Source organism: Mus caroli, chromosome 7, assembly GCF_900094665.2.
Source record: "Mus caroli chromosome 7, CAROLI_EIJ_v1.1, whole genome shotgun sequence".
Taxonomy (NCBI): Eukaryota; Metazoa; Chordata; class Mammalia; order Rodentia; family Muridae; genus Mus; species Mus caroli.
In genome coordinates, this window is record NC_034576.1 from 139,566,587 (window position 1) to 139,618,675 (window position 52,089).

The 52,089-nt window shown below is 45.6% G+C and overlaps 1 protein-coding gene across 2 annotated transcripts; it reads left to right on the forward strand.

Annotated features, from left to right (window-relative positions):
* The first annotated feature begins 6,636 nt into the window (after positions 1 to 6,636).
* On the forward strand, positions 6,637 to 35,636 carry Glrx3 (glutaredoxin 3). 2 transcript variants are annotated; one of them, XM_021166422.2, is made up of 12 exons: positions 6,637 to 6,830; positions 12,574 to 12,682; positions 20,198 to 20,286; positions 20,442 to 20,516; positions 21,161 to 21,362; positions 26,300 to 26,472; positions 26,664 to 26,725; positions 28,676 to 28,733; positions 30,230 to 30,282; positions 31,361 to 31,400; positions 31,695 to 31,787; positions 35,376 to 35,636. In XM_021166422.2, exons 5-12 carry the CDS (start codon positions 21,323 to 21,325, stop codon positions 35,424 to 35,426), a joined length of 570 nt encoding a protein of 189 aa, XP_021022081.1. In that variant the 5' UTR covers positions 6,637 to 6,830; positions 12,574 to 12,682; positions 20,198 to 20,286; positions 20,442 to 20,516; positions 21,161 to 21,322; the 3' UTR covers positions 35,427 to 35,636. The 2 variants fall into 2 exon arrangements, with proteins under 2 accessions (XP_021022081.1, XP_021022079.1); XM_021166420.2 differs by lacking the exon at positions 20,198 to 20,286.
* Positions 35,637 to 52,089: the final 16,453 nt, after the last annotated feature.

Sequence of the window (52,089 nt, forward strand, 5' to 3'; positions counted from 1 at the left end):
CTGCCTCCCAAGTGCTCGGATTAAAGGCATGCGCCACCACTGCCCAGCTCATTACATGGTTTTAACTGAAGACTTTGGGAGAGGGGCAACTGAGCAGCTGGGTTAAGTTTGCTGAGCCACATTTTCACTGATGGACTTTTCTGAGTTGGCGTTTTGGGATCTGATCATTCACCCCTGTCCATAACAGCCCTAGTGTGCGACACAAGCTCCTGGTGGAGGATGCGCCCGCTCATTCAGCCCGTCTTCCCTTCTTCTGGGAAACCAGATTATGTGGAGCCATCAGACAGCACCTGCTCCTGAAAAGAAGTGGAACACATTTTATTGGCACAGCCAAGATGAAGAATGGCTTGAAATCTGTTTTACAAATAAACTTGCACATAAATTGTCCATTCTCGGCTTGGAAACCTGCTTTTTCTTTCTTTCTTTTTTTTTTTTTTTTTCTTCACGTTTGAGGAGCTGTCAGAGGTCCCTAATAAACACTGAGTCTTATTTAGTTTACTGGATATGTAATTCTTCTTTTCTTTGGAAATAATTATTTTTCAAGCAAGTGCAGCAGAAATATAACCAATAAACATCTAGCTATGACAGCATAAACAACCTTTATAGCAAGCCCATACATCGAGCGCTCCAATAAAAGTACCTATGCTAAGAAGGGAGCTACAAAATTGGCTGTCTTATCCCCAGACAGAGCTCCTTCTCCTGAGGATCCAGAGACTGCTTTTAGCTACTTTCCACTTCTGTGCTACAGAAATGTCTATCAGGGTGGCTGCCAAAATGGCCGTGGGTTAAGGAGAAGGAGTCTGGGCTCGTGGTCGGGTCAATGTACAGTGTATCTACATGGTTTGGTAAAACCTGTCTCCCTAGGTCCATTGTGGAGTAAAATTCCCCATAGGACTCTGGAGGGGCCATGTGAGGCCCTCAGCCTTTGGCCACCCTCGTTAGTTCAGGCTAGATGTCACACATGGGATGGAAGGCTATACCTGTGCATGGAACAAGAATAGCCTCTCTAGGAGTCTCCCACCTTGGGATTCTGCCCATGGCTGGGTCAACCTGATCCTAACCTTTCCAGGACTCTGGAAGGGGGAAGATTTGTTCAGGTCTTTCCCACCTAAGAGCTCAGGCTGACTCTCAATGTGCCCAAATTGGTGGGCAGTATGGGGATTGGGGGTTGGTGGTGAGACAAAACCCTGCTGGGCCAAGTGGGCTCCACGCTTCTCCTGGGGAACTGTGTGTTGCACAAGTCCCCAGCAGACTTGCAGGGCTCATTGGGGCTCATTTATGCTTTTATGGTAGCTCACAAGATGTTATCGCAGCTTGAGAACTGAAATTAAAATATGTATCCTTCAGGTGCAAATCCTGTACTAACAGCTTTACCGCTGCTCAGCGGGGGGCTCCATTAATCTCGCACCAGTGAAATTCCTAAGGAAATTAATTCCCTCCAGTTGGGGTTATTCTCAACTAGTCTTTGGGGGCGGAGTAATTGGAATTTAAGAGTCTCTCTTAAAAGAAGGGAAACCTTGGCCATTTTACTTGAGTGGCAGCCCTTTTCAGTGCCACAGTTCCCCCCCCCCCCGCCGCGACTCCCCCCATATCCCTTTATGATTCTTGATTCTCTAGGTAGGGTTTACAGATTTCTACCCATGGAAGGGAGCTGGACTTTGAGGCTTCATTTCAGCTGACCAGGTATGGTCCTTGGCAGAATGGTTTGTTTGTGGCCTCACAGTCATGTGCATGCTGAGTAAGATTTGGCCATAGGAATGCATGACAAAGCATTAAAAGCTGGTGGTTAAAATACTGTACTAACAAGAGTAACTAGAAAGAGCCTGGCTGTTTAGGAGCAGTAACTACCAGCTGTCACTGTCCAGCCCAGCAAACCTCCCCTTCCCCCCACCCCAACACAGTTGAAGGCTGAATGACAGCTCAGTGGGTAAGGTGCTCAGAGGTTGCCTTGTAAGCTTGAGGGCGTAAATTCTATGCCTAGAACCCACTTGAAAAAAAGATGGCTGTGGTGGCGGGTTTGTAATCCCGGTGTTGGGGATAGAGATGGGGAGACATACATCTAGATCCTTGGGGCTCACTCTCTCGCCAGCCTAGCCCACTTGGAGAGTTTCAGGTCAGTGAGGCTTTGTCTCAGAAACTAAGATCCTGAGGACCTACAGACAAGGTCGTCCCCTAGTTCTACAAGAACTCGTGCATGTGCACGAGTGTGCACACACACACACACACACATGCATATGTCCCACAGTTGATTGCAAACACAAGATGGAGTTCTCTGGCTGCCTCCTCACTCCTGGGCAAGGACTTTAGCTCTTTAGCCGGAATCCCAGGTCCTGCTTGTTTCTATGCTCCAGAAATACCTCACAGTGCTCCTGGGGCAGCTTCATTGTCTTGATCTGCAGGTTAGAAGCAGCTGCTTTGCTGGGAGGGCTGTTTCTAGCCAGGCAAATCCGACAGCACAGGATGGCACCTTACCAGAGGGGGTTGGAGGTTCAGGAGTCACATTCTCTCCGGTAGGAATCCCAGCTCCTAAAAAGGCATCAGGCAAAAGTGAGTGTTGTACCCAGAATAACTCTCCAGGGACATAGGCCCAGATCAGCTCCAAGCTCTTGCTTTCCTAGGTTGGTTTTTCCACCTGCACAGAGAAAAGCCGAGTGTCCTTTACAAGTAACCTCTAGCTGGGGTTACTGTGGCTGTGATAAAACACCATGACCAAAGCAAAGTTGGAGAACAAAGGGTTGGTTTAACTCAATTCTATATCACTGTTCACCCCTGAAGGAAGTTGGGACAGGAACTCAAACAAGACACGATCCTGGAGGCAGGAGCTGATGCAGAGGGGTGCTGCTTATTGGCTTGCTCAACATGGCTTGTTCAATGTGCTTTCTTTTTGTTTGTTTGTTTGTTTTTCAAGACAGGGCTTCTCTGTATAGTCCTGGCTGTCCTGGAGCTCACTTTGTAGATCAGGCTGGCCTCGAACTCAGAAATCTGCCTGCCTCTGCCTCCCATGTTGGGATTAAAGGCGTGCGCCACCACGCCCGGCTTCAATGTGCTTTCTTATAGAACCCAGGACCACCAGCCTAGGGATAGTACCACCCACATTAGCTTCTTTCTTTCTTTCTTTCTTTCTTTCTTTCTTTCTTTCTTTCTTTCTTTCTTTCTTAAGATTTATTTATTTATTTATTTATTTATTTATTTATTACATGTAAAGTAACTCCCTCTCCAGAAGAGGGAGTCAGATCTCCTTATGGATGGTTGTGAACCACCATGAGGTTGCTGGGATTTGAACTCCAGACCTTCCGAAGAGCAGTCGGGTGCTCTTACCCACTGAGCCATCTCAGATACCACACATTAGCTTTCTAAAATGCATCTTGGCCCATCCTGAGCTCTCTAGTCTTAGATGCTGAAGTCAGAGCATTTTCTAGGCACGAAGTCACCTGCGGTCTCCTGGGTTATCAATATTAGCAGTGGTAACTGCAGAAAGGTGATTGGAAAGTTCCTCAGGATATTTCCTGTGGTTTCCCCAAAGTGAGAGCCCCTCTGCAGCTGGTGTCTGCCACTTGCAGCATATTCCATTTAGAGGGAAAGTCAGAATTTGTAAAACTGACAGATGGGGAGTGGGGTGACGCCCCCTTAAAAAAAGAACTCTAGGGCTGGAGAGATGGCTCAGTGGGTAAGAGCACTGACTGCTCTTCCAAAGGTCCTGAGTTCAAATCCCAGCAACCACATGGTGGCTCACAACCATCTGTAATGAGACCGGACGCCCTCTTCTGGTGTGTCTGAAGACAGCTACAGTGTACTTACACATAACAATAAATAAATCTTAAAAAAAAAGAACTCTACAATACATCTCCTCTCTGAATTACAATTTTACTAACTTCATGTGACAGAGGCAGTCTTAGTTCTTTGAAGGCAAGCAGAAGCAGATACAGAGCAGTGGCTCTTAACCTTCCTAATGCTACGACCCTTTAATACAGTTCCTCATGCTGTAGTGACTCCCTAACCATAAAAGTATTCCACTGCCACATCATAACTGTGAATTTGCTACAGTTGTGAATTATAACGTAAGTATCTGATATGGAGGATATCTGATATGTCAGCCCAAACAAGTCAAAACCCACAGGTGTGGAACTGATGGGTTAGAGAATGAAGGGCCTCCCATTAGCACCCCAGCTCTGATTCTTGGCTAGCAAGCTCTCACACTTTGGGGAACTTTGGGCAGACCTTTCTCTATGTCACATTCAGCTATATAGTTTATATGCTTAAATATAGCAATCAGAGTGGGTGGCTTAGTCAGGGTCTTACTGCTGTGAGCAGACACCATGACCAAGGCAAGTCTTATAAAAACAACATTTCATTGGGGCTGGCTTACAGGTTCAGAGCTTCAGTCCATTATCGTCAAAGTGGGAGCATGGCAGTATCCAGGCAGGCATGACACAAGCAGAGCTGAGAGTTCTACATCTTCATCCAAAGGCTGCTAGTGGAAGACTGACTTCCAGTCAACTAGTGTGAGGGTCTTAAGCCCACACCCACAGTGACACACCTACTCCAACTAGGTCACACCTATTCCAACAAGGCCACACCTCCAAATGGTGCCTTGGTGCAAGAATATACAAACCATCCCAGTGGGTATCCGGTCTTATTTATTTCTTATTCTTTTATGAAGGCAAGGTTTCATACTGAAGCCCAGGCCCTCTTTTCTCGTGCATTTTACCTCCAAAGAGTTCTCTACAGTCTTTGTTTTCAGTCAACCTACTCTTTATTCAAAGATGTAGATTCATATATACTTAATATGAAAAAGAAAAATTCTGGGTCTGGAAGCACATGTCTGTAAGCCCAGGACTTGGATAGTGGAGGCAAGGGGATCAGGAGAGCACGACAAACTTCAGCTACACAGCAAATTGGAGGCCAGCCTGTGCCACTTAAGAATGTATTTCAATAAAAACAATAATACATTTATTACCAATGCAATATACTATGCACACATAGTAGTTAAGTTTATTATCAACTAGGTGGTACATACATATAAGTCCAACATTTTGGACGTAGAAGCAAGCAGGTCATGAGTTCAAGGCCAGCCTTGGCTTCATAGTCAACTCTAGGCCGTCATGGCCTACATGAAAACTTGTTTCAAAATATAAAGGGTGTGTGTGTCGAGATACAGAGATAATGTGTGTACTGTCTCCCAATGATAAAACCTTGTGTCTTAGTTAGGGTTTTACTGCTTGTGAACAGACACCATGACCAAGTCAATTCTTATAAAGGACAACATTTAATTGGGGCTGGCTTACAGGTTCAGAGGTTCAGTCCATTATCACCAAGGTTGGAGCATAGTAGCATCCAGGCAGATGTGGGGCTGGAGGAGCTGAGAGTTCCACCACTTGTTCCAAAGGCAGCCGGGAGAAGACTGGCTTCCAGAGAGCTAGGATGAGGGCCTTAAAGCACACACCCACAGCGACACACCTACTCCAATAGGGCCACACCTTCTAATAGTGCCACTGCCTGGGCTGAACATATACAAACCATCACACTTTGCAAACCTGTAATACAATATTATAATCAGGATGTTAATGTCTGTGTGTGACCCTGATGTCTTTCTGAGGTTTCTATGGCTTTACTGGTATTGGTAAAATATGTTTATTTTCTTATAGTCCTAAGTTTGGGGTTCAACCACCCCAGCCAAGAAGCAGAACAATTTGTCCTGTTGCATTTGGAGCACTGTGATTCACATTTTTTAGTAGGGATGTTTCTCAAGATGTGTGTGACACAGCTCCCAGGGCTGTTTGTAATCATAGGAGCAGGGCTGCCAGTAGGATACAGGAGTGGCCACCGCAAGCAACTCTCCTGTGTTCTTTAAAATGGCTCAGTGAGCAGAGGTAAAAGGACATATTTAATTCCCAATCGATCCAAAATATTTCAATCTGTTACTGTTACTCAGGCTGGCCTGGAACTCACTGTAGAGCCCAGGCTGGACTCAAACTTAAGGAACTTCCTGCTTTAGGAGCATGGGAAAGGGTGTGGAGAAGATACCACTGGCGAGTAACTGCCCGTACAGGGAAGCTTCTAGTAAGAGGGTCATGGAGGCTGGGCCTGGGTGGGAAGATGCAAAACTCTAAAAAGGAGCCTAATGGTTCTTATAGGCAATGGGGCGAGCCATTTAGGTCCTGTTGTGTCAAGGCTGCAACGGATAACAGGTGTCACAGGGTTGTACTGAAGGGTTGATTATGGGGTTCAGAGGGCACCTCTAGAAGAGTTCGAGTTTCCTCCAGGACTGAGGTACAAGGACTATCAGGGTTGTGTTCAGACACTATTGTCTTTTAGTCTTAAGACTTCCTAGTTCATCTTTATGCAGCTTCATGTGAGATTTCAGCTTGCCAAATGTTCTAATCTGACTTCACTCTGATTGACAATACACACATACTTACATCCCTTCCTATTATACGTTTCTGAGCTCCAGAGCTACAAGAGCCGGGGGCCAAGGCATCTAGCTAGTTAGCACACCAATACAAAGCAAGGAGGCTCCGCTAGCCCAACCCAGAGCCACCAGGGGTGCCTCCAAACCTCCCAGTTCTCCCGGCCCGAGGGCGTGACCTTCAGTGCCGGAGGGCGTGGCATAGTGTGTCAGGGGTGGGCCCCCGATCTCAGCGGGCGTGGCTTCCCAGTGCGCAGCCTCCTCGCGTGTCCGTCCCTCCCTATCGAGCCTCCGGCGCTCGACTGCTGGTGTCTGGCGGAGACAGCATGGCGACGGGGGCGGCTGAGGCCGGCGAGGCAGCCGTGGCAGTGGTGGAAGTCGGCTCTGCCCAGCAGTTTGAAGAGCTACTGCGCCTCAAAACCAAGTACGCAGGGGCGGCGAGAGGACCCGGGGACCAGAGGGCGGCGGGCCGGGGGTCACGGGACTTGGGGGCGGCCTCCCAACGCGGCACGTCCGGAGCTGAGCTCGTGGTCCAACGGCGGCCCTACCTGGGCCGCGGCGGTAGCCCCTCCTAGGGAAGCGGCCCGCGGCGGCCCGCGTGCACAATGGACCTGCCCTCGGGAGACCCGCATGTGGCGCCTCCTGAAGGAAGCCTTGGCTGGCGACCAGCCTGCAGGCCCAGCTAGGGTCCCGGGCTTTCCTGAACCACCAGCCGGCTATGGGAGGGTCTGCGGCGGCCGGGTGCGCGCGCCTCGCCTTTGGCCAAGCCTTCCAGACGCCAGCCCTGGGGATGCGTGGGAAACAGGGACCTCGGCGCTCTAGGATGCTGCCCTGTCTTGATCTGCATGCAGAGTGGTGAGGGAGGGGTTTCAGGGTCCACTGCCGGGGACCCCCAACCTCTCCTTAGCCCCTTATGTGCTTGTAATCCTGGGGCAAGTTTCCTAACCTCCCCTTCGGCTTCCTCCCGGGTGAATGGACCGGTTCTGTTAAAGCGCTGTTGTGTGGTTGGCGTACCGGAAGCTCTCTCCACTAATGTGGGGGCCTTGGTATCCTCACAGAGCAGAGTGGGCAGGTGGCAGATTGACTGGCTGACATCTGCTACTCCATACAGAATGGAGGAGAATTAAAATAGCTCATTCAGAGGCTGGCAGTGTAGCTAGTGCTTAATACACGAGAAACCCTCAGTTCAACTCCTAGCACCGAAAACAACTCATCTTCATCAACAACAAAACCAGTCCTTTCCAGCCCTTTCGCATTTCAGGTTTACTTGATCTTTTAATTTTTTTTTTTTTTTTCCCAAAGAAAAGAAAAAGGGAGAATGAGAGTGACATTAAGTAGAAGTTGAGTTCTGATGGATCCAGCCAGGTCGTTTACCAGGCGTTTCGGAGGGCATCAGAGATGGCCTCCTGAAGTGATGAGGGCTTGTGTGGACATGTCCTGAAAAGCTTGAACTTAAATCAACTGAGAAGATTGTCTTATGTGTGTGTGTTTCACATGCTAAGTTTGTCTTTATGTTTCATGTGTTAAACAGGCCTTAGTGGGTAAAAGTTAGCATGCATGCCATTTATTCTGCAAGTTCAAGGTCAGTTTGATCGTCATAGTGAGTTTCAGGCTAGCCAGAGGTAGGTAAATAAGGAGACCCGATTGTAAGAAATCAGGAAACAAACATTCTTTCCCCTGGGGGGCGGGGGGGGGGGACAAGAACAGCAACAAACCGCAAACCCATCTGCATGTAGCCTTGTCACTGGTGTCTGCCTGAGATGACTCGAAGGACACTGTTCCTGTCTGCAGTGACTGTTTGGAATGGGTCGTGGGAAATGCTGTGTGACACCTGGGGAGTGACACCTGGGGAAAGAGCTGCTTTGTGTGGATAGGAAGCCATCAAGAATATTAAATAAATAGCACTTGTGGGTGCAGCCATTTCCATGTCAAGACTTTTTCAGGGTTGGTGTGGGTTGAAGTCTACTTTTTTGTTTTATTATTATTTTTTCATCATGTGTATTGCTGTCCACCACATGCATGCAGTGCCCTCAGAGGCTAGAAGAGGGCGTTGGCTCCTCTGGGATTGCAGTTACAGATTGCTGTGGGCCCTTGTATAGGTGCTAGGAATGGAATTCCCTAGTTTTCTGCAAGAGCACTTAGTGCTCTTAATCACTGAGCCATCTGTCCAGCCCCAAAATTTTCTTTTTATATTAAAATTTTAACGTATTTACGTACTTGTAAATTTTTCTATATATATTTTTTGTATATGAAAGTTTTTATGTCTATGTAAATTTTATGTTTATGTAAGTTACTGAAATCTCAGTTTCTGTCTATACAGTGGGGGTGGGAAATGGGTACCAGAGTTTGCGCCCATTCATAAACCACTTTATTCATAAACACACACACACACACACACACACACACACACACACACACACGAGTCCAGAATATGGTAGTGCTTAGAATTAGTCCAGAATTGGTAGTATAATTTGCAAATGAATAACTAGAGTAGTGGAGCACAATAGTATAACAACAAATGATTATTGGCTCTAATTGTTTCATTGATGGAGAAATGAGACTCATTATGTCTGCTAAAATAGTGAGATATTCTAGAGTGTAGTGTAGCTCAGTGGTGGGGTGCGTGTTCAACGCTCTAGGTTTGAACACTAGTGCAGGGTGTAAGGGAGCCATGTTAATGAGTATTTCAACTCCAGCTTTCTATAAACGTCCTAAAACAATGCATTGGACATACTGGCCTGTCTGTTATGAGGCAGAGACTGGTGACATCCCTGTTACATGTGCAGTCGGCACTCCATGCTTAAGTGGAAAATGAGAGCTAGGCCTGTAAACATAACATCTTGGGCAGTAAATAGTCATTCGCATTAAGCATGCAGTGGTGCTGTCAAAGCAGTCTTGTCTGATCTTCTACCAACCCAGTGGGCGTTCAAAAAAAGCATTCAAAGCCATGTTAGTGCCATTGGAGCAAAACTCAGCTCTGAGTGCAGACTTTCTTCTTCCTCCTGCCCTTCTTTTTGAAGCCAGGACTCATAATGGAGGCTGGCCTGGAACCCGAGATGTAGCTGAGGAAGCCCTTGAGTTCCTGATCCCTCTGCCTGTACTTGTGAGTGCTGCGGTTAGAGGCAGGCATCAGCACACCTCGCTCTCCTCTTTTGTTTTTCACACTTGGACTCATACTGGGAACAAACCCTGGTCACTTGTTTTAATTTAATTTAATTTAATTATTATTATTATTTTTAACTCTGCTGGAATTAAGCCCAGGGCCTGAGGCATACCAGACACTGCCATGAGCTACATCTCTATCCACCGACTGTAATTTTTAAAAGCAAGCCAATATTGTCAGCATTTACTTATGCCATTAAAACTTGTTTGCAAATTTGTAATGTACTTTAAATATTTAGAAATACTTTTAATATTTTAAAAATACTTTGTTTTGGTTATTTGAAGGCTGTTGTGAAATGAGTTGTTTTGGGATTTTTTTGGGTATTTTCTGTAGTATTAGGAAGATACCCATCATCCTAAATCTTTGTATTTGAATTCTTAGAGTAAATACCTGTGGGTGTGGGCGTCGTGGGAGGTCTTGTTTCCAATCTCTTCGGCAGGGTAAGAAGGCGCTTCTTCCACTTCCTTTTAGAGATCCTGCTGCTCTGCTGGCCTGGGGGGTGTGGTCAGATCCTGCCCAGGCTTATGACGGAGGGTTTCAATATTCTGTAGGCTGTAACTCCATTCACGGTTCCCAGACAACTTTAAGGAGGCTGAAAAATGTTGTCTAGCTGAATGGGTGACTGAGAGGCAACATTGCTTGGTAGAGCAGTTGCTATCAGCTGAGGCCCAAGTATTCTTCAAAGATCTGCCAGATACAGGTCTGTCTGGTGCAGATTGTAAGGTATGATGTGTCCTTTCTTGCCGTAGGTGGATCCTCCTGTTTGCCTTTTGTAGTCTCTCAAATGGCTTTCTCTTTATCGTTTCTAACTAGTTAGTCTCTGTCTTTCATATCTGTCTGCCTCCCTTCCATGACCCCAGTCCCTACCATTTTTGAGGTGGTCCTACTGGCTCAGGATGGCCTTGAACTGACTGTATCCAGTCTGGCTTTGAACTGCTTGGTGGGGTTCCAAGCATGCAGTTCCACACTGGGCTTCCATTTCTGTTTCAGCGTGTCATCTAGCTTTATACTTGAGCAAACCCAGGATCTCAGGGACCTTCTTTCTCAGCCCTCCCCACCCCTACTTTGTACATGTCATTTAATCTGCTCTTAATTCTTTGGCTCTGGACTGGAAGGCACTGTTCTCTTTGCTCTGGCTGCCTTTCCCCTTTCCTAACTTCTTGGACACCTTGCACCTACAGCTGCCTCAGATTTTCAACCCTGTCTGCACTGGCATTGTTTCTGCACGATACATGCATCTGGGGATTGATTTCTTGCACCGGAGTTAAGCTGGACCCGGTGCTCTTGGATTCTTCTGTGCAGTCCAGATCTCTTGAGGCTGATTTCTGTAGTGGCCACTTCCAGACAGCTCCCTGTGCAGCTGTGGGCTCCTCCTGCTCCTCCTGCTGCTGCTTCTCCTTCTCCTCCTTTATTATTTATTTATTTGTTTATTTATTATATGTAAGTACACTATAGCTGTCTTCAGACACACTAGAAGAGGGCATTGGATCTCATTATGGATGGTTGTGAGCCACCATGTGGTTGCTGGGAATTGAACTCAGGACCTTCAGAAGAGCAGTCAGGCTCTTAACTGCTGAGCCACCTCTCCAGCCCCAGGCAGCCCCAGGCTTCTGCTTCTTTGGCCGTTGGCCTCGTTCACTGTTTGCTGCTACTTTAGTGGTGTAACTTCTCCTTCTTGCCATTATCTTGACTTCTGGGAAAGTCTGATCTTAACACTCCCGAAGCTGTCCCTCTTTTCTCTGTCCCTCTATCTGGCCTGATGCGATGTTGATGAGACCAGAAACATTGACCTCAGGTTCCTCTGTCCCTTCTGTGACATGGTTGGCTCTGTGTTTCTAGATTCCCAGATCTATAGAGAGCTGAGGCTCTCTGCACTTGAGCCCTGGTCCTAAAATCCCGGTAGACTTCCTTTCCTCCTAGTATGACATTCACTGTCAGGGTTTAAGCCAGAACTTGTAGTCAACCTTTGAAGTCAACCTTTGAGTGCTACCCTTTCCTGCCCCTTCTGGCTATAACCTTCCTCATCCCATATGTGTCTCTTGTTGTGGGTAGGCTCCCACTTCTCATCTGTGTGTTTTTTCTTTTCTTTTGTTTTTTTATTTATATGTGTTTTTGTGTGTGCCCATGTATATGTGTGCAGGTTCATGTGGGTTCCTGAGGAGGCCAGAATCTTGGAGCTGGTGTTGAGATGTTTGTGAACTGTGTGACCTGCACGAGTGATGGGGCTGACCTCTGGTCCTTGTGATTGGTAGAGCAGCAAGTGCTGCTCCTGCTGAGCATCTCCCCAGCCCTTTATCATTTCTTATTCCACTCCTTGCTGGTAGGTAAAAAAGTTTGCATCTTTTTCCATATAACACATTTTTATGTGTTTTCCCCCCCACCTTGGAGGAGGATTTTACTTGAAATTAGAATTCTGTAAATTCAAGTTTCAGTTAAATTAGAGGTGGTTTCAAACATAGGTCTTTGTGAACAGTTTTGTATGAAAATAATTAAGATTTTTAACATTGCCCAGGAATCTAGTGACTCCACTGTCAGCCAACATGGAGGGTTCTCTGGTAACATAACTGCAACAGACATCTATGAACAGTGATCGTAGTCCTGCTCTCCTCTGCCTTTACTGTTAAGACTTTTTTGCTCTTCTGCGGTTATAGTTGTGTCCCTTTGTCACAATATTATGTGAGATTAATATTAATAATGTATCTTCAATCATTTCTCAGCAGCAGCTTGCTTGTACAGAAATTCAGTCTCCACTCTCATCCTGGGTCTGAAATATAGTTGACATGTCTGTTAGTTGATGTGGATGGACATTTAGAAGCACTTACTAGGGCTTAGTCTTGATTTAAGAAACCCCATTGACTTGACTGTTTATCCAGACAGTCTGAAGACTGGCCGTGATGCTGCCCACTGCAGTGGGATTCTTTGTTTTCTAGGTAGAAGAATTTGATCTACACCTGTATTTGCTTCCAGGATCATTTTAATAAAAAATATGCTTTTTGATTTACAGGTCACTCCTTGTGGTTCATTTCTGGGCACCATGGGCTCCACAGTGTGTACAGATGAACGATGTCATGGCAGAGTTAGCTAAAGAGCACCCTCATGTTTCATTTGTGAAGGTATTCTTCATTTTCACTCTGATGTCTTTTATTAATATCTGACTATATATATATATCTATCTGAGATGGACTAGATTTTATAATGTAAGGAAGAAGCTGTGAAATCCCAGTACTTGAACTTTGTGTTGAATTCTGTTATATTTGCAGCAAGCTATTTTGACAGATCTTTTGGTTTGATTTGTTTGTTTGTTTGTTTTCGAGACAGGGTTTCTCTGTGTAGCCCTGGCTGTCCTGGAACTCACTTTGTAGACCAGGCTAGCCTCAAACTCAGAAATCCGCCTGCCTCTGCCTCCCGTGTGCTGGGATTAAAGGCATGCACCACCATGCCCGGCTTTTGACAGATCTTTTGATGTTGCATTTCTCACATAGTTTAAAAAAATCGCTACAGAATGGGCAACGGACAGAAGTGTTTGACAGGACAAACAGACCAGATAATTCACTGGATAATTTTGGCTTGATAGCAGTTGATGAACATTGAGAAGGTAGTATGTTGCGAAATGATTCTAGAAAGTGCATATATAAACAGGTTGCTGGGGTCAGTTATGTCTGCCTCTCCTGTGTATACTGAGCCCCTGCTGTATTCAAGTCTTGGTTTCTACGTTGCCTGTTGTGTTTTGAGAGACTAGGCTTTACGAGGAGTTGCATAGCTGGGCCTGGAGGTCAGCAGGGTTTACTTTTACAAAGCACATGGAATTCTAGTCACTCGGGAAGTCATACTGCTTTAGGTTTGGAAAAAAGTGAAATAAATATATGTTGAGAATAATGAATTATTGGGAAGGGAGGGATACTCTCTGTGTATTCAAAAGTGTTAATTCTTAGAGTTGATTTATTTACTTTTAGACAGGGTCTCACTGCACAGGTTGGCCTCAAGATGTCAGTTGCCTCCCAAGTGCTGGAGTCAGTGGCTTGTGACTTTTATCCAGCGCTGAATCCTTAGGATTTAAAACAAAACAAGCCGGGCAGTGGTGGTGCACGCCTTTAATCCTAGCACTCGGGAGGCAGAGGCAGGCGGATTTCTGAGTTCGAGGCTAGCCTGGTCTACAAAGTGAGTTCCAGGACAGCCAGGGCTACACAGAGAAACCCTGTCTCGAAAAACAAAACAAAAAACCCAAAAAACAAAACAAAAAACCCAAAAACCTTCATTTTAAAACTAAAAATTGTGAGTTCAAAATACATGTTGACAGATAGACCCATGTGTGAGGTTAGAAACCACGTGAAGCTTTGGGTCGCCTGTAGGTCAGATTTCCACCGTCTCGTTTCCTAAATCCTTTTCGGGTAGTGATTACATTTCCTGATAGCATTTGCATAAACAGAATTTGTGTGCTTTGAATTGGTACTGTATTCTGATGGCTCAAAATGCCACGTAGTATAGCAGGGTGGACACCGAGAAGATTCACGCCATGTCTTCTCTGCCAACCCTTTGTCCGCCCCTATAAGTAACCAGTTGTATTAATTTTGTATGAATTCTCTCAGTGTTTCTTTATGCAGATAGCACAAATATGAATATAATAGTTAGCTTTTTAAAATTTAAGGACTTATTTAAAATTCTGATGAAATGCATAATGTAACCCTAGAAGGTAACCCTAAAATGTCCAGTATAAATAATAGAAGGGGGCATTAAAACTGCATGTTTGGTCAGTGATAAAAGATAGTGACTACAAGTGAAATGAATGATTAAACATTTGAATCATAGAATTAGTCAGGCTCATGGTAATTGTCACATGTCTGCTTTCATACGTATCCTGTTACTGGTTTAGGTCACACGCTGTTCTCAGCTGCCATCTGAATGATTTATTTAAAGTCACTATAGAATTGCTTCTCACATTGGTACCAGACTTGGCAGGGAGATTTGAAGTTGTTCAAGTGCTTAAATGTAGCAGTGAGCCAAGAGTTGTAGGTGTGGCACTGCTGGATTGTCAGGGATACCTGAGCCTGACTGTTTGAGGGGTTGGCAGCACTGTTTTTGTTAAGCAGGATTTCTGGAAATTTCTGGAGTAACACAGTGATGGGGTAGAATTTTTATATCGTTAGGAGTCTCACTAGTCTTGAACTCTTGGATTCAAGCCAGACTTCGGATTCAGCCTCTTGTAGCTGGCACCTCAAGAATGGTCTACTATACCTATGTTTCTTTCATTTGATTATTTTTAAAAAAGGTGTATTAGTTTGGCTTTTTTTTTTTTTTTTTTTGGTCTTTCAATAGAGGGTTTCTCTGTGCATCCTTGGCTGTCCTGTAACTCACTGTGCAGACCAGGCTGGCCTCGAACTCATAGAGATCTACCTGCCTCTGCCTCTCGGGTGCTAGGACTGGGCATGTGCCACCACTGCCCGGCTAGTTTGGCTTTTTTTTTTTTTTTTGAGACAGGGTTTCTCTGTGTAGCCCTGGCTGTCCTGGAACTCACTCTGTAGACCAGGCTGACCTCCAACTCAGAAATCTGCCTGCCTCTGCTTCCCAAGTGCTGGGATTAAAGGTGTGTGCCACCACTCCCAGCTTAGTTTGTCATTTTTGACTTGTGAAATGAAGTGATTGTTCCAGTCTTTGTTAGTAGAGTCACAAAGTCCTTTAAATAAGTGATTTTCTCTTAAATACATATTTTTGGTTTGCATGTAAATTATTATTATTACTATTACTTCTTCATTTTCTTCCTTTTCCTCCTCCTCTTCTTATCTTTTGTTTTGTTTTTTTTTTTTTTTTTAAGATTTATTTATTTATTTATTATATGTAAGTACACTGTAGCTGTCTTCAGACACTCCAGAAGAGGGAGTCAGATCTTGTTATGGATGGTTGTGAGCCACCATGTGTTTGCTGGGATTTGAACTCCAGACCTTTGGAAGAGCAGTCGGGTGCTCTTACCCACTGAGCCATCTCACCAGCCCTCTCCTCTTCTTATCTTGAAACAGAACCTTATATATCCTCGGCTGGCTTGGAACTTACGCTGTAGCCATGGATGACTTTGAGATTTTGATCCTCCTGCCTCTGTTTCACTAGTGATGGGACTGTAGTGGGTCCCATCATGCCCCTGTTATATGGTGTTGAGAATCAAATCAGGGCTTCCTGCATGCTAGGCCAGTACTGTACCAATTGGTTATAACTACCAAGAACTAGTTTTCTAATTACTAAGATACCAGCAGCTCAGACAAACCAGCCACACATTTCTGGTAAGAGTTGTGAAGCTTGTTCCTACCAGGACTGAAAGCTGAGAGGCAAGGCTTTTGCATTCTCCACTGAGACCCTTGTTCCCCAACTTGTGCTGTGGCTGTAAGATGCTACCTCTAATGGGCTAGGCCCTTCCCTGCCTCAGCTGCTGCCATATCCAGTTGGATCCTGAAATGTGGGTTTTTCTGTCGGCTCTTACATCTCTAAGAACTGTGAGGAAGGAAGCACACGAGTTACTTCCACTGGTAAATGCCTTACAAAAAGATTCAGGCTTACTTAGAATAGAGTGAAATAGCTAATTAAAATACTGCCTGCCTTTTCTTTTCAAAATACATAGTCAGATCTCTTCCTAAAATGGAAGTACGCTTTATTGATCTGTGGATGTTGATGTATCTGGGTAGGTGGAAGGATGAATTTATGATTTTCTGCCTCAGCCTCCTGGATACTGAATAGGCTTGTGTACCATGCTGGTGGGAATGCATATTTGTCAATTATATGGTAGAATCTTTCAGATTATGATGTTTGGGAGTGAGAGATAGTAGGAAGGAGATAGAAATTCCACGCCTTTGTCAATGAGGGAAAGGGGGGGAAAAACGTCCGACCCTGTTTGAAGGAAATGTATCCTCCCCTCCTGCATAGCTCATTTGTTGTGTGTTGCAGTCCTAGTGCTGTGATGATATGCTCTGGTAGAAACAACTTAAGGGAGAAAGGTCCATCATAGCAGGGAAGTCAGCTATAGCAACTGGAGGCAGCTGCTTAGATTACAGTCATATTCCTAAGCGAACAACACATGCTATTGCTCGGCTCACTTCTCCTCTTACACAGCCCGGGATCCCCTGTCAAGGGATCGGCACCCCATTCCCCGTTGGGATAGTCTCTTCACAGTGATGCCTAGAAGCCAGTCTCTCAGGGTTAACACTGACCATCATTGACAGTTCCACGTCAGTATAAACTTTCTCAGAGATCAGAGTCAGCTGTTTAGGGAGAGTTTTATGATGTTGCCCTGGTCAGTATTGTTTTATTGTATGATGCATTGGTTTCTCACCCTGTGGGTCGCAACAGGGGTTCTTTGGGAGTTGAAGGACCCTTTTACAGGGTGTCACTTAAGACCATCAGTAAACACAGATAATTACGTTATGATTCATAATAGTAGCAAAATTATGGTTACGAAGTAGCAATGAAAATAATTTTATGTGAGCATAACATGAGGAAGTGTATTCAAGGGCCGTAGGGTCAGGGGGTTGAGAGCCCACTGGTATGGTGGTTGCTGTGCTGAGAGAGGGCATGGAGGATTACAAAGTTGCAGCGCTGTGCTTTGCATCCCCTGCACCATCCCTTGTGCTGTTGGGGACTGTGCTCAGGGCTTCACAGTTACGTTAGGCAAGTGCTTACATTACATTAGGTTACATTGAGCTCTACTGTAGGAATCATCGTGGCTCAGCAGTTAAGAGTACTGGATACCCTTGCTAGGGACCTGCCTGGTTTCAGGTTCCAGCACCTATACAGTGACTCATAACTGTCTGTAACTGCAGTTCCAGGCCATCCTGTAGGCACCAGGCATGGTACATATATGTATATGTATACATATGTATCCGCAGGTAATCACTCATACACATATGATCAAAATACATAAATCTTTAAAAAAACAGGTTTCTTGTAATAGCTGAAAAAGCCAAGAGTCATAAAGATAGTTATGCTACCTTGCAGATGTCTGCACAATTGCTCTGTATAAAACAACTGAGACGATAGTGCTGGCCAATACCAGGAGTAAATAAGTGAGTCAGAGCACCAACTCCCAGGTGTTATCTAGCTTAGAGTAACTCTGAGCTGTGTGCCATTTCCATCACGTCCCTGACGTGTAAAATGAAGTCTGAGAGTGAGGACCCTGCTGGGCTTGTTGGCGCACACCTCTAGTCCCAGCATTCAGGAAGACGGGTCTGGATCTCTGCCTTCAGAGGATCTGAGTTTGAGTCTATTTGTTCTAAGGCAGCCAAGACTACATAGGGAACCCCTATCTCATACCTCCCCAGATGAGTGAGAACCCCCTCCCCGCCCGCCCTCCATGTTCTCACCTGTTACCCCTTCTCACAGACACACCATGAGAAGGCTCTGAAGGGCTCAGTTCCCAGCAGAGACAATGTGAAAATGCAGTGTGGGTAAACCAGCCCAGTCCCTAAAGTGCAGTCTTTCTTTTGACTGTAGCAAATAGAAAGCTGCATGTGGCATAATGATAGAAGCACAGATTTTATATTTAGACTTCATTTCTGAGCTGCGTTATTTCTCTGAATCTGATTATGTCACACACGCCACCTTTTATGTCAGCCAGGCTTGTCCAGGGAAACAGCCAGTGGGACATGGAGATGCGATAAGTAAGATTTGTTATAGGAAGGAATCTGCTCACGTCTTTGAAGAACTTTAGAAGTCTCTTGAAGCTGGAGAAGCAGGGGTGCTGTTGTGTGGTCTGCCAGAGACCTGTGACCCAAGGAGCTGATGGTGCAGAGCTTGAGCTCCGGAGCAGGAGCACAAAGACGCAGTAACTGGGGCTCTTACTCCAGGGGAGGAGACAGGCGTGCCAGCCTGAGAAGAGAGCAGGAACTCACTTTCCCTTTGTCGTTTTTGTTCTGTTGAGGCCTTATGCTGTTGGGTGGTGCTCTTGGGGTTTGAGGGCAGGTGAGCCTTTCTTGCTTGGTTTGCCTCTTGCTGGGTGGAACTCTTATAGCTATGTCCACAATGATTGTTTACAGGTTGGTTATCAAGTTCATTCATCTCGTTTGTAGAAGGGTTCATGGTATGGAGCTGGTGTTCATGAAAGGTAGCTTTGAGCTCTTGTACATACATGAAGGTCATTTAAAAGTATTTCCTATTTTCATTACTAAGACCATTATACTCTATTAGAGCCATATATTCAAAGAATTTGAGTGCTGCAAAGATTGCTTTCTGTGATGCTAGGGATCGTACCCAGGGCCACAGGCATGCTAGACAAATCCTGGGAGCCTCTATCCCAGCTCTACAAAGGTGTTAAGACATCAGATGGTGATGTTTTGGAGAACTTTATGGCTGTAGTGGAAATCCCATCACCTCTTCTGTGTGTTTGTGTGTCCCTGTTACCTCTGTGAGGAAGAGCTAGTCTTCTGGAAGCTGATTTGAGGGGAGGCACTTTTAGTTGATCCTTAGGCAAGAATGGCAGCAGAAATGGAGCGAACATATGTAGGCCTGTGTTAAGAGTTAGGGTGTTGTCTGTTGTGGTGGAGGAACATGTTTCTAGGTGTTGCTCAGCTGTATTGCAAGTAGAGTCTCTTTCTGAGCAGCGCTCAGCTGGTCAGAGTTGAAGAGAGTGAACTGCTGGGTGACATCATAAACCACCATTGGTCTTCCTATGGATCTGTGCCTATGGAAAAAATAGCACATACATTTCTAAAGCTGTCCATTCAAATGGTTGTGTCGGACTGGTCTCTCTTTAAGTACACTTGAAAAATAGAAACAATTAACACTTTTGCAGAAGGCACTAAAAGTATCCTTACAAACAAAGCCTGAGAAAAGGTGAGACCCTGGGTCAGGCCTCATGAGACTGCAGCAGGACAGTGCCTCTGCCTGCCAGGACATCACAGGTAGCCTGACTAGTATAGCAGAGACAAAAATCACATTTCAAGCCCAGTGGAAATCTTTCCCTCTTAGAGAAATTCAGTATATATATTTTTAAACACATTTAACAATATAATTTATCAATAAGTTTTATTTCCTATAGGTATAATGTGAATACAAGTTTTTATTGGTTTCAAAGTTTATATTAAATTGACAGTCCTATGAGAGAAAAATATAATATATCTTGGTTTTCCCTCAAAGTATATTTATAAAGACCTACGTAAATATTTTACAGTAATTGTGTTCTAATTATCTGGAAATTGTGTTTCTAAATCTGTTCGAAACCCATGTGCCAGACACCACCACATCATACCATGAGGGGCCCCAAGGAAATGATCAGACCAAATGCAGTCATCTTAGTCAAAATGAGTTTACATGTTTGAAGAGACTGGACTGCAAGCAAGCAACCCAGCAGACTGTTTGCATAGTATCCAGCAGCCAAGCAGGGGTTAAAAGTAAAATTTATCAGACATCAATAGTTTATTGAAGAAATACTCCTTTTTGCTTCATAATTTGCAGAAAGCTGCAACTGTCAGTCATGATGTACTGCCTCTTGAAATTAGTCAATAGAGCAAACAGCAAGAATTGCTGTGGGCAGAAAATAAGCACTGTAATCATGACATAACTGGGGTCAGTGATTTATGGATTTCAATATAGTAGTAGCTGCATATGATTGAAAATTTACTAGGTCACTAGTGCACCAAAAATTTTATTCACAGCCTCCAGGCATCTTTTGAAATGTGCAACAAAATAAAAACCTCTGAACCTGTTTTGACACTGCAGACTCCGTGGATGACATGCCAGCCCAGTGAGTCTCATTTAAATGTAAATGTGTCATAAACTTTTGTCCTGTAGTCTTAAAATACCATGGACTTGAAGGGACAGTGCATGTGAAACTGATTTACATATCAAAGTAGAAAAAGGGCCAGTAATAATGAAGCTTGGATTCTTTTATTTTTCAAGCTGGAAGCCGAAGCTGTTCCTGAAGTATCTGAAAAATATGAAATTAGCTCTGTTCCCACCTTCCTGTTCTTCAAGGTAAGGATGAAAGAGGCACCAGAGATGGTCTATCAGGAGGCTCCTGGGACTGTATATTTTGATTCTTTTATCCTCTCCTAACCTCCTTGGTTGCTCCTGGCCTTGTACCTTTCTCTGGTACTCTCTTTTTTTTTTTTTTTTTTTTTGCACCGATGAAGACCGTGCTGGTTGCTTGCCATGGGCAGTGGGCAGCCCACGGCTAGAACTGGGGCCTCCTGGCCAGCCTTCTCCTGCAGACCCAGGTTTGAAGTGGGTTATTGAGGACATGTGCCTGGACGTGAGGAGACATCTGGCTGGTTCTAGTTGATTAATGACTCCTTGGGAATCGAGTGCAAATCTGTGCTTCAGGGCACCCCCGGGTATTATTACCACTCACCACAGCTCTCCAGAACTTCATTTGTGTTCAGTAGGTCTATTCAAGCTGGGATTACTGTGAGATGTCTGCTTCCCCAGCATGCTCCAAAATGAGTGTTTCTAAGTGAGAAGCAGTGCAAGCAGTCGCTAATCATGCCCTCTCACTGTCGCTCACAGGGATGCCTTAAATACGGGCTAGAGCTTTAGGTACTTTCCGTAACCTTGGAATCTAAAGTATAGATGAAGGTGAAGAAATGCCACTTTATTCTAAATGACATTTCAAACTTCAGAATTCTCAGAAAGTCGACCGGTTAGATGGTGCACACGCCCCAGAGTTGACCAAAAAAGTCCAGCGACACGTGTCCAGCGGAGCCTTTCCTCCTAGTGCTAGTGACCATCTTAAAGAAGACCTCAGCCTTCGCCTGAAAAAGCTGACTCATGCTGCCCCCTGCATGCTGTTCATGAAGGGGACACCTCAAGAACCACGCTGTGGTAAGAAGCTGATCCTGATGATTGGAACAGAATCCCCTTGCCTGCATGGGTGCTGTTGATGTGCGTAGTTAGGCTGGTCACACCTCCCCGTGTCATGCCAGTCATCGATAGCTGTCAGTGTCTGTATACGGAGGACATGGGAGCCAGAGGGAGCGGGAGGGAGCGGGTCTTTGGAAATAACTGGGTTCGGGCTTTCTCTGTTTCCTGTCGGAGTCGGAGTCATCACGTACAAAGATAACTTGCTCATGTGGTAGTTGAGCTGGGGGAGGGATTAGGTTCCAGCTATCTGTCATATTGCGTCTCTATTAATGGGTCTTTGGCCTATATAGGTTTTTTAAAAAGGTGTGTGTGTGTGTGTGTGTGTGTGTATATGTACACGTCTTTGTATGTATATGTGTCTCTTTGTATGTGAGCATAGCATGTAGGCCCATAGAGGCTAGAAGATGATGTTGGATTCTCTAGATCTGCACGTAGAGGCAGTTGTGAGCTTCCCAACATGCGTGCTGAGAGTGAAACCAGTCCTCGCAAGAACAGCTAGTACAAGCACTCTTAACCTCTGGTCATCCCTCCAGCCCAGTCTGTCAGGCTGCGCATGCCACAGAGGACATGGGAGGTTCTTTGTCAGTTTCCACCCATCATTTGAAGCAATGTCTTGAACCTGCGAGGCTGGCAAGGCCCAGTCCTATTCCCGTCTCCATCCTCTGGGAGCTGGAGTTAGAATTGTGTACTGACTCGGGTGGTTATGTGCATGCTGGGATACAACTCCAGTCTTGAGGGTTGTGTCGAAGCACTTTTATCTCCTCAGCATCTCTGGCTTGTGTAGTTTGCTCTGAACAGTTTTCTTTCTTGGCAGCCTCTTTCTCATCTTCTTGTTTAGATTTCATAATTTAACAGCTTGAGGGCTTTCTCATTAGGCCTGAGCCTGCTCTGTCTTCCTGCTTCCCCTCTTGTTCTTGCGTGATGACTGCTGTCACTTGCAGTGGATAGCTGTTAGTAGATCACAGATCACTGAGTCTGGCTTAGACTTTTACCCTTATGTAAGTTCTGTAATTATCTGCCCTTTACCCCCTGGGATTGAGCTTATGTTGTTTTCTTTTGACTGTGTCTACTACAACATTATTATGCGACATAATTGAGTTTTTAATGCCTTTTGATGATTCTGCTGAGACTCTAAGGGTGTTTATTTATTTCAGCTGCACTAGAGGGGATTTATTAAGATGGTGGCAGTAGAGTTGGGGATGCTGTTGACAGGATTACTGTGTCCAGTGTGACTGGTGAGAGCTGTGCTGCCATTCTGAGTGGGCTCTATGCTTCCTTTTTCTTTCTCTCTCTCTCTGTGGTCAGGAAACAGTTTATTTCATTAACAGTAAAGGATCTTGTTACGTTCTATTAAAAAGATGAAGAAGTAATTCCTTTCTGTCTGAAAGGTTGCCCAGGCAGTGTCTTTTTGAGTCAGCCTTGCAAAGCTTCCTGGGTCTGCCCTTGAGTGAAGTAGTGACAGGGAGCAGACAGTCTTCATGGTGCTTTTTTGTTACTTTATTTTTATTTTTATTTTTAAATTTATTTTATGTATGTGAGTATCAGAACCCATTACAGGTGTTCTGAGCCACCATGTGGTGGCTGGGAATTGAACTCAGGACCTCTCGAAGAGCAGTCAGTGCTCCCAACCACTGACCCATCTCTCCAGCCCCTGATACTTTATTTTTAGTGAGGGTTGGAATTCTTGCCCTCTCTGGTGCTTCATCTTGTCTAGATGAGGACGTTTCTTATTCCAGTCTAAAGGGCAGTAGGAAGGCCTGTAAAACAGTAAAAGCCTCCATGGCAGGTTATACATAGCAAACTGTCTGTGCAATACCCTATTCTTTTTTGAAACTCAACAGTACCACTCTGTAAATCTCTGCTGATCAGCTAGTGATATTGGCAGGAGGCAAAATTGGCTGGCATCGTGTTACCAGGCAGCAGAGGTGGGGTGCTTGTGTCACTTACTGGCTTCAGCCCTGCCATTGGAGTTGGCCCTGCTCAGGAACTAGGTACAAGTCAGGTACTAGAAGTGCCTTGGCTTTCAGCTGCTCTGGAGGGTGCTGGCTGGGGCTTGTCACCACAGGTCTTTCAGTGCAGGGGCTTTCTAAGTTTTCAAACATCAGTGGCAAACAGAAGTAGTCATTTTTAGAAATTAACTTTTAGGTTCGTGTACATTGGACTGAGAGAGGAGCTTTGCCCCTCCCCCATGCTATCTCAAGCCTCGTCCAGTTCCTCCTTTGCAGCTCTCTGCTGCTCTCCTGTTGCCTGTGTTTCACCCTCTGCTTCCCTTGTCAGAGCTAGCGCCTCTTTTCCTCCCTTACTTTTCAGAATTGTGACATTCCCTATGCATGTGGATGCATGTGTGTGCACACACGCGCGCACACACACACAGGTGCTCATATACAATTCTAAATCTAGTTTCTGTATACAAAGGAAATATGTTCCTTGTCTTTCTGAATTTGACTTATTTAGAAATAGTGTATTTCTCTAAACTGAATTTCTGACCTATTGAGGTTTTTTTATGTTGTGACAGTCAGACTACAAATAGAATAAAAAGAAAATTTAGATATTTTAGAGCAATGAAAAACAAGATATTTAAGCATTTAGATAATGAAAAAAAAAGGTAAAGAGATTGTTAAATGCATAAAGATTTAGCTGCTAGTTCTTCTTGGGTGCTGCCTTTGTGTTTTCTAGAAGTTCTGCGCCTTTTCCCCTGATACTTAGTTTCTTTTTATGTGTCTTCCTTCCTGGCACACAGAGCAAAGGTGTGTGGCTTCACTTCTGTTCTGGCTGCTGAGCTGCCTAGTATGGAACGATCTCTTCCATATTGACACTCCAGTGAAGAGTGTGTGCTAGCCCCTTCATAAAACACAGGTCATCTCTGAAATGAAGACGTTTCTCACATGCAGCAGGGTTGGTTTTGAGAGCACTCTGCCACTCAAACTGCTTTGCTCCCATCTCAGCATCTGTTGTGGAGCAGGGCTACACTTGCATTTGAGTCGGTGGCCCTGGCCTTGCTTTGTGTTACCCCGGAAACTTAAATAACATTTGTACTTCATATCCAAGAAAGTGGGAAACCGTTTCCAGAGCCTGTCTGTTCTAGAACAGTAGAGGCCACAGCTGCCCCTTCTGCTCTCTGGATTCCGTCCGCAGAGTTTATGGTGACTTAGAAGCACAGCCCCGGGTCGCCTGTCTTCTGGCTTCTCAGAAGAATAGGAAGAGAGCTTGCTTACTTTCCAGGAAGTTTTCTGAATCATTGAGGTTCTTTAGCAGGGTAATGAGGTTTTGGGGGGACTCCCAGCTATTGTGGGTAAAGCTCTGGTAGATGTTTGCTGTGGGAGCTTTGGGAGTCGGATGCAAAGCACAAGTGTAGAAATACTCTTAGGGTCTTTTAGGTAGTTATTAAATGTGGCAGTTAGGCTTATTACTCATGTCACAAGTGGAAATGACTGCACATAGAAATGGTGATTTTGTGGTAAATGAGATTTTTTTTTTAAAACTTTTAAGTGCTTCTGTTACATGCTTGCATTTTTCTTCAGGAGTGTATAAATATTTTGTTATTAGAATAAAGCCTTATTACTAACTTTATCCTTAAGCATAACATTTCCAGTCTGCCACTTTAACCCTTAAAAATGAAACCCTACCAATCAATCTTTCTAGTCTGCATGTAATTGCCTAAAGCCAAAATAAAGCCTTTTCTCAGCCAGTTACAGTAGAAACGAGCTAATATGTTGGGAACAGAATAACCATCAGCAGTCAGCCGTTAGCTGTTTACTAATGAACTCCCAGATGAGTGAAAGCATTCAGAAACAGTGTTTGACTTGAGGCTGTGCATGAACACACACTTCAGCTGGAGGAAAAGCAGCTTGTGTGCTGTACACTCTCCTAGTGCCTCATCTCAGCCACTGCAGAGCAGCAGAGCAGCGTTCGGAGCTCAGCTCTAGGCCCATGTTCTTAATAGTAAGTGTACTTTTGGGTGACGTCAGGTAAGACCATTGCAGCTCCTCTTATACTGAATTTCATGATTTGTTTTTATTTGAAAATAACTGCTGATGTGGGGAAATCTTAAAGGACGAGTAGTTTACAGTCCAGTGGATTAAGAGTATCTTTCAAAGAAAGCTGAAGTGAGAAAGAGGAAAGTGGTTCCGACTTGGAGGTGTTAATTGGTAAGAATTACCATCTGGGAAGAAAAGTGACCTTTCTCAGCCTGGACAGATAGGTTCATAAGAGTGATGTGAACCCTGGCAGAAGATGGCTTCACCAAATTCTAAACCCCTGGGACAGATTTGTCATTATAGTGTACCTTCAAAGAGAATCATCATCCTGCACACTAAAGGGAATGTAAATAGTTTCAACAAAGGCTGAGGTGGAGTGACATCAGTCTATAGGTGATTCATGTAACAACAAAGATAGCTTGAACACTGGCTGCTGACTTCAGACCCAAAGAGAGCACTTGTGGTTCTGCGTGCCATCCATCCTGCTCAGAGGTGGAGATGAGAAGCGCCTGCAGAAGTGTATACAGGCTCACTGGAGTGGTAGGAAGGACTGCACTGGGTCTCACTGTGGTCAAGCAGTGGTTAAAACTGCTGTTTCAGGCTCCTGGTCAGTTTCTTGAAGGGAGAGGGAGCAGCCATAGAGACCTTTGTCACTGTCAGGGTGGAGCCTGTGGTAGGCTTTCATGGTTCTGCTCTTTGACTAATGCTGTGTCCCCAATTAAAGGGCAGCTTTGATAAACACACACTTTGCTGTAATTGTGCTGTGTGAGACTCTAGGTCAAGCGAATTTTTAGCATTTATTTTCATCTTACATTATCCAGTTATGCTGATTCAGTCACTGTGCGGGCGAGGTGGCATTTCTGTGCCCTGGACACTGGGTGTATGTGAGAGATGCTGCATCTATTCCTTGTTCTGTTGCAGGTTTCAGCAAGCAGATGGTGGAAATCCTTCACAGACACAATATTCAGTTCAGCAGTTTTGATATCTTCTCAGATGAAGAAGTTCGACAGGGGCTCAAAACATACTCTAATTGGCCCACCTATCCTCAGCTCTATGTTTCTGGAGAGCTAATAGGAGGACTTGACATAATTAAGGTTAGATTCTTTATACAGACAATTTGTTTAGAGCACACTTTCCTAAAAGTGTTGTAATAAATTGAAAGCACATATTTCATATTGTACCTCGGGGTTTACTAACAAACTTAGTATTTCTGATAGACATTTGTCAGTGTCGCACAGTGGGGGTGGTCAAGGTGGTTTACGTAGTCACAATGTGCTTCTTTCAGGAACTGGAAGCCTCAGAAGAGCTGGATACAATCTGTCCCAAAGCCCCCAAGTTAGAGGAAAGGTAAGTGATGGGAATGTGGCAGCAGGGTGCTCTGTGCATCTTACATCTATCTATCTATCTGTCTGTCTGTCTGTCTGTCTGTCTGTCTGTCTGTCTGTCTGTCTATCTATCTATCTATCTATCTATCTATCTATCTATCTATCTATCTATCTTAACATCTTGTCTAGACACCCTGCTAGTGTGTTGTTCTTTCTGAGTAGACACCAGACATTTAGTTAGTGTTTGCCTATTTGGGTCATACTGTGGTGTTCCTCAGTACCTGGTTTTGCAGACTCTGGATGCTCTCGTTTGGACTGGAGATGTTTTACCTGATTTAGCACTTATGAAGAGTAAGTAGACTTGCTGCTGTAGAAATGTCACTGTCAGTGGGTCCAGCGTCCTATTTGGTTCTTGCTCTTTTGTATGAGCATAGTACCTCTGTGTTTTTGTGTGCAGCTCAGTCCCTAAATGTGGTGAGAGTTTAATGGGAAAAGCTAGGGTTCTCAGAGGCTTCTCTGAGTCATAGTCACAAAACTCAGGCCGACTCTGGAGCTGTGAAACCATCTTTCTATTTATGAGAGATGACAGCCTGCTTTAGAAGTCGTGTAGAAATGGTGGATTTTGTTGTAGAGGGATATATGAAGGAGGTTCTGTTGTAATAAATGTGAATTATTAATTCACATTTTTATATTAATTAAACATAATTTATCTTGAAATGCATCAGAGCTCAACAACTGTTAGTTGGGCCTTGAGTTTGTAATTTGCTTGCTATTTCACATTTTGAGAATTTCTACAAATATTTAATAAAGATCATTTGTCTGTACTTAATCCAAGTATTCCTTAGGAACAGTATTCTATAGATGTCATGCTGGCCCAATGCCATTGGTCTGCACCCTTTTGTAGTGGTGAGAAGATAGTGGTGTTGTGGATACCACATGGGCCCCTTTGTGGTCTTTATCATGGCCCATGATGTTCTTGCTTCCCCCCCCCCGCCCCCCTCCCCCCCCAAGGCTGTGCTGCTTCTTAGGGTGGCTCTGCATCTCATCCCCCGGATTGTCCTTGCTGCTGTTGCCGTGTCTTCCTCAGATCTTCTTTCTTAAAGTGCTGTTTACAGCTTTCCCCGCTTCAGGCATGCACAGATACATACAGCATAGAGTTGTATGTTTCAGGTAGTAATCTAAAGAGCTCTTCTCTAGTGACATGATGAGTATTTTGACAGCTGAGTGGCCTGTGATGCATGGATCTAGGTGGTTATATCCTCTGGTGAGTGGGCTGGGCCTCTGGGATCGGCACACCTGACCAGCGTCAGCTTGCTTCTACACGATTTTCACTCGTGCTGCCTCCACAGATGAGAAGAGAGAAGAGAAAAATGATAAGACCCATTATCTATACACTGATTTTTTTTCTAAAGATTTGTGACTAAACTTTGTTCCAAATTTAGGTTATTAACAATCCTGATAGAGAGCAAGTTAGATTGCGCTTTTTGACAGTGACATATAAAGTTAAAATGAGAAGTGTTGATTTTTCGTGGTTAGTGGTGGGTGGAGGACTAAGATTTTGCTTTCTTAGGCTCACTGCCCTGCTCTGGTGTGAAGAGCATTATGTACATCGTGATGGGAAGTGCTCACTGCTTCATTTGGGGAACTGGTAGATGGCTCACTATACAGGCCCCCCATCGAATAATTCCTTGCTGAATTGGTTATTATTATTTTTTTAGTACTACAAGTTGATGGGCTTAAATTGCAACTTGAAAGAACATTCGTTGCCTTAAAAAGCCATATTATGTTTTACAGTGGCTCAGGGAGAGAATGAAATAAAGGAAAGTGTCAATGCTTTTGCTTGTTTAGTACCACTCAAAGCTGTGAGCCGTCATCCTGCTATCCCTCAGATATGCCTGCTACTCAGGAAGCAGAGCAGAAGTGGTGTTTAATAATTGAGCTGAGCCATTTTATATCAATTTTCTCTCTTTAGGCTCAAAGTGCTGACCAATAAAGCTTCCGTGATGCTCTTTATGAAAGGAAACAAACAGGTAAAGAACTCAAAAACAGTTTTATTTGTAATTTCTTTTGATGTTAACATCTGCAGCAAGGGGACAGTTAAGTCTTTTTTTCTAGTTTAGCTAATGAAGCTGTAGTAGTATCAGGAAGTTATCCAGGCCTTAATTGGTACTTATGGAGATCAAACAAAGTAATCTCCATTTTGCTTGACTTTATCATCAGCATCTCAGCAGGGTGCATGTCTTTCTGCTGCCAAACTTTGTCAGCTGAAGTGGTCACCGCTGCTAGCACTTAGCCAGTACCTGTTTTGAGGATGTGGGCTGTGGGCAGATGTCCATCCCTGGTAGTCCTGAGGTTCTTGTCCTTAGGTCCAGAAAGTAAGAAGTAAACCTGACAGTGGCCCCCATGCTCTGAGGTGACATGATTGGTTCTTGGAGTCCGATGGACGTAGGTACTGAATTAGTTTGATAGGCCCCCTTGCACTTGTTAAGTGGTGAAAGCTGATTCTCTCCGTGTTGGGATTAGATTGGTAATTTCAAAAAGCTAGTCCTGTCATTTCTCTTACATTTTGCAGTTAACAGTTGTTTCAGCTGTTTAACTTCAGGCAGGCAAAGCTGTGCAGTTTGCTTTCCTCTCAGGATAAGGAGACTAAATCTCAGAAGGGTGAGGCAGTGGAGTGAGGGAGCTGCCCATGTACAAGCCACCCTGGGCAGGCAACGCCACAGAGGCCCTTGCCTTCATTGTGCCTTCTTGTGAATGGATCTGTTAATGCCATAGGACTGTTTTACCATCAGGTTGTTGTAAGGGTTGCCATGGTATCAACACAATGAAGGCCATTAGTTAAAACAAGTAATTAGTTAATGTAGCCAGTGTGATGAAGTAATAAGGAAGACATTAATATAAATTTAGCATGCAGATACCACTGTGTTAGGACCTAGACTCTAACTGGGACAGTGCACAGTGTTAATTAATGACTTACAGTAATGATGAAGTGTACTCTTGCTCTGTGACTGTTGAAAGCAGACTTTATTCTCCACATTTCTTGTGCCTGTCTAGGAAGAATTTGTATGTCTTGGAAATGGTGTCCTGGGAGCTCTTAAGTTGTTGTGTATTGTCAGTCTTTTCTCCCAGGATAGCTGGGGCTTGGGGATCTGCCCTGGAATAAAGCAGAGGATTTCAATCACTTCCAGTAGCTGATGCCACAGCGCCAAGATCTGGCTTAACCGTGTTCTATCTCTTTGCTTAGAGCAAGAAAAAGGCTGGTGATTCTGTGTAGATGATCTATGTTTTATTTAGGGGACCATCCTGGCCACAAAGATTTTAAGCTGCTGCATGTCACTCAACTTAAAAGGTTAAAGCCAAAGTCAAAGGTTGTTTGGGATGATGTCAGAGGGGATGGAAGAAGCACAGGAGCTGGGTCCACAGAGAGGTTGGGGTGCTGACTTGAGCATTCGCCATGGCCACACTCACTGGGTCTGTGGAAAAAATGTACAATGTACTTTTTTTTTTTTTTTTTTTTTTAATTCAGGAAGCAAAATGTGGATTCAGCAAACAAATTCTGGAAATACTGAATAGTACTGGGTATGTAAATCTTGTGTTCCATTCTGGTACTGATACTTCACAGTTCTAATGTTTACACATATTTGCATAATACTCATTTATTGACACACATTTCTAATTTTTGTAGTGTATTTTGAATGCTTTAACTTTGACCAAAAAGGACTTTTCTGGCCCTTGTTCTCAACATGCATAAAAAAGTGCAGGGAGACAATCACATAATCTAGCATTTTTCTGAAGCCTTTGCTTTCAGAGCTAGGAAGATGGCTCAATGATTTAGTGTGTTCTGCTCTTTAAGAAGATGAGAGTTGGTTCCCAGCATCCATATCAGGCATCTCAGAGCTGCCTGTAACTCAGGTCCTGGAGGACCTGAGGCCTCTGGCCTGCTTTGTGTGGAGTATGGTGAGCTGTTTAAGTCTCTGCTCCTGTGTTGGAGCTGCTGGGCTAGAGATGTCCGGTGGGGACTCCCTGATTGATTTTTGTGCTTTGAACCAAATCCATCTATGTGGAGCTGTTTAGTATATGTTCTTTTGGACATTTTTTCAAATGTTTGGTTTCTCTTGTTTCATGATTGCTTTTCAAATTACAATATGTGTTCTGATCATACTTTGAATAGATAGCCTGTTCAGATCTGAAGTTGCAGGGTGGAAGGCAGTTATGCAGCACAGTCTGAATGTGACCTTTAAAAAGTGGCTCTTCTGTTTAAAGCAAGATTGGGGTCCAGCAGGCTGGTGTGGAGGGATAGGTGCTTATCCATCCCCAGGACTGATGCTCTGAGTGTGATCCAAGTAGTGGAAGGAGAGAGTTGACTGCTTCTACAAGTTGTCCTCTGACTGACACACAGATATCTTGGTCTTCTACTGTGCTTAAGAGAAATCTGTCACGCCCCACTGTAGCTAGTGTTGCCCATTGAAAGACGGAGTGATTTTGTCTAGAACAACAAGCCTGAGACTAAAGGTCGTCCCTATGGCTTTACAGCAGGCTTCCTAGAGGAAGTGTGTTAGCGATGGGCTGCTTTTCTTGACTGTATTAAAAACACTATATAGATTTTATGGTTTTGTTTAAAATGAACACCTAATAAAAATGCTTTCTCCTTTTGCAGGGTTGAATATGAAACTTTTGATATACTGGAGGATGAAGAAGTAAGTTCTAGGTTTTCTGTTTCTCTCTCTCTCTCTTTTTTTTTTTTTTTTTTTCTGGTTTTTGTTTTTTGGTTTTCCAAGACAGGGTTTCTCTGTGTAGCCCCAGCTGTCCTGGAACTCACTCTGTAGACCAGGCTGGCCTCGAACTCAGAAATCCACCTGCCTCTGCCTCCCGAGTGCTGGGATTAAAGGCGTGCACCACCACGCCCGGCTAGGTTTTCTGTTTTATCCCATGTTTTAGCTTTGTTCAAAGGGTCTGATGGGAAGGATTCAGGATTTCTGTTGTTCCTTTAGGTGCGTCAGGGATTAAAAACGTTCTCAAATTGGCCAACCTACCCTCAGCTGTATGTGAGAGGGGATCTTGTTGGAGGATTGGATATTGTCAAGGTAAGAGCTTTTCATTGCTGTTCTCAAGAACTGAAGTACTTGTCATGTTTGAACATCCAGCTGGGGTGCTGTGGGGCTCCTCCTCTCCAGCCTTACACCCAGCTTGCCAGTGCATGCGTCGCCTCTGAGTGTCTTCAAAGCCTTTGAATGCTGCCAGCTCCCAGGGAGAGGGAAACGCTCTAGCTGAGTGTCCAGATGACCTCAGAGGACCTGCTGTGCTAACTACTGCACAGCTTCCTTCCCTGTTTTCTTGTCTGTCAGTCCATCTTTGCCTGGTTCCCGAAACTTTAGGTTTTCTTGTATCTTCCGTATTTAGATCTTTTTATCTCCATCCTTTGGGGCCCAACTTCTTTTGTAAATGTGTATTTCTCCTGCTGGGAACATTTCTCTGCTCTAAAATTCTTACTGTATTTTTATTTTTTGTTAGTTGTAATTGTTTCTCTGGGTCATTTTCCTTTTCCCTTAACCACCCTTAACGTGCAGGCGTGAGGATGAAGACTAGGAGATCATGGTCTGTCTCAGCCTTCCCAGTTCTGAGATTACGGGTATGAGCCATCAAAGCTGGCCCTACATTATTACTTCAAATCCTTCCTGATGCTCTGTTTATTTTAGGAACTTGGTAATGGTTATTAGACAGTTAAAAAACTTAGTTCTTTTGTCTTTTAAATGGGCCTGGCATTTCCTTTTAGTTTTTCAAGACAGAATTTCTCTGTGTAGCCTTGGCTGTCCTGGAACTCCTTCTGTAGTCCAGGCTGGTGTCTAACTCAGAGATTGCCTACCTCTGCCACTTAAGTGGAGACATACGCCGCCAATACCTGGCAATGGACGTGACATTTTGAAATGTGCTACAAGGTGGTCTTATCTACTAGTAACTAGCTATGTTGGTTGCTGTAAATTGCAGCTTTCGTGGCCCTTCTCTACCCCACTGCTCTCCACCTTGCCCAGTGTGTTGAGGGTGTAACCAGCAGATGTTGGGGCAGCTCCTCCTCCAGGCAGGATAGGGCCCTCTGCCTTCTGATTGCTTCTCTGAGTTTTAAGTGGAAAAAAAAAAACATTTAAAACATAGTTAACATTATACAATAAAAGCTTTAAAAACAGGCTTTCTTAATATGGACAAACTCAATCTCTGGACCATCAATGAACTCAGGGCTAAAGGCAGTTACTGGGCTGCTGTGCCCTGCTTTTGCAGGGCAGGCTTTATTTCCTATCAAGTGCAGAGTTTGATGGCACTTTGACAACAAGGTATGGGCAAGAATAAGGTAGAGATGTAGTTTTCTTAGTAAATGGTCACATTCATGGAGAAAAGAAAGCACTGCAGCTTTTAGGAGCCCTGAAGCAACAAGGTAAGTGTGCACGTGCTCCTTTCATATCTGGGTGCACACATGTCACATGCAGGTAGACATTAAGTCACAGACTGTCTTTAGATCTGAGATGCTCTTGAGCTTGTTCTTGTCTGAATGATTCACGGGCCACGCGGGCCTTAGCCAAGCAAAGGGTCTCAGGAGGCCAGGAAGTCGTTGAAACCTCTTGGGAACTGTATGACTTTATGATTCCTGTACAGAACACATGCATTTGCAAGTTGGTGCTGCTGCTCCTACACTGTGTGAACATTGTGTCACAGTTTGGGGGGACTGTCACTTTGTGTTTCCTGCAGGGTGCAGTTTTTCATCTGTTCATTAATACACATTCCATAGGATAATTCTGATTGGCTTCTGTTAGAGCACTGGTACTTTTTGTTGACTTAGTAACTCAATGACTTGTTCATTCTGAGACCCTGGAAAAGGCAGCCCCTGACAGGCTGTAGATGGACTGAGGAGCCATTAGACTTGGGGCCCTGGGCTGAGTGTAAAATGCCTAGAGAAGATGTGTGCACTGCCTGCCCACAGAGGAGAGGGCAGCTCTCCAGGAGTCTCAGAGGGAAGAATTCCTATGTAGAGTTCATCCACTTCCCACCATAGCTTAGGTGTAAATCTGGAGATCAGAAGAATGAACTATGATGCAGCAGAGTGCTAGCTTGTGTAGGAAAAAACATGAAAGACCCGATGCTACTGAAGGCTACCTGAGTGGTGAGTTACGGCTACCTGGGCTTAGTGTTTTTGTGTTCACTGATCTATCTATTGGTTTAGAACACCCTTTTAACTTTGTCCTGAGATTGTTTGCCAGCTCTTCCTTCCATTTGTGAGTTCTGTATGTGCAGATTTAACCACTGAAGATAAAAAAATACGTATATGTGTTTTAATTTGTAGAAGCAAGACTTGGTAGTCCGTACATGCCTTTAATCCCAACATTGGACACACAAAGGCAGGAAGATTTCCGTAAGTTGGCTGCTTAGTGAGTCCTAGGACACCCAGAGATTCCATAGCAAAACAATGTTTTGTTTCAGTCTATAGTGAACATGAAGTGAGTGGTCCCTGCAGGTGTTACGTCAGGAGAAGAATAAACCCGGAGAGGGAGAATGAGACCTGTTCAGACTGACTTTCGTCAACCTGGATCAAACTTCGGGAATCTGATGCCAGGCAGTTTATTGCCAGCATAGTTAATCCCAATATAAATTAGAAAAACGTTTCCCAATACAATATAATTCCCAGTGCAAAAGAAACTCAACTCAAAGTCCATGAGGTTTCTTCCAGCCAGATAGGTTATAGACATAGGCAACCTCTATTAGCTAACAGCCTAAGGAAAGATCTTGCCTGGATGCTGTGGAGGCACTTTGGGCCATTAGCCACCTCTGGGCCTGGCTGTGGGAGCTTGGAGGAGCCTCTGGCTTTACAGGTAATGTGAGGGTCACTTAACTATTAGATGTTCTCAGTCTTAGGTGTAGAAGCTTGACGAAGCTTGGTATGGTCTAAATCAACAGATATTGCAGATCACCAGGCTATTTATTAATAGCCTCCCATTCTCAGCTTCTGGATGTAAGAACAGGTTTTACATATTTTCCTTTGAAATGATAGTCCTGTGTACTTAACATTCCCAGTTTCCCTGGAGATCTGTGGATGCAAGGACCTCCATGCTCCTAACACTGTACCAGCGTTTTCCTTGTCATTATTTTCCAAGCAACATTCACATTATAGTTTAGCATGGGAGTGGTGTGCACTGTGTCTTCTACATATTATCATCTGTAAGGAATGAGCCTGAAGTCAGTCTCCATGAATACAAAAAGGTGACTCTATTTAGTTTTAAAATAAATTCTAACCTACAATTTATGTTCAGTTTTACTTGTGCAGAGAGAGGAGGGCAAAGAGAGACTTGAATTAGGGCCTTGACTGTTAGGCCAGTGTTCAACTCCTGCACCTTGTATTCTATTTTATGGTATAAGAATGCTGGCATGTTGAAAGCCTGTAGGTTTAATTGAGTGTGTGTCTTTTTGGTGTTAGATACAGGTAAAAACCTTGTTGCTTAGGTGCTTTTTCCTTTGTGTGACCATATACTTTCTCTCATGCATGCTTTTTTCCTCCCTCCCTTCCTTTTCTTTCTTTTCTTTTCTCTTTTCTTTCTTTCTTTCTTTCTTTCTTTCTTTCTTTCTTTCTTTCTTTCTTTCTTTCTTTCTTTCTTTCTTTCTTTCTTTCTTTCTTATTTTCTTATTTTTAGGAACTGAAAGACAACGGTGAATTGCTGCCTGTACTGAAAGGAGAAAATTAGTGAACATAAGCATTGGTGTCCAAGGACTGCAAGACAAGAAGTAACTAATTACCTTGGAACAATTGATGATTTGGTCCTGAGAAGTGGACTAACAGTAGAGATACAACACACTCAGCCATGCTCGATGCGCTTCAAAAGGTGTGCTGAAGAAACATGCTACGTTCTCCATGAAGCAGAGAAGGCAATAAACTCTTCAGACTCAGCTAAAAATGATTGCGTGTAGAATGTCTCTGTAGTGATGCTTGTGCATATGACCGTGTAACTTACAATCGCTGTCACTAATTCCTTTAAATCCCTTTCTTAACACAGGGACCTCTTGTAGCACTTAGGGAAGGCCATGAGGCAGGGAAGGCCTCTTGCAAGCAGTGTGCTGTAGAGCTCAGCTAACTCCTGTACCGGTCCAATAGCTCCCCTCACTGGCCAGAGGACGCCTCACAGCCTGGTAAATGCAACCCAAAAGTTTATCCTGCTACAGTGCAGAAAGCCAGATGTTGTACCAATATCCAGAAGAGGGAGCAGTAGCGACCAAAAGGGAAGCACCCTTCAGTCTTCATTGCAACGAATGTACTAATTTTGCCTTCTAATAGGCAGAGAATATTCTAAAAGTCATGGAAATTTTAAATGTAATTTTTCCACCCTGACTTGTTCCAGTAAGCTTTGCTGCACAAGCCTTAATTAGGATTTCTGACTTCACAGCTGTGGGATATGGGTATTGGATGCCTGTGGGATGTTCTTAAATGATCATGGCCTGCTGATCTGGGCTGTGAGGCACTGTGTCGTGAAAAGGAAAGCAGTGTGTGCCGGTAAGTGGGATGAAAGCGACCAAGGTCGGAGTGTGAATCCAGCCTCTGCAGAACTCGGGGACTGCTGCTGCCTCATAGCCTGGGTCCTGTTGCTTAAGGTGGAGGTATCGAAGCAGCACAAGTGGTTAGGGCCTGGCTTCCTAGGGTTAGGATGCCTATGAGGGAAACAAGAGGAAGACAAGGCTCTTCATTTCCACTGAGAGAAAACCATTGAGTAGGTAAAACTTTAACATTCGGGTAGATGTAAATATCTCTTGAGTTCTTATCAAGGCTTCCTGTGTGTCTCATGGAGGTCTGACCATATTAGTTACTTCCCTGTTGCTGAGCTAAAACACTGGGACCAAGGCAGTTTTTAGAAGGAAGTTCCTTATTTATTTGGACTGGGAGATAAACATAGTAAGCCGTAGGAACAATGTCCGGAGCAGAAGCTGAGGACTCACAGTTGGGAACTTAAGCAAGAGGGGGAGGGGGATGGGGAGAGAGGGAGGGGGGGATGGGGAGAGAGAGACTGACTTAAATGGTGCAAACCTTAAAACTCCAGTGACATCCTCAAAGAAGGCCACCTAAACCTCCCAAACATCCTCGGCAGGTCGGCAGGAGGAAGTCTTCAGAACCCGGAGACTATGGGGGGCATTTTTTATTCAGACCATCTATAGGAAGACTGGCTTTCTTTGGTGTCCCAAACGGAAATTATTTGTACAAGGCCTTTGTGATTTTTATTTTTATTTATTTTTTTGTCTGCCGGTGCCTCCTGTCCTGTTCCATTATCCTCACCCCTTATGCTTTGTGTTCCAGTTTCTTTTCTGTTGTGAGAGAAATAACTTCAGGGAGAAGTGGTTAATTTGGCTTACAGTAGGGAAGCCAAGGCAGAAACTGGAAGCAGCAAGGACAGGGTGAAAATGAATGCATTGAAGTCCATGGAGGTTCTAGAGTCAGCTCTGTTTCCAGCATCGGCCACACCTATTCATTTCCTGAGGAAAGGCTGCAGGGTTTGAATGTTTATTGGGTGTCTGTTGGTAGAGATTCCAAGTGTGTGCTGTGTGGAGTTGAGTAAGTTTGGATATGTCTGAATACACGAAGGCCCCAAATGGGACACCAGTGCCACCTCTTCCAAGGCCAAGCAAGGGAACATTCCAGAAGAAGGAGTGGAAGTACCACGAAGTCAAAGATAATGCAGTCAGGAGGGCGGGAGGCAGGGGCTGGGTGGGAAGAAGGGGGAGGAGGAGGGGAATGAGGACAACATCGTCAGAAGTTAAAATTCATCCCCAAGTAGTATAACGTGCTCAAAGTGAATGGTTCGTGGAGAGGTACACATATAGCACCTATCCTGACAATTGAAGCTGAGGCTCAAAGCTTAAGATTTTTCTGGGCTTGGTGACACATTTGTAACCTGGAAGGATCAGGATGGAGGCAACTCAGAGTTAGCCTGACATGAGACTTTGTCTCAAAAGGTAAAAAGCAAAGGCTGGGAAGATGGCACAGGATGTCAGAGCGCATACTGCTCTTCCAGAACCCATGTCTGGTGTCTCAGAACTGCGTATGTCATATGAGGGCAGTTGTATAATTATACATAAACAAGTGTACATACCTGCAATTGAGATGACCCGGCCATATGCACAAATTTGAAAATGAAAAATTGTAGGAGTAAAGAAAGCCAAAAATGGGGCCAGGCGGTGGTGGCGCACGCCTTTGCTCCCAGCACTTGGGAGGCAGAGGCAGGCGGATTTCTGAGTTTGAGGCCAGCCTGGTCTACAGAGTGAGTTTCAGGACAGCCAGGGCTACACAGAGAAACCCTGTCTCGGGAAAGAAAAAAAAAAAAAAAAAGCCAAAAATGCTTAATATTTCAACATGGAAGATTTCATTTCTGATTAAATTTTAAAATCATTTTACTTAAAAATGGAAAATTGGGATGCTTGCAAATTCAAGCATTTCTGAATAAAAATGACTTAGTTCTTTGCAAGCACATTCCCCCTTTTACTGCATATATCTGGTGTTACAGGAACAAGCAGCCCCAGCTGAAAGGATGCTCTAGCTAAGTCTTCATAGCTGGACTGCACAACTGTTCAGATTTGAAGGACTCCTGGTAAGCTGGTTTTAGGGTCTTTAATGGGCTGGACATAGACAAGGTCATCATGGACCCTTGTCCCAAACCTGCAGGAGGAATATTGGTGTGCATAAGGTCCCCTGCAACGGCCCATGCTTTTAGATTTATCGATTGTATGTGCATGTGTGTTTTGTCTGCATGTGTATCTGAATGGGTACTATGTGTGTGCTTGGTGCCTGTGGAGGTCAGAAGAGGGTGTCAGATTCCCTGGAACTGGATGTAGGGATCCAGTGCGAGCATCATGAATGCTGGGAACCAAGCCCATGGCTTCAGCAAGAACAAGTATTCTTCACCATGGAGCCATCTTTTCGGCACTCTGTTGTGTTCTAGTGGGGGCAGCATAACCTTACTACCTCTGCCTTCTATGTGTGCCATCAGGTCTAGCAGCAGCTGCCATTCAAGCCAGGCCCATGTCCAGCCCTGGGCTATGCCTGAAGCACTGTGCATTCTATAGGAGAGCTGTGCCATCTAGCGGGAAAGGGAAAACTTCTGGTTTCTGAATGGGGTGTGTGTGTGTGTGTGTGTGTTTACCTGTGTCAGGAGTAGGGTGGCGTTTTAAAAGCTCCATGACCTGGCATATTCTGACTCTGAATGTGCTTTTCTATGCTGCCCCACTCTCTGGCTACCAGTGACTAATTGTTAAACACACCTAATAGTTCTTTATAAAGTCACACTTATTTCGAAGAAGTTGCAGTTCTCCCACATGGACACTAGATGGGGAGCTTGCCTGGATGATGATCATGACCCGGGTGTGGGTGATGTTCATCTGGGGAGAAGAGAGGGTTGGTTGGTAATTTGGGGCGCTAAATTAGTTTTTATGCTACCAGGCCAAGTCCCCTCCCCCCAAAAGCAATGGCCATAGCATGCTGAAGAAGCTAGAAGAAAATTGGAAGCCTTCAGAAGCCTACCGTCTACCCCACCCACATATTAAAACATTCTTTTCTGTTTTATCAAGAAGTGTCTCTGTAGCTGCTAAGTGTCAGAAGGGTCGTATCCACAAATCACGCACACAAGGTGTACAGTGCCTGCTACACAAGGTGTACACCACACTACAGAGGACAACGGGTTCCAGGCTGGTCTTGGATGAAGGCCTAGGCTTAGGGGTGGTGGCCACAGGACAGCCTGTCACCAGTGTTGTGTCCCAGTGTGTACTCTGTGGCACAGACAGTAAATGCACTTGGACATAAGTATGCACATGAGGAAGGGGACATTGGAGGACACTGGGGAGTAATGGCGGGTGTTGCCCCTCCTGACACCCACAGCTGAGACCTGATGTCTGGAGTTCCCTGGAGGCCCTCTTCAGAGCTGTTCTTGTCCATCTCCTGGGAAGGAGCCTCTGATTCCTGTGGGGCTTGCACGCATCATCTGCTGTGTGAGCTGTGGCCCCTTGTTCAGGAAGCAGGAAGGACGCGTCTCTAGAGGTGGAATGGAAATGGAGCTCACTCCCGGCCTCCGCTTGTGGATTTCTTTATATTCTCTCATATATTATGTCCCAGCAACAGTTTCCCCTCCCTTTCTTCCCTCAGCCTCTCCCCATCGCTCCTGCTGTACCTCTCCCCCGGATCCCCCTCCCCTCAGAAAAGAGCAGACCTCTCAGGGAATCAACCAAACACGGCACAACAAGCTATATCATAAGACCAGGCATATACCATCACATCAAGGCCGGGCAAGGCAACCCAGTAAGGGGAGGGGGAAGAGTCCCACAAGTAGGCAAGAGAATCAGGAACAGTCCCCACTCCCACTGTGAGGAGTGCCACAAGAACACCAAGCGACTCAGTCATAGTATATATGTAGACTGTACGTCAGACCCCTACAGTCTCTGATCTCTGTGAGGCCCATGAGTCCCTGCCATTTGCTTCTGTGGACTGGTCTTGTGGCGTGTCCCTGACCCTTCTGGTTTCCTCCAAACTGTCACCCCCACTCCTCAACAGGACTTCCCATGCTCTGCCTAAAGTTTGGCTGTGGTACTCCGTGTCTGCTCCACCAGTTGCCGATGAAGTCTCTCTGGTCTCTTCAGGCAGGGCAAGCTGTAGGTAGAAGGTTTTGTGGCTGGGTTGGTTCACTTGCTGTCTTGATGCACTGTACAGAGTCATGAATAAGGACAGCCCGAGCATGGGTGTTTTCTTGCTGTCTGGTGTGCACAGTGATTTTTTTTTTTTAATTTTTTATTAGGTATTTTCCTCATTTACATTTCCAATGCTATCCCAAAAGTCCCCCATACCCTCCCTTCCCCACTTCCCTACCCACCCACTCCCACTTTTTGGCCCTGACGTTCCCCTGTACTGGGGCATATAAAGTTTGTGTGTCCAATGGGTCTCTCTTTCCAGTGATGGCCGATTAGGCCATCTTCTGCTACATATGCAGCTAGAGACAAGAGCTCTGAGGTACTGGTTAGTTCATATTGTTGTTCCACCTATAGGATTGCAGATCCCTTTAGCTCCTTGGGTACTTTCTCTAGCTCCTCCATTGGGGGCCCTGTGATCCATCCAATACCTGAGCTGACACCTCTGCCGAGTGTAGCCTATGGTTTCTTCACATCCTTTGACCACTGTCGGCCTTGCTCCTGGAGTACTGCAACTGTCGTGTCTCTCAAGATACACAAGTGAGCTGTTGACTCCTCATATCCTGGGGGTAGGGTGAGGAGGGGCCTTAGGAGCCAGGAGACCCAGGACCAAATCCCAGCTATACCACTTTCCCTGTGACCTTGTTGGGTCTTGCTCTGGACCTGAGCACTAGGATTCTATACTGGAATATGGGCCTACTGCCATCAAGAAAGCTCTGCTACCAAGCTTGCTGCTGCACCTATGGTGAGTCTAGAAGTGAGACAGGAGGTTGGGGATGACAGCATCATAGTCCCCTGAGTGCACAGCCTGGGGATGCTCAGGCCACAGGCAAAGATTCTTCCCATCATGTGCATGGTTGAGATTGGGCTAGCCTGCTGGGATCTTCTGTGGCTCTCTCCCTAAACCTGACCAAGGAGTTCATGGAGTCTGCATTTGACTGTCAGTGCCACTTGTCATGGGGGAAGCCTTGTTCAGGGATCTTTCCTGACAGAGCACACTTTATACCTATAGCTGGCTTAAAACAGCCAACACACATGCTATTGTCAGGCAGTGACCCAAGCACTCAATTCATCAGGAGTCACTGCTGTCTCAACACCACGGGAGAGGAGGAAATGGGTTAAACAAACCGCTCAGGGTCACAGTACTTGGTGTAGCTGGGATTTGACCCTAGATCTCCCGCCATGCTTCCAATTGGCCTCGTATCCCCGACAGGATGTGGAGTTATAGTCCATTAATGTAGCTTGAGAGGGAGGACAGTTGTAGTTCTCAAGGGTCCAGGTCAGTGGTAGGTAGAGGATGAGAGGGGCTGGATCTTCTTCATTGGCATAAGAGAAGCCAAAGAGGAGGATAACTCTACAGAAGGTGGGGCGTGCACTTCCAGCAGCCAGGAGGGTAGGCTTGAGTTCCCAAACACAGGACCAAACAGATGATCCCTGATCAGGCACCTCGACAGACAGCTACTACATGAATTAGACAGTAACCCTCTGAATGCTAGTTTCCCCCAGCGCTGATTGGCACCTCCTTTGAGTTTTGTTCTACATTCTTTCTCCTCAAGGGCCTTGGTATGCACAAGGGAGGATGCACAGCTGCAAGAAACCAGCATTGCCTGTGGTTTGAAGGTCTGCAGAGATGAGTGCATGCCCCATTAACGTAGCCTGCTCCTGGAGCAGTAAGCTGGGAAATGGGCCACGCTGGAGGGCTCATCCCCACACTGTTGGATCCCCGATGGTCCAGGGCTGTCCAATTGCTCCCTGTGTGGCTGCCTAGCTGCCTAGCTGGCCCAGTTCTAGCCTAGTTCTGAGATGTTAGTGTCAGGACAAGGTTGGATCCCGGCCTGACTGACTGGAGTCCCTGTCCTTGACTGTTGAAGGCCCTTGGTGTCCAGACACGGCTTGGGGGACCGGTCAATCCTCAACCCCAAGGCGGGTAATGGTAGGCAATGCCGGCTTTCCAGTGCTAATTCAGCTTCTCTGTCCCCGATGTCTACTTGTAACTTTGCAGGAACTAGCCTGGTATCCTCTGTATCTGGTCACCACTGGTCTATGAATGTCATAATCAGCTCCTGGCTGTAGGAGGCAGCGGCAGGTGGTGACCGTGTGTGTCCACGCGAGGTCGCTGCGCACCGCGGGCCGATCAGCCGCGCTGTCTGCAAGGGCGACCTTTGGGCACCAGGGGGCGCGCGAGGACCAGGGTTAGCACAGCATGGACAGGAGTGCGGTGGTGGTGTGTCCCTCTCGCCTCGCCTCTGCGCGAGTCTTGAAACCGCTTGTTTTGAAATTCTACTTCCCTTTTTCCTTTACAGATAAAGCATGTGGAAAATCTAGGTTGACTCGCTGGGGAGCAGAGTTCACAGACCTGTGTGGCTGCCGCCTATTGCCTGCCCTGTTACCTGTTCGAATACCAGAGCTGACCCCCACCCCCACTCACCGTGCCCCCGATCTCCTGGTCCTTGGAAGCCACCTAGATGGCACTGCTGATTTGCACCCTGCGGGAGCCAGCATCCACTCTCTGGAGTGAAGCTTACCTGGTGGATAGCCATCAGCCTAACCTAGGTTTTCAAGTGTATACATGAAACACCTCACCCCTATTCCCGGCTCCACTTCACAGAGGACACACCATAGAATAAGATGCCACTGTCTCATTGCATCATGAGATGGTACTGTCCCTACGATGTGTCACAGCCTGAAGAAGTTTGTGGATGTCTTCATGGTGACACAACCCTCTTCCCCTTTCCATGCTGTGTTGCTTGGAGACAGTTCACACCTGAAGGGCAGGCATCTTTAGGGGGAGGTGCAAAACTGGGGTTCTGTTGGGAGATTTTTGGATATTCATCCCTTTACCCTGCTTATTCTTTTGTCTAGTCATTCGTTCATGTCAGGGGGTACTTACCGGTATTTTATACCTGCTGCGGAGTTCTGCTCTCTGGGCATGATACAACCATGGCCGTCTCAAAAATCATTAGCAGTTCCAACTATCTGCATAAGATCCTTGGCCGCTAACATTCCCTCAAGGCTGGTGGGCCTGATAGGGTACGGCTCAGGAGGGTGTACTCGAGAGAAGGATATAATTGATGAACAGTTAGGGGCACTTTTCTTTGGAGGTGTGGCTGCCCATAAACTGTTCCTGTTCCTGTAAGTAACTCCAGCTAAATGTAATGATTAGTCAAGGTAGACGTTGGGGGTGTTGGCTCTTTGGTCTGTTGCTGGCACCCTGTCTGGAGGGAGGTATCCATTTATCTCTCTCCATGCAGAGTTTAGCAACCATAGCCAAGGGAGTGAGGGAGTGATTGGTTATGGAATGGTGGGAGGCGTGGCCGCAGAAGGGTGGGAGGCGGGGCTGGTGGTATACACAGGGGCCTCTGTGTGTGTGTGTCTTTGTGTGTCCCAATTCTAGTCTTTTTGAAATGGAATATTTCAAAGGAGAAAAAAAAAAACAAAAAAAAAAACCAAGACGGATTTAGGATAAACACTGTTGCCAAAACATACCGAGGATAGCCATTCACCATAGCCTGGTCACTGTAGTAAGAAAGGCTGGGTCTGGGTGGCATGGTTGCTCTGGGTTTATCTATCCCTGGTCTTGGCCCTGTTCTATGTTGTAATGGCTATGGTCATGTCAAGAGTTCTCGGGACACAGATGTAGTTTCTGTTGGCATCCCCTATCTGCCTCAGCTAGTGCCCTTGCTCAGCCGACTCAAGCTGGGGGCCAGAGCTTTGCCGCTGCCTCCTCCTCCTCCTTCTTCTTCTTCTTTCTTCTTCTTTTGTTCGAGACAGGGTTTCTCTGTATAGCTTTGGCTTTCCTGGAACTCACTCTGTAGACCAGGCTGGCCTCGAACTCAGAAATCCACCTGCCTCTGCCTCCCGAGTGCTGGCATTAAAGGCGTGCGCCACCACCGTCCGGTTAGAGCTTTGCCTTCTTAAGTGATGTCTCCACTGGGTGCTTCCTTAATGCTTATCACTGGCCCCCAAGAGAACCAACATGGACAGGGGCCGCCAGGGGTCCTGTAGAAACCTTTTCATCTGATCTGCCAGATGCTTGAACCTGTGCCTACAGAGTCATTTGTATGGCGCTGTCTCTGCTTTCTTGGGACACACCCTAGTCTCTTTGGATGGCCATCTGCCTGGGGTGATGGATATAAGCTAATCCTGTCTGTCTTGGAAGAAGGCAGTAGCTTGGCAGTTAACAAAGGATTTTAATTAAAGAGAAAAGAATCATTTTGGCAAACTAGTTTTGCTCCTAAACTCAAGTAGTCTGTCAAAGCTATAAGTTTGGTTAATTTCCGCATAAGCCTCACTGGAGGAATTCACCCCAGTGTCTGTGGGAGACAGAGTCCCGGGTCCAGGGATCCTGGGGAGAGCTCTTCTCATTTCCTCCCTCCCTTGTGGAATTCTCCAAAGCTGTGCTCCTCTCTCTCTCTCTCTCTCTCTCTCTAGATCTATTTATTTATTTTATGTATATGAGTACACTGTAGCTGTACAGATGGTTGTGAGCTATCATGTGGTTGCTAGGAATTGAACTCAGGACCTCTGATCGCTCTGGCCCTGCTCACTCCAGTCCAAAGATTTATTTATTATTATATGTAAGTACACTGCAGCCGTCTTTAGACACATTAGAAGAGAGCGTCAGATCTCATTACAGATGGTTGTGAGCCACCATCATGTGGTTGCTGGGATTAGAACTCAGGACCTTCGAAGAGCAGTCAGTGCTCTTACCCTCTAAGCTACCTCTCCAGCCTGAGCAGTCACTCCTTACCCCAGGTTGCCAATAGGTCCGGACTTTGCTTTAACCTCTTCTCCAGGCATGTGACCGTGACCTTCTCGCCCTGGCCCAGCCTGCCAGGACATGGCTGTTTTCAGCTGCCTTGTGCTTTCTGTATGTGCTGGTTAGCTTTTGTCAAACTGACACAAATCTACACACAAACCTGGGGAGAGGGAATTGTCAACCGAGGAACTGTCTCTACCAAATGACTTATGAGTATGTGGTACTGAGTCCTGCCTCTCGGTGGGGTGCCCAGACATTGCTGAAATGGGAGGAGGCAGGGCAAAGTTTGAAACTGGCAGTCCACATTGGTTCCAAGTCTTCTCTCTGGGTACCCGGCATACCACTGAGAGAGGGAGTTAGGAACTGGGGTTCATGGTCTAACTTTCATCCATGTGCTGGGCAGGAGGGAGAGGGTAGGGCCCAGGATGAGCAAAATCCAGTCTGATTGGAAGCGAGGGCAGAGAGTACCAGACAGGCTAGAGGGCCGAAAGCCTTCCTCAGGAGTCTTTGTTCTTTAGTCAAAGGCCTTACCCTGCTTCGATCCTTAACGAAGCAGCTCTCTGAGACAACCCTTGCTTCTTCACATTGCTTCATCTGATGATGGATGTAAACACATACACTTTATTTGGGGTGAATCGGGGATTATGTACCTCTTGTTGGGAGGAATACCCAGGAAGGGAAAGTGACTGACTAAACTATCTAGACACCTCACGAGCATGGAGAAGAACTCCAGCGTTATGCTACGTGACTGGGTGCCCACGTTCCTCTCAGTGGGGTGTTGTGGTTATATGTGTTCCAGAGCAAGTACAGAGACGGGTAGAGAAGGACTCCACTTCTGCCATCAAATCTCTGAGATTCCTACGGTTTGAGCTCATTCAACCTTACCAGATTTTTATGCCTGTCTGGTAGAAATGTCCCACATACCCTAAATGAATATGCCTGTGAGGTATTTTCATGATTGCTATTTGATTGATATGGAAGGGTCCAGCCCACTATGGGCGGTGCTATCTCTAAGCAGGTGGGCCTGCTCTGTATCAGAAAGCCGGATTTTTTGCTCTCTCTAGAACTTCAAGTACTAGACTGAAGAGATAGGGAGAGAGTGGGCAGTCTTCTCTTGTTTGATTTTAGTAGAATTGCTTTAAGTTTCTCTCCAGTTAATTCGATGTTGGCTATTGGCTTACTGTATATTGCCTTTATTGTATTTAGGTATGTGTCTTGTATCTCTGGTCTCTCCAAGGTTTTTAACATGAAGGGCTGTTGGATTTTGTCAATGGCTTTTTCAGCATCTAATGAGATGATTATGTGTGGCTTTTTTTTTCTTTCAGTTTGTTTATATGGTGGATTATGTTCATGGATTTTCGTATGTTCAACCACCTCTGCATCCCTGGGATGGAGCCTACTTGATTATGGTGGATGATGTCTTTGATGTGTTCTTGGATTTGATGTGGTTTTTATTGAGTATTTTTGCATCAATGTTCATAAGGGAAATTGGTCTGAAATTCTCTTTCTTTGTTAAGTTTTGTGGTTTTGGTATCAGGATGACTGTGACCTCATTGAATGAATGAGTTCAGCAACGTTCTTTCTGTTTCTATCTTGTGGAATAGTTTGAGATTAGCTCTTTTTGAAAGTCTGGTAGAATTCTGTGTGCTTACCATCTGGCCCTGGGCTTTTTTTGGTTGGGAGACTTTAATGACTTGCTTCTATTTCCATAGGGGTTATAGGTCTAGTTATATAGTTTACCTGACCTTGATTTAACTTTAGTAATTTGTATCTGTGTAGAAAATCATTTGTTTTACTTAGATTTTTTTTCCAATTTTGTGGAGTACAGGCTTTTGAAATAAGACCTAATGATTTTTTTTGAATTTCCTCTGTATCTGTTATTCTCCCTTTTCATTTCGGATTATGCTTATTTGGATATTGTCTCTCTGCCTTTTAGTTAGTTTGGCTAAGGGTTTGTCTATCTTGTTGGTTTTCTCAAAGAACCAGCTCTTTGTTTTGTTGATTCTTTGTATGTTTGCAGACAGGAGCCGAGCATAACTGTCCTCAGAGGCTCCACCCAGCAGCCAATGGAAAGAGATGCAGAGGCCCATAGCCAAATAGTAGATGGAGCTTGATTATGGTAGAGTTGAGGGAAGGATTGAGGGACCCGAACAGGGCAGGGATTCCATTGGAAGACCAAGAGAGTCAACTAACCTGTACCCTTGGGGGCTCCTAGAGAGTGAACCCCCAACCAAAGAACTGAGCACGGGCCGGATCTTGCACCTCCCCGACGCATGTAGCAACATGGGGTCCCCCAACAACCAGAGCAGGGGCCGTCCCTGAATCTGTTGCCTCCCTGCCTGTGGATCCTGTTCCACCGCTAACTGACCGTGTTGGGGGAGGGGTTGGGGTGGTTGTGATACTCAGAGAGGGGCTCCCCTTCTGAGAGGAGAAGTGGAGGGAGGACTGGTGGAGGATCTCCATGCGGAGGTACTGTGAGGAGAGGGGGCTTATACTGCAACGTCAAGTGAGTAAATAAATAAATATAACCAAAACCCAAACCAAACCGAAACCAAAGAAAGCAGGGTGAGTAGGTTAGGATGGACAAGCCAGGACACAGCATCCCTCCGTGGTCTCCGCTTCAGTGTCTGCCCTGAGTTCCAGGCTTTCCACGATGGAGGACTGTAACCTGTAAGATGTCATAAGCCCTTTCCTCCCCAAGTTACTTTGGCTCAAAGTGTTTATCACAGCAACAGAAAGATGTGTACACTCCATGTACCAGCCAAGGGGACTTTGGGAACTTTTGACCCCATCCCCTGACGCTGGGAATTAAACCCACAGTGTTATACACTCTAGACAAGCACTCGACCGTGAGTTACGTTCCTACCTGCCTAGGAATTTTTCGAAATGGTTGTTGGTCCCCAGAGAATGGAAAGAAACAGTGATTTTTCAGTCAGTTTTCCCCAGAGGAGCATCTTGCAAAATTGAAGGTATAGCTCAGTGGTCGGGCATTTGCTCAGTCAGGAATGCAAAGGCCCTGGATTTGATTCCCAGCCCTGCAAATCAAAACCCCGTATGGCAGCGATACAGCCCTGACCGCTTTGCTCCCTCAGTGCAGTGACTTGGGAGCCTCACGTGGACCACGTGTGTAGCTCATGCGCCTGCGCCTTCACAGTCAATTACAAGCAGCCTGTTTCCAGACGCTCCTTGCTCTGTCCCTTAGCACTGACCACTCTACCCAACCCCACAGGTCAGGACACATTCTCAGCTCCCTCCTTGCCCCTCCCAGGCTCCACCCACACGACTTTCATGATAGTGTCTCCTGAGTGATGGGGTCCTCTGCCTCTGCCCGCTAGCCTGCTTCAGCCTGGCCCACCACCCCTACCTCTGTTCTCCTCGCACACTCCTGCCCCCTTATGCTGCACCTTGCCTCACAAAGACCTAATCTTCATCTTCCTCTACCTCTCTTCCTGTTTGTCTCTTTCTCCCCCCAAATCTATCTTTATCCTGTTTTCTCTCTCTCCTTATTCGTCCTGTGTATTAGGTCCATTTCTTACCTCTCTCCAAACACTCCCATGTTGCTGAACAGAGGTCACAGTTCAGAGGAGAGTGGCTGCCTTTGAATGCCCAGTCTACTCCCTGTCATCTCTCTCCTGAGCTGTGTGTGGTCAGGGAGCCATGCCACCCTGGGACAGCATCACTTAGTGCCAGCTCCAGGACTTTTTGTTGGTTATGGGGTTTTTGTTCATTTGTCCATTTTTCTTTTCTTTCCTTTTTTTCTTTTTCTGGTAATTCATCCTGGCTTTGAACTCTTTCTCAGTCCCTTTGACCACCTTCCAAGCACTACTGTATCAGGCAGATATGCCATTGCAGACACACCCATCCCTGGCTATCTTTTTAAATCAAGCATAGTGGAACATCTCTCAGCCCAGGTAGCAGAATCAACAGTGACCAGGGCTAGCTGCTCACTAGCGCATCTTTGGTTACCTTGCGAGAAAGAGAGTAACTGATTTCAGATTTAGCACAAAATAGAAACTGTGAGGAAGTCATCATGTCTTCGAGTTGCATGCTCTTTGCCAGTAGCTGTTGTACTTTCTGAGGGGTGCTGATGCCCCCAGGCAATAGGGAAGGGCCGTTCCATCTGGAGGGTTCAGGGCACACCCGATTTACTGGAGCAGCCTTTAAAGAGGTGCCTGGGAAGACGATGCTCCAATAAAAAGCTCACTGGTTCTTGGTGAAAAGTTGGATTTGCAGCATGTTGAGAAGGCAATTTGGTTTCATTACCTCTAAGTGCCCCGTGCATTACAGATGTAGGTGGAACCCAGAGGCCCCGAGCCGGCTAATGGAAATGCTCTTTTATTGTGGGACATTCCGGAATGCGTTTTCATAAACATAAATATAAAACTCTTACTATTCCTGAAATACCCTTTTATTTGTAGACACTAGTTCCCAAAGCCCTGGTTCTAATGAAGTGGGGCTGCCATGAGACCATGCTTCTGGGGGAGGGGGAGGACAGGGAGAGAGGGGAGGGTAGGGGAGAGGCAAGAGACAGGAATCAGGTGCAGCTGCCAGGTCACCAAAAAGGGGAAGGTAACCAGATGTCTGTGTTATATAAGGAAGAGCCTCTGGGGAAAGGGCAGCCCAGCCCCTGGGCTGGAGACTTCAGGGTAAAGGGTACAGGGTGTGCCAGCTATACCCTGTAACAGGTAGATAGAGACTGAGGGATGCTGGGAGAACCTGGAGGCCAGGTCTGCTTTGATATGTTAAATAGGCACCTCAGCCATTTGTCCTAGGTTTGAAACATAACACAGGGGGGACGCCTTGTCCTGTTCTTTATAGGGTCAGGACCCTCAGGAAGGTAAGCGGCATGGGGGAGGAGGAGGAAGAGAGAAATGGGAAGGAGAATCCAAGTAACATCTTCCCGTTGGGAGTTTCACAGATTATGGAAGGACCCAAGAGTTCTGTTGAGGCCATAGCTGTTGGACCGTCAACCATGAAGGCTTCCTCCCCAATCCTGGCTTAATGGGAACTGTCCTACTTCAAAGCAGCCACAATGTTCTGATGGAAAGGCCTGGCAGTAATGTGTGTGGTCTCCCACACTGTGTGCTGAGAGACCGTCCGGTGCCCACTGGCTGGGACTGGAAGCTGAATCTCCACGCCTCTTCCTGTCTACACACGTGAATGTGTATAGAGCTCTCAGCACAGGCCAATGCTGCTCTTTCTCAAGCTACCCTAGTGATCTTTGACTGGGATTAACCTCTGTTTTCTAGATAATGGGGTTAATAGTCCCCACAAGTCTGTCTCCTCCTGGACCCAGGCTGGTAAAGGGACTTGATCTTAGATGTGATCTTGGAGACCCTCCTAGTCAGGCTGGTGTATTTGCAAAGCAGCCATGAAGGTTATGGATGGTCCACTGCCCTGTGAACTGGCTGTCACTGAGGAGCAAATCCAGAGTCTTAGAGATGGAGGCCAAGGCTGCAGAGTGGAGGAGAACAAGTTTTAGCTGGGAACACTAAGACTTGAGAAGGTAAAGGCACTATTATTGCACTTTTGGGAAGCCTTAGTGCTGTTGCCTGTTTCTGTGACAAATGCCCTGATAAAAACTACCTAAGAGGGGCTGGAGAGATGGCTCAGCAGTTAAGAGCGCTAACTGCTCTTTCAGAGGTCCTGGGTTCTGATGCCCTCTTCTGGTGTGTCTAAGATAGCTACAGTGTAGTGTTATATATATAAAGTTAATAAATCTTTAAAGAAAAAGCTACCTAAGGGAGAAAGGGCTTGTTTGAATCACAGTTCTATGTTATAGCCCATCATTTCAAGAAAGGTGAGGCAGGAGAAACTTGAAGTTGCTGGTTACATTGTATACAGTCAAGAACCTAGAACAATGAATTAGTGCAATTTAGTTTGCCTTCTCCATTCTAACACAGCTCTGAATTCCCTTCCTAGAAAATGCCGCCTCACACAGCAGGCAGATTTTCATATCCTGATTAATGTAATTGCAATGACCCTCTATGGAAATGCTCACAGGTCAGCCTAATCTAGACAGTCCCTCACCGCGACTCTGGATTTTCTTACACTCACATTACATAACCAACTGTCACAGAGCCCAAACTTGAACACACAGGCAGTCATTTCCCATGACTGGTGACCTAGTGCCCTTTGATATGCCAAGAGTCTCAGGAAAAAAAAACAAGTCTGAACTTGCCCAATTCTCCAATTCTCTTTGCCCCTGAGAACTGGAACTTACCACTGATTCTCAATTCTGAACCAGTTCTTAATATTGGAGACGTTCATACTGGTAGCCCCCCCCCCCCCGAGGAAACTCTCATCCAGCAGCCTTTTAAGAGGGATTCTTGAGAGTCTAAACCGTTCCCTCAGGTTAGCTCAATGTTCTTGTATGATTTATACAAAGAGGATCCACGATTCGAATGTCCTTGCTTTCCTGTAAGCTTCAGGGTTACGGTATCCGGACACCCTTAGAATAAGGTAGATGGCATCGCAAGAGTAAGTCTGAACTTCCTGAAGGGTCCACATGACCCTCCTCAGGCTGGGCTGCCCATGTCCATTGTCACTATAGACCTGAGGACCAGGAGAGCAGGAGAGCAGTAGCCCTCTCCTGACCCCAGGAAGCTCTGAGTGTGGGACAAGAGGACATAAGCCATCTGCTGTCCCCTCCTGTGGGTGCCAGCTGGCCTGTTGCCCAAGCTCTGCCACCAACGCATAGCTTACTGGTTTAGGATCTTCTCTGTAGGGATTTTACATCTGTCCATCACAGTTGCATCCTTTGAATTTCTGGGATATAGATGCTATAGCTTGAACCCCCCCACTCACTGTGTCTTATTTCCTTGTTCATTGTGGCAGCTTTATTTGCGAGAGTATTTGATTGGAAACTGGCCTTGCAGGGAGACTTGCCCTATATGGGGCAACTTTAGTCAACTTTCTTTTTTTTTTTTTTTTTT

What these genes read in the sequence shown, in the direction of transcription:
- Glrx3 (XM_021166420.2), top strand. Translation starts at nt 6,733, where the DNA reads ATGGCGACGGGGGCGGCTGAGGCCGGCGAGGCAGCCGTGGCAGTGGTG. An exon ending in CTACTGCGCCTCAAAACCAA is followed by an intron (nt 6,831 to 12,573) that starts GTACGCAGGGGC and finishes TTTGATTTACAG; the next exon opens with GTCACTCCTTGTGGTTCATT. An exon ending in CTCATGTTTCATTTGTGAAG is followed by an intron (nt 12,683 to 20,441) that starts GTATTCTTCATT and finishes TTATTTTTCAAG; the next exon opens with CTGGAAGCCGAAGCTGTTCC.